This window comes from Corvus moneduloides, chromosome 2 (genome assembly GCF_009650955.1).
Source record: "Corvus moneduloides isolate bCorMon1 chromosome 2, bCorMon1.pri, whole genome shotgun sequence".
Classification (NCBI taxonomy): Eukaryota; Metazoa; Chordata; class Aves; order Passeriformes; family Corvidae; genus Corvus; species Corvus moneduloides.
In genome coordinates this window covers 122,269,066-122,338,532 of record NC_045477.1, presented here as the reverse complement: position 1 = coordinate 122,338,532, position 69,467 = coordinate 122,269,066, and the positions used below count along the sequence as shown (strand labels likewise).

Genomic DNA, 69,467 nt, shown 5'->3' with positions numbered 1-69,467 from the left:
GCAATTAATTTGTACTGTTCATTTACATCACATTTAGCTACTCCTAGTAAAATATCTGTACTGTGAAGATGGCTCCTTTTGGTTTTTAAGGCATTTGTAATAGGTAAGCATTAGGCAACACTGTCTCTCAAAATGCAATTTTAACTTCTTTCAGATGCTGTGAACGTCGTTTCCTCAGTCACCCCTGGTTAAACAATTCTATTTACAGACAAGGTATAACTAAACAAGAGTCCTTAAACTGTGTCCCCCTGTGTGAGGCATGGTGCCGTTCCCAGCTGTGGTGGCACAGCTGGTGTGGGGCTGTGCAATGCTGGACACAGCTGAGACTGGGCTTGTGCAAGTGAAATGATGCAAGAATAAATGCAGGGGGTTTAAAGTTTACCTGTGTGCTGCCACGTTCCTGAGAAGTGCTGGAGAAGAGAGAGATGGAGTCAGGAAATCTGCAGATGAGTCGCTCTTCCCTAAAGCTCCGAACTCTGCTCCTGGGCCAGGGACAGCAGCCAGGGAGCGGCTGGAGCTGGGCCAGGGCAGGCTCAGGCTGGAGAGCAGGGAAAGGTTCTTCCCCCAGAGGCTGCTGGGCACTGCCCAGGCTCCCCAGGGAATGGGCACGGCCCCGAGGCTGCCAGAGCTCCAGGAGCGTTTGGACAGCGCTGCCAGGGATGCCCAGGCTGGGATTGCTGGGGGGTCTGTGCAGGGCCAGGGGTGGGACTGGGTGATCCCTGGGGGTCCCTTCCAGCAGAGCAGATTCCATGGTTCCATGATTTTTTATGCTGCCAGCCCCCGCCTTGCTCCCGATGTGGACCAGGCACAGACAAGCGCAATGTAAGAAGCAGCAGCTTTTATTAACGTGTTGTGATCCCCCACCCCTAAGGGGAGGGAAGCACCCAAGAATCGTAAATGCTCAGGGATGAAAGGAGCGATAAAAGCTGGAGTGTCCACAAAAAAATCAACACTCTTACTTTTATTAATATATGAATATTTCATTAATTTTACTTATTTCTACACAACTGCTACACTAGTCCCTGACCTACAATGAAAACACGTGGCAGTGAGTTTGGGATTGAAATAAAAGAAATTCAGCCAAATTAAATTTAATAAAGAAATAGATTTTATTCCGCACCTGAAAGATCGGTCACGCAGAAAGCCACGATCGGAAGAAGGTCAGCCCCGAGCCCGGGATGGGAGCTGGGTGAACACAGATCCGACCTCTGTCGTGTCAGATCCCCAAGTTCACGGGTGCTGCTTCCGCTGGTTCCTTCTTATACAGTTCTTGGGCAGAGTCCGAATTAGTTCTGTTCTTCCCGCAGTTTAGCACATCCATGAAGTTTTCTTGTCCCGAAGTTGGGCTGCACAAAGCATTTCCTGGGTCTGATGAATTGTCCATTTTCGGTGATGAATTTGTCTGTCTTCGATTCCTGGAGCCCTCAATGGAGTTCCCGGACTGGAGCCCTCAGTGGAGTTCCCGGAATGTCCAATTCCTTATGGGCTGAGAGGTAGAGATCAGAAGACAGCGATGAAGCCATCATAGTGTCAATGTCCCGGTGATAAGATCCAACCCTGCCTGGGGTGGAATCCTCACCTATTGATTACATCTGTGCTGAAAGAACTTCCTTTTCAACTGCTGCAGTGTTGTAAAATTTTCCTCTCAGCCAGGCTGGTGGGGGGGCTTTGAAACTCTGGCTCTGTATCGTTTAATTACAGTTAATTTTTATACATAACAGCACAAACTATCGACTTAATTTATAACAGGGTAAAGGGAAAGGATGAAAGGGAAGAGACAAAGGAAGGGGTGAATTAAAGAGGGGCAGAGAGAGAGAAAGGAAGACAAGAAAAGAGGGAGAAAAAGAGATGATGGCTCCTGGTTCCAGTGTGGTCCTGGCTGACAGGAGGTCCCCCTTGTTCCCAGCATGGTTCCACATGAGAGGACGTCATTCCTGGTTCTGATGCCTTTTCCTGGTCTTAAAATCAAGAGTGAGACACGGTTAGAAGGGAAAAAGGGATTTTACCTTGATGTAGCCAAATATGAATATTGGTCTAGTACCGATATCCAACTGAGACGGACAAAAGCTCTCTAACAGTTCAGAGTTAGAAAGTGAATGTTTTACTGGCGCCGGACAGCGGCGTGGAACAGCTTCCTAATGCGCAGTGTCCAGGTATGAACGCTTACATTTATCCACAAAAGTTATGAATATCCAAAATACAAATACATATTTATAACAATGACCCCTCCTATTCTCCACTTTGTATGGAAATTAGCTTTAATGTCATTAAGCATGCCTAGTATAGTTTCTAAATTGGATCATTATTAATTGAGGAGTGGTCTTGAAGATGAAGGAATAATGCTCTTCCTCACCTGAACTTTCCACCTCTCTGGGTTTTGACAATACAAATGGCCTCTTGGGGAACATCCAGTTTCTTCCTTATGACTTCTGAATAGTATCCAGATGGGAAAAATTAGCAATTGTTTTAAATTTCTTTAGATCTATCTATCACTGCTTTCTGGTTCTTATTATAAACACAGCTAAACAAATATAAAAAAGCATTTAATTAATTATCTGCAACTTAAAAGCTTGTTTCTAACTTAACTCTTATTAACTCTTAATTAGTCTCAGGTGGACGTACTTCCTCTAACTAATTCTAGCAAAACTTATCTTTAACTAAAATATTAAAGTCTTAATGTTTCCTTCGATATCTGTGTTTCAACCTTGGTATCTCTTTTAAGGATCCTTAGGTGCACTACGTGCAGTTTGAATGCACCTCCATGCGCACTGCAATGCCCACCCCAAAAGATCTGGTGTAACATTATAGGTCTTACTAATTACTAATCTATCAAAAATTCCCCAAGGAGAGGCTCGAATGAGCCCCGCTCCCCAAGGAACCTTCCCCTGGATGCTTCTATCTTAGTTTACAAAATGTGTTCTGGAGAGGACCTTGGGGTCTGGGGCACACTGACCCCTAACTACGAAGCTTCTAAAATGTTTAGTCTCCCAGCTTAACGAACAAGGCCAAGAATGTAGGCAAAAAGCACTGAGAATACAGGAGCTGTAAAAAGCTGTAACAGGGGTATAAAAGAAAAGACAAAAATATTCACGGCACCAGTTCAGCGTGGTTCCAGCTGAGGGGACGTCACTGCTGCTTCCAGCGTGGTTCCAGATGAGGGGACGTCACTGCTGGTTCCAGCGTGGTTCCAGCTGAGGGGACGTCACTGCTGGTTCCAGCGTGGTTCCAGATGAGGGGATGTCACTCTGGGTTCCAGCCACAGTCCAGCTGTTGGGATGTCCAGGGTCACAGGCTTGGTGGGGGTACCCTTTTTCTGGACTGGGGTTCCCCACCCTGCAATGGGTTTCTCACCTCTGTGCAAATGGGGTCTCTTGCACAGTCCGTTCTTTCAGACCCTTCTGGGAAAGGGTCGGTGGCCTTGGGGTCTTTGGTGCTCCTGGTCCCCCCCTACGATCCGTGGCCACTTGTTGGCCCGATTCTGCACTTGCTGTGCTGGGCCTGTGCTGATCTCCAGGAACCACAACTGGGACGTTTGTCCCGCCCAAGGGCTGCTCTGCCTCCACCTCCCAGGCCCGGCCTGGCGCTGGCGTGGGCGCTACTCCTCCGGCTGTGGCGCCAGGCAGGGACACCGGAACAGCCTGCGCAGCGCCCCGCAGCGCCCGCCTGAAGCGGAGGGACGTTTCTTGGAGACCTGGCTCTGTGCCTCTGTCACCTCGGGAGCGAGAGGCTCAGGCTCCTCCTCCTCCGCAGCTGCTGGCTTGGCATCCATGTGATGCCCCGGGGCAGGAGAGGTGCTGGGCAGGGCACGGGCTGCCTCTGCTGCCACCTCTGCACCCACATGCCTGGAACAGCTGGGTCCCTCCAGGGAGTCCTCATCATCCATAAGGCCCAAGGGTTCGCTCCAGGTGTCCTGGATGGCATCTTCCCCTTGGGACAAGCTCTTGGAAGCCACATTGCCTCCATCTGGAAAGCATGTGCCACTGACATTGAATGCAAGAGATGACATGGAGTCCAATGGTCGTTGCTGTCGGGCCTCCAACTTGTCCTTCCACATTTCTGTATGCAAGTCTTTGGTGTCTCTTAGCTTCCTCATCCTCAAGTCCATAATCATCGGGGAAGTTGGCTTCCAGCCACTCCAGCACCTTCTGATGGCTTGACACCCGTCCAGTTCTGACAGTTCAGTGATGAGCGTTTGATCTCTCTCCATACCACCGAGCAGGGCCCTCCTCATCCGCTCTTCGTTGTCATGTTCATCCAGTGGGAGAGCTCTTCATCCTCATGTTCTTCACATTGGGAGAGCTCTTCATCCTCATGTTCTTCACATTGGGAGAGCTCTTTGTCCTCATCTTCTTCCCACTCGGAGAACTGTTTGTCATTGTCTTCTTCCCATGGGGACATGCCTTGGACATCATAGCCTTCCCCAAAAGACAGCTCTGTGTCATGATTGTCATCTTCTGGGGAAAACTTCTCATCCTCGTAGTTATCCCCTTGGGACAGCTCTTTGCCACTGTCGCTCTCCCCTTGGGACACCTCTTCTTCATTCTTCTCTTCACCCTGGGACAGCTCCTTGTAACTCCTGTTGTCCCCTTTGGAGAGCTCACTGTCATTTTCCATTGGGGACAGCTCCTTGTCACGGCTGTTTTTCCCCTGGGAAGAGCTCGATGGCCCCATCCACTGGGCACAGTGCTGGGTCACTCAGCGGGCTGTCCCCTGGAATGACCCTCGATGGCCTCTTCCACTTCGGACAGCTCCTCGTCCACTTTGTGCTGTCCCCTGGTGAGAGCTCAATGGCCTCTTCCACTGGGGACAGCTCCCTCATCACTTGTGCTGTCCTGTGGAATGGCCTCGATGGCGTCTTCCACTTCAGACAGCTCCTGGTCACTCAGGCTTGTCCTCTGGAATTTACTTTGATGACCTCTTCCACTTCGGACAGGTCCTGGTCACTCAGGCTGTCCTCTGGAATTACTTCGATGACCTCTTCCACTTCGGACAGGTCCTGGTCACTCGTGCTGTCCTGTGGAATGACCTCGATGGCCTCTTCCACTTCAGACAGGTCTGGGTCACTCAGGCTGTCCTCTGGAATGACCTCGATGACCTCCTCCACTTCGGACAGTTCCTCATCACTCATGGTGTCCCGTGGAATGACCTCGATGGCCTCTTCCACTTTGGACAGCTCCTGGTCACTCACGCTGTCCTCTGGAATGACCTCGACGGCCTCTTCCACTGGGGACAGCTCCTCATCACTTGTGCTGTCCTGTGGAATGGTCTCGATGGCCTCTTCCACTTTGGACAGCTCCTGGTCACTCAGGCTGTCCTCTGGAATGACCTCGATGGCCTCTTCCACTTCAGACAGCTCCTCGTCACTTGTGCTGTCCCCGGGAAAGATCTCGATGGCCTCTTCCACTGGAGACAGCTGCTCATTACTTGTGCTGTCCCCTGGAATGACCTCTATGGTCTCTTCCACTTCAGATATCTCCATGTCACTTGTGCTGTCATCTGGAGTGACCTTGATGGCCTCCTCCACTGGGGACAGCTCCTCGTCAGTCGTGCTGTCCCCTGGGAAGAGCTCGCTGTCATCTTCCACTTCAGACAGCTCCTCGTCACTCGTGCTGTGCCCTGGGAAGAGCTCGCTGTCTTCTGTCACTGGGGACAGCTCCTGCTCACTGCTGTTTTCCCCTTGGGACAGCTCGCTGTCATTTTCCTGTCGGGAATCCTGCTTCTCCACAGCCGTGCCCCTGACGCTGCACTCCATGGCAGGAGTCCCCGAGGGAATGGGCGGCACAGGCAGCAGCTTAGGGGCTCAGGGACACTCGGGCTGTGCCCTCCTGGGCCACCCTGAGCGGGGGCAAGAACACCCTCGGGCACGGGGGTGTATGGCTGCCAAGGACAGGGGCTGCGGGGCTGAGGCCCCTTCTCCCCTGCACTCCCCAGCTCTGTGTCCCGGCTCCGAGTGTCCCTGGGGCTCACCAGGCAGGGCCGTGGTGGCAGCGGTGCCAGCTGTGGCAGAGGCGGCAGCGGTGGCAGCGTGTCCCCACCGAGGGACAGGGCCTGGCTCCGGCTGCCCTGCGGCGCTGCCCGCGGCTGCCCGAGCTCCACCTGTGGGACCTTGAGGTGTTGGAGCTTTCTGGGTCCCACCTTTGGCTGCCCGAGGTGCACTGGCGGCAGCTTGATGTGCGTCAGTGAGGAGGAGGCGGCGTGGGACGGAGAGGGCTCCCTTGGCAGAGCAAAGATCCTGACCCTCTCCGTCCACTGGCCTCTCCTTCCTGCCTCATCCCTCACTCCTGGCCTCCTCCGCAGGCTCAGCAGTTGGCCTTGGGCGGGCTTGCAGTTGGGCTTCTCCTTCTCCCATGTTCTCAATAATCTCCGTTGCTCCTCTAGAGCAGACGAAGCACAGGGAGCTGCTTCCTCCTCAGAGAACGGCGCTCCTGTGATGGGCACCGCAGGGCTCTGCGTCCCTTAGATACCCTCAGCCAGGGCCGGGCTCTCTGATGTCACAAGGGTCCTCTGGCCACCACCATGTCCCACATCACAAAGGGCCCTGACACCCCACGCCTGGTCACAAAGAGCCATCCCCGGCACCCCAAAAACATCGGGGCGGAGAGGAACTGGCTTGGAACAGCCCCGGACTCGTGGCCTTGCGGCCCCTGCTGTGCCCAGAGCCCTGAGCGCCTTTGGCCACGCTCCCACACGACAGCCCCAGCCCCACGCTGCAGAGCCCTGCGTTTGCAGGCTGCGCTGTGCAGGGCACGAGGAATTGGCCGCACGGACGTGCCAGGGACTCGTGGGCAGCGGCTTCCGCGTCCCGCGGGAGGCCGGGGACCAGGGCTGTCCCTCAGGGCTCTGCCTGGGCCCCGGGGCTCGCCAGCGCCTTTAGCAATGGCACCCGGCGGCTCCGAGCGCGCCCTCGGCGCCTTTGCAGGGGACGGGAAGCTGAGCGGGGCAGGGGCACCGCGCAAGGACGGGGCCATCCACAGGCACCCGGGCCAGCTTGATGTTATAAATAAAGTATGTAATTCGTGCTATTATGTATAAAACTGGAATGTAATCAGACCATGTAGAGACAGAGTTTCAAAATCCCTCCACCAGCGTGGCTGAGAGAAAAATTTCTCAACACTAAAAGAAGTTCTCTCACAGTGAATGGATTCCACCTCGGTAGGGTTAGATCTTATCACCGGGACATTTGCACCATGATGATTTGATTACCACCTTCTGATATCTACATCTCATCTGATAAGGAATCGGACATTCCGGGAACTAAAAATAACTGTTCCAGGAACCAGAGATGGCCCATCCATCACCAGAGATGGCCCTTCCATCGCCAGAAATGGCCCACTCATCACCCAGGATGGACAATTGATCAGACCCAGGAAAGGCTTTGGGCAGCCCAACTCCGGGACAAGAAAACTTCAGGAATATGCTAAAATTACAAGAAGAATAGAATTAATTCGGACTCTGCCCAAAAACTGTATAAGAAGGGACCAGCCGAAGCAGCACCCGTGAACTTGGGAGGTCTGGTGCGATAGAGATCAGATCTGTGCGTGTTCACCCAGCTCCGACCCCGGGCTCCGAGTTGCTTTCCTCGATCCTGGCTTTCTGTGTGACCGATCTTTCGGCCGCAGAATAACATCTATTTCTTTGTTAAATTTAATTTGGCTGAATTTCTTCACTTCATTGAGAAGTGGGAGCACGAGAGAGCTCGCGCGGTCCCACACGGCCAGGGGCCAGGTGCCGCCCCAGGGCCGGGGCCAATGCCTCAGGCAGCGACTCTTGCAGGTCTCCCCTCGCCTGTGCGGCGCCTCGGGGACAGAGCCCGGGGCCGGGGCTCGGGCCCTGCTGCCACCAGGGCGCTGCCGAGCGCTCCCCGCCCGCCGGGGCCGGGCCCGGGCGCTGAGGGAGCGGCGCCGCCATTGCTGCCGCCCTCAGGGGCTCTGAGGGGAGCGCGGCTCCCGCCGGCCCCGCTCCGCCCGCACAGGCAACAGGAACATGAAGCACAAAGCCGGACGGGGCTGGGAATTGTGTCCGTGCGCTTCCAAATGCACACGGACAGCGGCCCCAAGGGCTGGGGCTCGGCTGCGGCAGCATCGCCACACGGCTGCCCCAGGCCCTAAAGGCCCTGTGCAGATACCGGCGCCGGGCTGTGCGATGGCACACGAAACACACGGGGGTTCCGCCTCTTCGGCAGAAAGAAACGAGTGCTTTAGCCTGTTTGGGAGAGAAAACTACTATCGATGGCACTCCTCTGTTGTACGTGGGCTTCAAAAGCATAACAAATACTAGAAAGTTATAATTAGAAATACATGTGGGTCAAAAGTCAGAGAGAGGTAGTTAGGAGCAGCATCTCTACTGACAAGAGATATAGAAAAAGAAAAACTATTCTATTAAAAAATCTTTCTTCTGCAGTTCTGTCACTTGTTGCTCTTGCTTTTTAAAACTTTTAAATTTCTTGTTCCCTGTGATCTGCTTGCTTTTGCAAACGTTGAAGCTAAAACGAGCAAGGTCGGGAAAAAACCAACAGCTGGGTACAAAGCTTCAGAGTCAATGTGGAACAAGTGGAGGATTCACACGTGCTCAAAAGCATCTCTCCTCTCCGAGGCTGCATGGCAGCACGCAAGGAGCAAAATCAGAGTTGCTCCTGTTGTCACAGTACAAATGCCTCCTGTGCAGATTCCTGCTGCAACCAAACTGGTGACCATGACACAACATTGGATTCCAGAAGCTGGGACTTGGGGTACCCTTTCTTCTTGTCCATGTCTTCACCCTAAATTCTTATTCCTATTGCTCTTCCACAATATCATCATTGTCTTCTTAGCGTTTGTCTTCTCCATCTTTGTTTTCTTCGTCCTCGTCGTTCCTGTTGCTGTTTGTGACCCAGCTCCCAGTGGTGCCGGCAGCCCCGGGTGTGCCGCAGCCCCGCAGGGAGGGAGGCTCTGGGAGCGATCCCTGCTGTGGGTGCCCTGTGTGTGCTACTCCTCCGGCTGTGGCACCAGGCAGGGACACGGGCACAGCCCCCGCAGCGCCCGCAGCGCCCGCCTGAAGCGGGAGGGACGTTTCCTGGGGGCAGCCGGCTGCCCGCGCAGGGCCTGGGCTCCCAGCGGGGCGGGCGAGGGGCTGGGCGAGCTGTGCGGGGCAGGCACCGGCCCTTGGCTGCACGGCTCCAGTGCCGGGCACTCAACCGAGGCCTCACAGGTGGCGAGCACTGGGATCCCCTCTCTGGACGAAGTGCTCTGTCCTGTGAGTGACTCCAGATCATCCAGGAGGCTGCCAATATTTCATTTCCTCATCCGAGTCCTCCATCCTCTCCTGCAGTGCCAGCACTGACCCTGCTGCTGTCCCCTCCTGCTGCTCCCTGAGGGCCTGGGCTTCCCAGCGGGCGGGCGAGGGGCTGGGCGAGCTGTGCGGGGCAGGCACCGGGCTCTCTTCCCCTTGGGCTGTACCTGTTGCTTTCTACAGCCATCCATTGTTGCAGGGCATACTCTTCCTCCCGCTGCTGCCTCAGCTCAGCAGCTCCAGCAGCGCCTGGCTCAGCATGTGCCCGGTGATGTTCTGCTCCTGGTACGCTGAAGCCTGGCTGCTGGCCGGGCTGTTGAAGGGGACGCTGGGTGGGCTCTGGGGCTCCTCCTCCTCTGCAGCTCCGGCCGGGGCAGCAGCTGCCGGCTCGGCCTCCGTGGCACTGCCCGGGGCAGGAGAGGCGCTGCGCAGGGCAGGCGCTGCCTCTGCTGCCACCGCTGTGCCCACGGGGCTGGCAGAGCCGGGCCCCTCTGGGGGACAAGGCTGGGGCTCCTCCTCACTCCCGGGGCTCAAGGCTCTGTCCCAGATCTTGGAGATGATGTCAGGGCCCCATGGGGACAGCTCCTGGCTGCTCACTCGCTCTTCCCTCTGGGCCAGCTCTCGGACATCGTCCCATTGGGAATCCTCTGGGGCTCTCACATCTGTCCGTAGGGACAGCTCGTGGCATCTCTCATCCTCTTCCCGTTCCAACTCCTGCTGCCCTCTCTCATTTGCTTCCCACTGGGACACCTCTTGGGCTGTCACACGTTCTTCCCATTCCCACAGCTCTTGGTGCGCCTGACCGTTGTTCTTCCCCAAGCCTCTCCTCTGGCTGGAGCCCTGCAGGGCAGCTCCACCAAGAACAATTCCTCTTCCCATTGCAGGAGCCTCCTTTGGTGTGGAAAAGAAAGAACAAAAGAACTGAAGAGAGAGAGAGAGGGAGAAAGAGAGAGAGAAAGAAAGGGGAAGAAAGGGAAGAAAGGGAGGAAAGGGACGGAGGAAGAGAGGAAGGGAGGACGGAAGGAAAACTCCTGCCTTCCCCTCTCAGGGCTGGATAAGTCCTCAAACTTCCTTCCTGGTGCTCCCAGAGAGAGGAACGCTGGCCTGGGGACTCTCTGCTGTTGGATATTGGGAAGGGAGGAGGGAAACACTTGGTTGTCCCTTTAGACAGAAGAAATTGGTGAACATCCAGTCCCAACAGCTCATGTGGGATTTCTTTGTTATTCTTCAGGGATCCTTATTTGGTTTTGGAAAGCAAAGAGGAGCAGGAGAGGGCCTAAGAAAGGAACAATCCTTGTGTACCCTCTGACAGGAGGGGGCAGCTGGGGGGTCGGGCTCTGCTCCCAGGGAACAGGGACAGGAGGAGAGGGAACAGCCTCAGGCTGGGCCAGGGGAGGCTCAGGGTGGACAGCAGCAGGAATTTCCCCATGGAAAGGGAGCTCAGGCCTTGGAAAGAGCTGCCCAGGGAGGTTTGGAGTGCCCATCCCTGGAGGTGTCCCAGGAAGGGCTGGAGGTGGCACTCAGTGCTCTGGGCTGGGGACAAGGTGGGCATGGGGCCACAGCTGGGCCTGGCTGGGCTGGGAGGGCTTTTTCCAGCCTCAGGGTTCTGGGATTCTGTAGAAGTTATCCCTACAGAAGAAGGAAAACTTAATCCCGGAGAAAGCCCCTGCCCTGGAGAAGCACAGGAGCAGCCCCGAGGCTGGACGTGCCAACACCGGGCTCCAGCCACAGCTGCTCGGCACTGAGCCCTGCGGGGCTGCCCAGGAAGAGCAGAACAGCCCCAGTGCTCCGCTGCTGCTCCATTGCTGGGTGGGCGGCGATTTGGGGTCTTTGGCTGCACAGCCCTGTCCAGCTGCTCCCACAGGGATGTGTCAGGAACAACACAGAGCTGCTGCTGCCTCAGCTGCGGCCTGCACCGGGGGAACCCCTCCCGCCCTGGCACAAGGCTGCTCAGGGCAGGCAGGACTGGTGAGGAACACACCCAGCCTGGCTCCAGGGACTGAACTCTGAGGGGGTTTTCGGAAGGAATTCTTCCCTCTGAGGGAGGAGAGGCCCGGGCACAGGGTGCCCACAGCAGCTGGGGGCTGCCCCTGGATCCCTGGAAGTGTCCACAGGCCAGCTTGGACACTGGGGCTTGGAGCCACCTGGGGCAGTGGAAGGTGTCCCTGCCCACGTGTCACGATCAGGTGAGGGAGAGATGCCTCTGCCCCACTTAAGGGCAACTGAGACCAGAGGATGGCAACATTGGGATCTTACCCAACAACACAGACTTGATTTCTCAAGAAGTGGGATGAGGAGCGAGGGAGGGAGGGAGGGAGAAAGAGCAAACACCTGTCAGAGAGGGGGAGACACAGAGGCGGAGATAATCAGCTGGAACTACATGAGCTTTAAGGCCCCTGCCAGCGCCACCCGTTCTGTCGCTGGAGAAGTCGGACGGGCTCCAGAAGTGACCCCACGGCTGCTTTCTGCTGAGCAGGCCCTGGGCCAGGACAGGGGAGCAGAGGGGCGAGGCTTTAGGCACAGGGGCACCTGCAAGTTCCTTCCGGCGGATCCTTTGTGTGCAGAAGAGAAGTGCGAATGGTGAGAAGAGCCTTCCCAGCACTTTCCAGGCGCAGCGAGCCTGGGCAGCAGCAGCCGTTCCTCCCTGCCCACGCCACACTCGCACTCCTTCCTAAGGCAGCTCGGCTCCCTGGCCGTGCTCAGCGCCGGAGCGCGGCTGCGGCGGCTCCGCTGTCCCGGCTGCGCAGCCCCGCTGCAAAGGCGTTCCCAGCACAGCTCTCTGCCAGCCGGGCTCCGCGGGCGGCTTTCGTTCGCCTTGGGCGAGCAGGGACAGCCCTGCCCTGCCGGCCCGGCCGGGAGCTCTCCCGCTGCCGCTGGGGCTGAGCAGCCGCTGCTCGCAGGGACTCCCTGGGGCTGAGTGTGAGAATGCATCGGTACCTCTGAGAGACGAGCAGTGAAACCCGGGCACTCTTTTCTCGTGCCTTGCACGCTTTATTAGAAAATACACAAATTCTCCAGCAATGGAACAGTGTCCTGTCTTTCTTTGGTTGTTTCCTGGGAAATTAGAATGTATTGCAATTACAACAAATTGTATATTCATGTTTTTATTTCACAGACTGTAATATAAAGATGCAATATGTAATAAAAGAAATTATTTCCTAATTTACTTATCTATTACATTTTATCTTCACTTTTGTGTTCTTATTCTTCTTATTCTCCTTCTTACTACTCCTCTTCTCTGCTTCTTCTATGTATTTCTAAATTCTTATTCCTATTACTCTTCTTCTTCTAACTATTTTTAAATTCTTATTCTTATTCCTATTCCTCTTCTTCTTCTATGTATTTTTAAATCCTTATTACTATTCTCCTTCTATGTATTGTTAAATAAGTCTCTTCCGTCTTCTTCGTCTTCTTCGTCCTCTTCATCTTCTTCATCTTCTCCGTCTTCTTCGTCTTCGTCTTCTTCTTTGTTGTCCTCGTCATCTTCATCCGATTCTTCGTCTTTGTCTTCTTTGTCTTCTTCCTCTTTGCCTTCATCGTCTTCATCCTCCTCCTTGTCTGCTTCAGTCCTCGGGCTGTGGCGCCAGGCAAGGGCACCGGAACAGCCCCCGCAGCGCCCGCAGCGCCCGCCTGAAGCGGGAGGGACGTTTCCTGGGGGCAGGCACCGGGCTCTCTGTCCCTGCCCTCTGGCACCGGCTCCTCGAGGGCAGGAGAAGCCGCGCGTCCCACGGGGCCTCGGCCTTGCAGGGCCGCGGGCGAGGCACAGAGCGGCCCTGGGCTGCACGGCTCCGGTGCCGGGCCCTCAACCCAGGCCTCACGGGGCACAGGCACTGGGAGCCCCAGTGCCGCAAAACCTCCCCGGTTTTGCTCTTCTGGGGGCAGCTCCACGACACCCAGCTCGTCCCACTCGTCGTCCTCTGGGTGCAAGGGCTTGGTCCCGATGCCGTGCTCGGTCTCCTCTTCCCAGATCTCCTGCACGAGCTCCTTGTCGCTGTCATCTTCCCAGCTGGACTGTGCTGAGGGTCTGCTGCCGTTCCCTCTGGACACGTCTTGGCCAATGCAGGTTTCCCCTTGGGAAAGGTCTTGGCCAATGTGTTCTTCCCAGTAGGAAAGTTCTTCACAGCTGTTGACATCTCCTTGGGACAGCCCTTGCTCCAAGTATTCTTCCCAGTCGGACACTTCCTGGGACATCTCCTGCTCAGGGCACTCTTTCCCCTGGGACATTTCTTGGGAGTTGTTAATTTCTCCCAGGGACAGCTCTGCCTCTTCCTCACCTTCCCCCTCGGACAGCTCCGGGTCTCTCACCAGGAAAGGCTCCAGGTCATCCAGGAACTGCCAATATTTCATTTCCTCATCTGAGTCTTCCATCCTCTCCTGCAGTGCCAGCACTGACCCTGCTGCTGTCCCCTCCTGCTGCTCCCTGAGGGCCTGGGCTCCCAGCGGGGTGGGCGAGGGGCTGGGCGAGCTGTGCGGGGCAGGCACCGGGCTCTCTTCCCCTCGGGCTGTACCTGTTGCTTCTACAGCCATCCATTGTTGCAGGGCATACTCTTCCTCCCGCTGCTGCCTCAGCTCCAGCATCTCCAGCAGCGCCTGGCTCAGCATGTGCCCGGTGATGTTCTGCTCCTGGTGCGCTGAAGCCTGGCTGCTGGCCGGGCTGTTGAAGGGGACGCTGGGTGGGCTCTGTGTCCCTATTGATGGCCGCTCCTCACTCATTACAGAAGGAGTTGGAGCCTTTTCCTCCTCTGGAGCGAGAGGCTTGGGGGGCTCCTCCTCCTCTGCAGTTCCGGCCGGGGCAGCAGCTGCCCACCGGGAAAGCTCTCGGTCCATATCGGGGATGGCCGCGTCCACTGGGGACAGTGCTGGGTCACTCGGGCTGTCCCCTGGAATGACCTCGATGGCCTCTTCCACTTCGGACAGCTCTGTGTCAATCGGGCTGTTTCCTGGAATGACCTCGATGGCCTCTTCCACTTCGGACAGCTCCTGGTCACTCATGCTGTCCTGTGGAATGACCTCGATGGCCTCTTCCCATTGGGACAAATCCCGGTCACTTGTGCTGTCCTGTGGAATGACCTCGATGACCTCTTCCACTTCGGACAGCTCCTCATCACTCATGCTGTCCCCTGGAATGACATCGATGGCCTCTTCCAATTCAGACAGCTCCTCATCACTTGTGCTGTCCCCAGGAAAGACCTCGATGTCCTCTTCCCATTGGAACAGCTCCTCATCACTTGTGCTATCCCCTGGTGAGAGCTCAATGGCCTCTTCCACTGGGGACGGCTCCCGGTCACTTGTGCTGTCCTGTGGAATATCCTCGATGGCCTCTTCCACTGGGGATGGCTCCCGGTCACTTGTCCTGTCCCCTGGAATGGCCTCGATGGTCTCTTCCACTTCAGACAGCTCCTGGTCACTTGGGCTGTCCTGTGGAATGACCTCGATGGCCTCTTCCACTTCAGAGAGCTCCTGGTCACTTTTGCTGCCCCCTGTAGCAACTTTGATGGTCTCTTGCACTTCGGACAGCTCCTCGTCACTTGTGCTGTCCCCGGGAATGACCTCGATGGCCTCTTCCACTGGGGACGGCTCCCGGTCACTTGTCCTGTCCCCTGGAATGGCCTCAATGGTCTCTTCCACTTCAGACAGCTCCTGGTCACTTGGGCTGTCCTGTGGAATGACCTCGATGGCCTCTTCCACTGGGGATGGCTCCTGGTCTCTTGTGTTGTCCCCTGGAATGGCCTCGATGGCCTCTTCCACTTCAGAGATCTCCAGGTCAGCGTTGCTGTCCCCTGGGAAGAGCTCAATGTCATCTTGCACATCAGACAGCTCCTCATCACTTCTGCTGTCCCCTGGGAAGAGCTCGCTGTCATCTTCTACTTCAGACAGCTCCGGGTCAGTGTTGCTGTCCCCTGGGAAGAGCTCGATGTCATCTTCCACTTCAGACAGCTCCTCGTCACTTGTGCTGTCCCCTGGGAAGAGCTCGCTGTCATCTTCTGCTTCAGACAGCTCTGGGTCAGTGGTGTTGTCCCCTGGGAAGGGCTCGCTGTCTTCTGTCACTGGGGACAGCTCCTGCTCGCTGCTGTTCTCCCCTTGGGACAGCTCGCTGTCATTTTCCTGTCGGGAATCCTGTTTCTCCAGACCCGTGACAGTGATGCTGCACTCCATGGCAGGAGTCCCCGAGGGAATGGGCGGCACAGGCAGCAGCTGCGAGCTCGGGGACACTCGGGCTGTGCCCTCCTGGGCCACCATGAGCAGGGGCAAGAACACCCTGGGCACGGGGGTGTATGGCTGCCAAGGACAGGGGCTGCGGGGCTGAGGCCCCTTCTCCCCTGCACTCCCCAGCTCTGTGTCCCGGCTCCGAGTGTCCCTGGGGCTCACCAGGCAGGGCCGTGGTGGCAGCGGTGCCAGCTGTGGCAGAGGCGGCAGCGGTGGCAGCGTGTCCCCACCGAGGGACAGGGCCTGGCTCCGGCTGCCCTGCGGCGCTGCCCGCGGCTGCCCGAGCTCCACCTGTGGGACCTTGAGGTGTTGGAGCTTTCTGGGTCCCACCTTTGGCTCCCCGAGGTGCACTGGCGGCAGCTTGATGTGCGTCGGTGAGGAGGAGGCGGCGTGGGACGGAGAGGGCTCTCTTGGCAGAGCAAAGATCCTGACCCTCTCTGTCCACTGGCCTCTCCTTCCTGCCTCATCCCTCACTCCTGGCCTCCTCCGCAGGCTCAGCAGTTGGCCTTGGGCGGGCTGGGAGTTGGGCTTCCCCTTCTCCTTCTCCATGTTCTCAGTAATCTCCTTTGCTCTCTAGAGCAGACGAGCACAGGGAGCTGCTTCCTCCTCAGAGAACGGCGCTCCTGTGATGGGCACCGCAGGGCTCTGCGTCCCTTAGATACCCTCAGCCAGGGCCGGGCTCTCTGATGTCACAAGGGTCTCTGGCCACCACCATGTCCCACATCACAAAGGGCCCTGACACCCCACGCCTGGGTCACAAAGAGCCATCCCCGGCACCCCCAAAAACATCGGGGCGGAGAGGAACTGGCTTGGAACAGCCCCGGACTCGTGGCCTTGCGGCCCCTGCTGTGCCCAGAGCCCTGAGCGCCTTTGGCCACGCTCCCACACGACAGCCCCAGCCTCACGCTGCAGAGCCCTGCGTTTGCAGGCTGCGCTGTGCGGGGCACGAGGAATTGGCCGCACGGACGTGCCAGGGACTCGTGGGCAGCGGCTCCGCGTCCCGCGGGAGGCCGGGGACCAGGGCTGTCCCTCAGGGCTCTGCCTGGGCCCCGGGGCTCGCCAGCGCCTTTAGCAATGGCACCCGGCGGCTCCGAGCGCGCCCTCGGCGCCTTTGCAGGGGACGGGAAGCTGAGCGGGGCAGGGGCACCGCGCAAGGACGGGGCCATCCACAGGCACCCGGGCCAGCTTGATGTTATAAATAAAGTATGTAATTCGTGCTATTATGTATAAAACTGGAATGTAATCAGACCATGTAGAGACAGAGTTTCAAAATCCCTCCACCAGCGTGGCTGAGAGAAAAATTTCTCAACACTAAAAGAAGTTCTCTCACAGTGAATGGATTCCACCTCGGTAGGGTTAGATCTTATCACCGGGACACTTGCACCATGATGATTTGATTACCACCTTCTGATATCTACATCTCATCTGATAAGGAATCGGACATTCCGGGAACTAAAAATAACTGTTCCAGGAACCAGAGATGGCCCATCCATCACCAGAGATGGCCCTTCCATCGCCAGAAATGGCCCACTCATCACCCAGGATGGACAATTGATCAGACCCAGGAAAGGCTTTGGGCAGCCCAACTCCGGGACAAGAAAACTTCAGGAATATGCTAAAATTACGAGAAAAATAGAATTAATTCGGACTCTGCCCAAAAACTGTATAAGAAGGGACCAGCCGAAGCAGCACCCGTGAACTTGGGAGGTCTGGTGCGATAGAGATCAGATCTGTGCGTGTTCACCCAGCTCTGACCCCGGGCTCCGAGCTGCTTTCCTCGATCCTGGCTTTCTATGTGACCGATCTTTCGGCCGCAGAATAACATCTATTTCTTTGTTAAATTTAATTTGGCTGAATTTCTTCACTTCATTGAGAAGTGGGAGCACGAGAAGCTCGCGCGGTCCCACACGGCCAGGGGCCAGGTGCCGCCCCAGGGCCGGGGCAATGCCTCAGGCAGCGACTCTTGCAGGTCTCCCCTCGCCTGTGCGGCGCCTCGGGGACAGAGCCCGGGGCCGGGGCTCGGGCCCTGCTGCCACCAGGGCGCTGCCGAGCGCTCCCCGCCCGCCGGGGCCGGGCCCGGGCGCTGAGGGAGCGGCGCCGCCATTGCTGCCGCCCTCAGGGGCTCTGAGGGGAGCGCGGCTCCCGCCGGCCCCGCTCCGCCCGCACAGGCAACAGGAACATGAAGCACAAAGCCGGACGGGGCTGGGAATTGTGTCCGTGCGCTTCCAAATGCACACGGACAGCGGCCCCAAGGGCTGGGCTCGGCTGCGGCAGCATCGCCACACGGCTGCCCCAGGCCCTAAAGGCCCTGTGCAGATACCGGCGCCGGGCTGTGCGATGGCACACGAAACACACGGGGTTCCGCCTCTTCGGCAGAAAGAAACGAGTGCTTTAGCCTGTTTGGGAGAGAAAACTACTATCGATGGCACTCCTCTGTTGTACGTGGGCTTCAAAAGCATAACAAATACTAGAAAGTTATAATTAGAAATACATGTGGGTCAAAAGTCAGAGAGAGGTAGTTAGGAGCAGCATGTCTACTGACAAGAGATATAAAAAAAGAAAAACTATTCTATTAAAAAGTCTTTCTTCTGCAGTTCTGTCACTTGTTGCTCTTGCTTTTTAAAACTTTTAAATTTCTTGTTCCCTGTGATCTGCTTGCTTTTGCAAACGTTGAAGCTAAAATGAGCAAGGTCGGGAAAAAACCAACAGCTGGGTACAAAGCTTCAGAGTCAATGTGGAACAAGTGGAGGATTCACACGTGCTCAAAGGCATCTCTCCTCTCCGAGGCTGCATGGCAGCATGCAAGGAGCAAAATCAGAGTTGCTCCTGTTGTCACAGTACAAATGCCTCCTGTGCAGATTCCTGCTGCAACCAAACTGGTGACCATGACACAACATTGGATTCCAGAAGCTGGGACTTGGGGTACCCTTTCTTCTTGTCCATGTCTTCATCCTAAATTCTTATTCCTATTGCTCTTCTTCAATATCTTCATCGTCTTCTTAGCGTTTGTCTTCTCCATCTTTGTCTTCTTCGTCCTCGTCGTTCCTGTTGCTGTTTGTGACCCAGCTCCCAGTGGTGCCGGCAGCCCCGGGTGTGCCGCAGCCCCGCAGGGAGGGAGGCTCTGGGAGCGATCCCTGCTGTGGGTGCCCTGTGTGTGCTACTCCTCCGGCTGTGGCACCAGGCAGGGACACGGGCACAGCCCCCGCAGCGCCCGCAGCGCCCGCCTGAAGCGGGAGGGACGTTTCCTGGGGGCAGCCGGCTGCCCGCGCAGGGCCTGGGCTCCCAGCGGGGCAGGCGAGGGGCTGGGCGAGCTGTGCGGGGCAGGCACCGGCCCTTGGCTGCACGGCTCCAGTGCCGGGCACTCAACCGAGGCCTCACAGGTGGCGAGCACTGGGATCCCCTCTCTGGACGAAGTGCTCTGTCCTGTGAGTGACTCCAGATCATCCAGGAGCTGCCAATATTTCATTTCCTCATCCGAGTCCTCCATCCTCTCCTGCAGTGCCAGCACTGACCCTGCTGCTGTCCCCTCCTGCTGCTCCCTGAGGGCCTGGGCTCCCAGCGGGGCGGGCGAGGGGCTGGGCGAGCTGTGCGGGGCAGGCACCGGGCTCTCTTCCCCTCGGGCTGTACCTGTTGCTTCTACAGCCATCCATTGTTGCAGGGCATACTCTTCCTCCCGCTGCTGCCTCAGCTCCAGCATCTCCAGCAGCGCCTGGCTCAGCATGTGCCCGGTGATGTTCTGCTCCTGGTACGCTGAAGCCTGGCTGCTGGCCGGGCTGTTGAAGGGGACGCTGGGTGGGCTCTGGGGCTCCTCCTCCTCTGCAGCTCCGGCCGGGGCAGCAGCTGCCGGCTCGGCCTCCGTGGCACTGCCCGGGGCAGGAGAGGCGCTGCGCAGGGCAGGCGCTGCCTCTGCTGCCACCGCTGTGCCCACGGGGCTGGCAGAGCCGGGCCCCTCTGGGGGACAAGGCTGGGGCTCCTCCTCACTCACGGGGCTCAAGGCTCTGTCCCAGATCTTGGAGCTGATGTCAGGGCCCCATGGGGACAGCTCCTGGCTGCTCACTCGCTCTTCCCTCTGGGCCAGCTCTCGGACATCGTCCCATTGGGAATCCTCTGGGGCTCTCACATCTGTCCGTAGGGACAGCTCGTGGCATCTCTCATCCTCTTCCCGTTCCAACTCCTGCTGCCCTCTCTCATTTGCTTCCCATTGGGACACCTCTTGGGCTGTCACACGTTCTTCCCATTCCCACAGCTCTTGGTGCACCTGACCGTGTTCTTCCCCAAGCCTCTCCTCTGGGCTGGAGCCCTGCAGGGCAGCTCCACCAAGAACAATTCCTCTTCCCATTGCAGGAGCCTCCTTTGGTGTGGAAAAGAAAGAACAAAAGAACCAAAGAGAGAGAGAGGGAGAAAGAGAGAGAGAAAGAAAGGGGAAGAAGGGGAAGAAAGGGAGGGACGGGATGAAGGAAGAGAGGAAGGGAGGAAGGAAAGAAAACTCCTGCCTTCCCCTCTCAGGGCTGGATAAGTCCTCAAACTTCCTTCCTGTGCTCCCAGAGAGAGGAACGCTGGCCTGGGGACTCTCTGCTGTTGGATATTGGGAAGGGAGGAGGGAAACACTTGGTTGTCCCTTTAGACAGAAGAAATTGGTGAACATCCAGTCCCAACAGCTCATGTGGGATTTCTTTGTTATTCTTCAGGGATCTTTATTTGGTTTTGGAAAGCAAAGAGGAGCAGGAGAGGGCCTAAGAAAGGAACAATCCTTGTGTACCCTCTGACAGGAGGGGGCAGCTGGGGGGTCGGGCTCTGCTCCCAGGGAACAGGGACAGGAGGAGAGGGAACGGCCTCAGGCTGGGCCAGGGGAGGCTCAGGGTGGACAGCAGCAGGAATTTCCCCATGGAAAGGGAGCTCAGGCCTTGGAAAGAGCTGCCCAGGGAGGTTTGGAGTGCCCATCCCTGGAGGTGTCCCAGGAAGGGCTGGAGGTGGCACTCAGTGCTCTGGGCTGGGGACAAGGTGGGCATGGGGCACAGCTGGGCCTGGCTGGGCTGGGAGGGCTTTTCCAGCCTCAGGGGTTCTGGGATTCTGTAGAAGTTATCCTACAGAAGAAGGAAAACTTAATCCCGGAGAAAGCCCCTGCCCTGGAGAAGCACAGGAGCAGCCCCGAGGCTGGACGTGCCAACACCGGGCTCCAGCCACAGCTGCTCGGCACTGAGCCCTGCGGGGCTGCCCAGGAAGAGCAGAACAGCCCCAGTGCTCCGCTGCTGCTCCATTGCTGGGTGGGCGGCGATTTGGGGTCTTTGGCTGCACAGCCCTGTCCAGCTGCTCCCACAGGGATGTGTCAGGAACAACACAGAGCTGCTGCTGCCTCAGCTGCGGCTGCACCGGGGGAACCCTTCCCGCCCGGCACAAGGCTGCTCAGGGCAGGCAGGACTGGTGAGGAACACACCCAGCCTGGCTCCAGGGACTGAACTCTGAGGGGGTTTTCGGAAGGAATTCTTCCCTCTGAGGGAGGAGAGGCCCTGGCACAGGGTGCCCACAGCAGCTGGGGCTGCCCCTGGATCCCTGGAAGTGTCCCAGGCCAGCTTGGACACTGGGGCTTGGAGCCACCTGGGACAGTGGAAGGTGTCCCTGCCCACGTGTCACGATCAGGTGAGGGAGAGATGCCTCTGCCCCACTTAAGGGCAACTGAGACCAGAGGATGGCAACATTGGGATCTTACCCAACAACACAGACTTGATTTCTCAAGAAGTGGGAGGGAGCGAGGGAGGGAGGGAGGGAGAAAGAAAGAGCAAACACCTGTCAGAGAGGGGGAGACACAGAGGCGGAGATAATCAGCTGGAACTACATGAGCTTTAAGGCCCCTGCCAGCGCCACCCGTTCTGTCGCTGGAGAAGTCGGACGGGCTCCAGAAGTGACCCCACGGCTGCTTTCTGCTGAGCAGGCCCTGGGCCAGGACAGGGGAGCAGAGGGGCGAGGCTTTAGGCACAGGGGCACCTGCAAGTTCCTTCCGGCGGATCCTTTGTGTGCAGAAGAGAAGTGCGAATGGTGAGAAGAGCCTTCCCAGCACTTTCCAGGCGCAGCGAGCCTGGGCAGCAGCAGCCGTTCCTCCCTGCCCACGCCACACTCGCGCTCCTTCCTAAGGCAGCTCGGCTCCCTGGCCGTGCTCAGCGCCGGAGCGCGGCTGCGGCGGCTCCGCTGTCCCGGCTGCGCAGCCCCGCTGCAAAGGCGTTCCCAGCACAGCTCTCTGCCAGCCGGGCTCCGCGGGCGGCTTTCGTTCGCCTTGGGCGAGCAGGGACAGCCCTGCCCTGCCGGCCCGGCCGGGAGCTCTCCCGCTGCCGCTGGGGCTGAGCAGCCGCTGCTCGCAGGGACTCCCTGGGGCTGAGTGTGAGAATGCATCGGTACCTCTGAGAGACGAGCAGTGAAACCCGGGCACTCTTTTCTCGTGCCTTGCACGCTTTATTAGAAAATACACAAATTCTCCAGCAATGGAACAGTGTCCTGTCTTTCTTTGGTTGTTTCCTGGGAAATTAGAATGTATTGCAATTACAACAAATTGTATATTCATGTTTTTATTTCACAGACTGTAATATAAAGATGCAATATGTAATGAAAGAAATTATTTCCTAATTTTACTTATCTATTACATTTTATCTTCACTTTTGTGTTCTTATTCTTCTTATTCTCCTTCTTACTACTCCTCTTCTCTGCTTCTTCTATGTATTTCTAAATTCTTATTCCTATTACTCTTCTTCTTCTAACTATTTTTAAATTCTTATTCTTATTCCTATTCCTATTCCTCTCCTTCTTCTATGTATTTTTAAATCCTTATTACTATTCTCCTTCTATGTATTGTTAAATAAGTCTCTTCCGTCTTCTTCGTCTTCTTCGTCCTCTTCATCTTCTTCATCTTCTCCGTCTTCTTCGTCTTCGTCTTCTTCTTTGTTGTCCTCGTCATCTTCATCCGATTCTTCGTCTTTGTCTTCTTTGTCTTCTTCCTCTTTGCCTTCATCGTCTTCATCCTCCTCCTTGTCTGCTTCAGTCCTCGGGCTGTGGCGCCAGGCAGGGGCACCGGAACAGCCCCCGCAGCGCCCGCAGCGCCCGCCTGAAGCGGGAGGGACGTTTCCTGGGGGCAGGCACCGGGCTCTCTGTCCCTGCCTCTGGCACCGGCTCCTCGAGGGCAGGAGAAGCCGCGCGTCCCACGGGGCCTCGGCCTTGCAGGGCCGCGGGCGAGGCACAGAGCGGCCCTGGGCTGCACGGCTCCGGTGCCGGGCCCTCAACCCAGGCCTCACGGGGCACAGGCACTGGGAGCCCCAGTGCCGCAAAACCTCCCCGGTTTTGCTCTTCTGGGGGCAGCTCCAGGACACCCAGCTCGTCCCACTCGTCGTCCTCTGGGTGCAAGGGCTTGGTCCCGATGCCGTGCTCGGTCTCCTCTTCCCAGATCTCCTGCACGAGCTCCTTGTCGCTGTCATCTTCCCAGCTGGACTGTGCTGAGGGTCTGCTGCCGTTCCCTCTGGACACGTCTTGGCCAATGCAGGTTTCCCCTTGGGAAAGGTCTTGGCCAATGTGTTCTTCCCAGTAGGAAAGTTCTTCACAGCTGTTGACATCTCCTTGGGACAGCCCTTGCTCCAAGTATTCTTCCCAGTCGGACACTTCCTGGGACGTCTCCTGCTCAGGGCACTCTTTCCCCTGGGACATTTCTTGGGAGTTATTAATTTCTCCCAGGGACAGCTCTGCCTCTTCCTCACCTTCCCCCTCGGACCGCTCCGGGTCTCTCACCAGGAAAGGCTCCAGGTCATCCAGGAACTGCCAATATTTCATTTCCTCATCTGAGTCTTCCATCCTCTCCTGCAGTGCCAGCACTGACCCTGCTGCTGTCCCCTCCTGCTGCTCCCTGAGGGCCTGGGCTCCCAGCGGGGCGGGCGAGGGGCTGGGCGAGCTGTGCGGGGCAGGCACCGGGCTCTCTTCCCCTTGGGCTGTACCTGTTGCTTCTACAGCCATCCATTGTTGCAGGGCATACTCTTCCTCCCGCTGCTGCCTCAGCTCCAGCAGCTCCAGCAGCGCCTGGCTCAGCATGTGCCCGGTGATGTTCTGCTCCTGGTACGCTGAAGCCTGGCTGCTGGCCGGGCTGTTGAAGGGGACGCTGGGTGGGCTCTGTGTCCCTATTGATGGCCGCTCCTCACTCATTACAGAAGGAGTTGGAGCCTTTTCCTCCTCTGGAGCGAGAGGCTTGGGGGGCTCCTCCACCTCTGCAGTTCCGGCCGGGGCAGCAGCTGCCCACCGGGAAAGCTCTCGGTCCATATCGGGGATGGCCACGTCCACTGGGGACAGTGCTGGGTCACTCGGGCTGTCCCCTGGAATGACCTCGATGGCCTCTTCCACTTCGGACAGCTCTGTGTCAATCGGGCTGTTCCCTGGAATGACCTCGATGGCCTCTTCCACTTCAGACAGCTCCTGGTCACTCATGCTGTCCTGTGGAATGACCTCGATGGCCTCTTCCCATTGGGACAAATCCCGGTCACTTGTGCTGTCCTGTGGAATGACCTCAATGACCTCTTCCACTTCGGACAGCTCCTCATCACTCATGCTGTCCCCTGGAATGACATCGATGGCCTCTTCCAATTCAGACAGCTCCTCATCACTTGTGCTGTCCCCAGGAAAGACCTCGATGTCCTCTTCCCATTGGAACAGCTCCTCATCACTTGTGCTATCCCCTGGTGAGAGCTCAATGGCCTCTTCCACTGGGGACGGCTCCCGGTCACTTGTGCTGTCCTGTGGAATATCCTCGATGGCCTCTTCCACTGGGGATGGCTCCCGGTCACTTGTCCTGTCCCCTGGAATGGCCTCGATGGTCTCTTCCACTTCAGACAGCTCCCGGTCACTTGTGCTGTCCTGTGGAATGGCCTCGATGGCCTCTTCCACTGGGGATGGCTCCCGGTCACTTGTCCTGTCCCCTGGAATGGCCTCGATGGTCTCTTCCACTTCAGACAGCTCCTGGTCACTTGGGCTGTCCTGTGGAATGACCTCGATGGCCTCTTCCACTTCAGAGAGCTCCTGGTCACTTTTGCTGCCCCCTGTAGCAACTTTGATGGTCTCTTGCACTTCGGACAGCTCCTCGTCACTTGTGCTGTCCCCGGGAATGACCTCGATGGCCTCTTCCACTGGGGACGGCTCCCGGTCACTTGTCCTGTCCCCTGGAATGGCCTCAATGGTCTCTTCCACTTCAGACAGCTCCTGGTCACTTGGGCTGTCCTGTGGAATGACCTCGATGGCCTCTTCCACTGGGGATGGCTCCTGGTCTCTTGTGTTGTCCCCTGGAATGGCCTCGATGGCCTCTTCCACTTCAGAGATCTCCGGGTCACTTGTGCTGCCCCCTGTAACAACTTCGATGGTCTCTTCCACTGGGGACAGCTCCTGGTCACTTCTACTGTCCTGTGGAATGGCCTCGATGGCCTCTTCCACTTCAGACACCTCCAGGTCAGCGTTGCTGTCCCCTGGGAAGAGCTCGATGTCATCTTGCACATCAGACAGCTCCTCATCACTTCTGCTGTCCCCTGGGAAGAGCTCGCTGTCATCTTCTACTTCAGACAGCTCCGGGTCAGTGTTGCTGTCCCCTGGGAAGAGCTCGATGTCATCTTCCACTTCAGACAGCTCCTCGTCACTTGTGCTGTCCCCTGGGAAGAGCTCGCTGTCATCTTCTGCTTCAGACAGCTCTGGGTCAGTGGTGTTGTCCCCTGGGAAGGGCTCGCTGTCTTCTGTCACTGGGGACAGCTCCTGCTCGCTGCTGTTCTCCCCTTGGGACAGCTCGCTGTCATTTTCCTGTCGGGAATCCTGTTTCTCCAGACCCGTGACAGTGATGCTGCACTCCATGGCAGGAGTCCCCGAGGGAATGGGCGGCACAGGCAGCAGCTGCGAGCTCGGGGACACTCGGGCTGTGCCCTCCTGGGCCACCATGAGCAGGGGCAAGAACACCCTGGGCACGGGGGTGTATGGCTGCCAAGGACAGGGGCTGCGGGGCTGAGGCCCCTTCTCCCCTGCACTCCCCAGCTCTGTGTCCCGGCTCCGAGTGTCCCTGGGGCTCACCAGGCAGGGCCGTGGTGGCAGCGGTGCCAGCTGTGGCAGAGGCGGCAGCGGTGGCAGCGTGTCCCCACCGAGGGACAGGGCCTGGCTCCGGCTGCCCTGCGGCGCTGCCCGCGGCTGCCCGAGCTCCACCTGTGGGACCTTGAGGTGTTGGAGCTTTCTGGGTCCCACCTTTGGCTCCCCGAGGTGCACTGGCGGCAGCTTGATGTGCGTCGGTGAGGAGGAGGCGGCGTGGGACGGAGAGGGCTCCCTTGGCAGAGCAAAGATCCTGGCCCTCTCCGTCCACTGGCCTCTCCTTCCTGCCTCATCCCTCACTCCTGGCCTCCTCCGCAGGCTCAGCAGTTGGCCTTGGGCGGGCTTGCAGTTGGGCTTCCCCTTCTCCTTCTCCATGTTCTCAGTAATCTCCTTTGCTCTCTAGAGCAGACGAGCACAGGGAGCTGCTTCCTCCTCAGAGAACGGCGCTCCTGTGATGGGCACCGCAGGGCTCTGCGTCCCTTAGATACCCTCAGCCAGGGCCGGGCTCTCTGATGTCACAAGGGTCTCTGGCCACCACCATGTCCCACATCACAAAGGGCCCTGACACCCCACGCCTGGGTCACAAAGAGCCATCCCCGGCACCCCAAAAACATCGGGGCGGAGAGGAACTGGCTTGGAACAGCCCCGGACTCGTGGCCTTGCGGCCCCTGCTGTGCCCAGAGCCCTGAGCGCCTTTGGCCACGCTCCCACACGACAGCCCCAGCCCCACGCTGCAGAGCCCTGCGTTTGCAGGCTGCGCTGTGCAGGGCACGAGGAATTGGCCGCACGGACGTGCCAGGGACTCGTGGGCAGCGGCTCCGCGTCCCGCGGGAGGCCGGGGACCAGGGCTGTCCCTCAGGGCTCTGCCTGGGCCCCGGGGCTCGCCAGCGCCTTTAGCAATGGCACCCGGCGGCTCCGAGCGCGCCCTCGGCGCCTTTGCAGGGGACGGGAAGCTGAGCGGGGCAGGGGCACCGCGCAAGGACGGGGCCATCCACAGGCACCCGGGCCAGCTTGATGTTATAAATAAAGTATGTAATTCGTGCTATTATGTATAAAACTGGAATGTAATCAGACCATGTAGAGACAGAGTTTCAAAATCCCTCCACCAGCGTGGCTGAGAGAAAAATTTCTCAACACTAAAAGAAGTTCTCTCACAGTGAATGGATTCCACCTCGGTAGGGTTAGATCTTATCACCGGGACACTTGCACCATGATGATTTGATTACCACCTTCTGATATCTACATCTCATCTGATAAGGAATCGGACATTCCGGGAACTAAAAATAACTGTTCCAGGAACCAGAGATGGCCCATCCATCACCAGAGATGGCCCTTCCATCGCCAGAAATGGCCCACTCATCACCCAGGATGGACAATTGATCAGACCCAGGAAAGGCTTTGGGCAGCCCAACTCCGGGACAAGAAAACTTCAGGAATATGCTAAAATTACGAGAAAAATAGAATTAATTCGGACTCTGCCCAAAAACTGTATAAGAAGGGACCAGCCGAAGCAGCACCCGTGAACTTGGGAGGTCTGGTGCGATAGAGATCAGATCTGTGCGTGTTCACCCAGCTCTGACCCCGGGCTCCGAGCTGCTTTCCTCGATCCTGGCTTTCTATGTGACCGATCTTTCGGCCGCAGAATAACATCTATTTCTTTGTTAAATTTAATTTGGCTGAATTTCTTCACTTCATTGAGAAGTGGGAGCACGAGAAGCTCGCGCGGTCCCACACGGCCAGGGGCCAGGTGCCGCCCCAGGGCCGGGGCAATGCCTCAGGCAGCGACTCTTGCAGGTCTCCCCTCGCCTGTGCGGCGCCTCGGGGACAGAGCCCGGGGCCGGGGCTCGGGCCCTGCTGCCACCAGGGCGCTGCCGAGCGCTCCCCGCCCGCCGGGGCCGGGCCCGGGCGCTGAGGGAGCGGCGCCGCCATTGCTGCCGCCCTCAGGGGCTCTGAGGGGAGCGCGGCTCCCGCCGGCCCCGCTCCGCCCGCACAGGCAACAGGAACATGAAGCACAAAGCCGGACGGGGCTGGGAATTGTGTCCGTGCGCTTCCAAATGCACACGGACAGCGGCCCCAAGGGCTGGGCTCGGCTGCGGCAGCATCGCCACACGGCTGCCCCAGGCCCTAAAGGCCCTGTGCAGATACCGGCGCCGGGCTGTGCGATGGCACACGAAACACACGGGGTTCCGCCTCTTCGGCAGAAAGAAACGAGTGCTTTAGCCTGTTTGGGAGAGAAAACTACTATCGATGGCACTCCTCTGTTGTACGTGGGCTTCAAAAGCATAACAAATACTAGAAAGTTATAATTAGAAATACATGTGGGTCAAAAGTCAGAGAGAGGTAGTTAGGAGCAGCATCTCTACTGACAAGAGATATAAAAAAAGAAAAACTATTCTATTAAAAAGTCTTTCTTCTGCAGTTCTGTCACTTGTTGCTCTTGCTTTTTAAAACTTTTAAATTTCTTGTTCCCTGTGATCTGCTTGCTTTTGCAAACGTTGAAGCTAAAATGAGCAAGGTCGGGAAAAAACCAACAGCTGGGTACAAAGCTTCAGAGTCAATGTGGAACAAGTGGAGGATTCACACGTGCTCAAAGGCATCTCTCCTCTCCGAGGCTGCATGGCAGCATGCAAGGAGCAAAATCAGAGTTGCTCCTGTTGTCACAGTACAAATGCCTCCTGTGCAGATTCCTGCTGCAACCAAACTGGTGACCATGACACAACATTGGATTCCAGAAGCTGGGACTTGGGGTACCCTTTCTTCTTGTCCATGTCTTCATCCTAAATTCTTATTCCTATTGCTCTTCTTCAATATCTTCATCGTCTTCTTAGCGTTTGTCTTCTCCATCTTTGTCTTCTTCGTCCTCGTCGTTCCTGTTGCTGTTTGTGACCCAGCTCCCAGTGGTGCCGGCAGCCCCGGGTGTACCGCAGCCCCGCAGGGAGGGAGGCTCTGGGAGCGATCCCTGCTGTGGGTGCCCTGTGTGTGCTACTCCTCCGGCTGTGGCACCAGGCAGGGACACGGGCACAGCCCCCGCAGCGCCCGCAGCGCCCGCCTGAAGCGGGAGGGACGTTTCCTGGGGGCAGCCGGCTGCCCGCGCAGGGCCTGGGCTCCCAGCGGGGCGGGCGAGGGGCTGGGCGAGCTGTGCGGGGCAGGCACCGGCCCTTGGCTGCACGGCTCCAGTGCCGGGCACTCAACCGAGGCCTCACAGGTGGCGAGCACTGGGATCCCCTCTCTGGACGAAGTGCTCTGTCCTGTGAGTGACTCCAGATCATCCAGGAGCTGCCAATATTTCATTTCCTCATCCGAGTCCTCCATCCTCTCCTGCAGTGCCAGCACTGACCCTGCTGCTGTCCCCTCCTGCTGCTCCCTGAGGGCCTGGGCTCCCAGCGGGGCGGGCGAGGGGCTGGGCGAGCTGTGCGGGGCAGGCACCGGGCTCTCTTCCCCTTGGGCTGTACCTGTTGCTTCTACAGCCATCCATTGTTGCAGGGCATACTCTTCCTCCCGCTGCTGCCTCAGCTCCAGCAGCTCCAGCAGCGCCTGGCTCAGCATGTGCCCGGTGATGTTCTGCTCCTGGTACGCTGAAGCCTGGCTGCTGGCCGGGCTGTTGAAGGGGACGCTGGGTGGGCTCTGGGGCTCCTCCTCCTCTGCAGCTCCGGCCGGGGCAGCAGCTGCCGGCTCGGCCTCCGTGGCACTGCCCGGGGCAGGAGAGGCGCTGCGCAGGGCAGGCGCTGCCTCTGCTGCCACCGCTGTGCCCACGGGGCTGGCAGAGCCGGGCCCCTCTGGGGGACAAGGCTGGGGCTCCTCCTCACTCACGGGGCTCAAGGCTCTGTCCCAGATCTTGGAGCTGATGTCAGGGCCCCATGGGGACAGCTCCTGGCTGCTCACTCGCTCTTCCCTCTGGGCCAGCTCTCGGACATCGTCCCATTGGGAATCCTCTGGGGCTCTCACATCTGTCCGTAGGGACAGCTCGTGGCATCTCTCATCCTCTTCCCGTTCCAACTCCTGCTGCCCTCTCTCATTTGCTTCCCACTGGGACACCTCTTGGGCTGTCACACGTTCTTCCCATTCCCACAGCTCTTGGTGCACCTGACCGTGTTCTTCCCCAAGCCTCTCCTCTGGGCTGGAGCCCTGCAGGGCAGCTCCACCAAGAACAATTCCTCTTCCCATTGCAGGAGCCTCCTTTGGTGTGGAAAAGAAAGAACAAAAGAACCAAAGAGAGAGAGAGGGAGAAAGAGAGAGAGAAAGAAAGGGGAAGAAGGGGAAGAAAGGGAGGAAAGGGATGAAGGAAGAGAGGAAGGGAGGAAGGAAAGAAAACTCCTGCCTTCCCCTCTCAGGGCTGGATAAGTCCTCAAACTTCCTTCCTGTGCTCCCAGAGAGAGGAACGCTGGCCTGGGGACTCTCTGCTGTTGGATATTGGGAAGGGAGGAGGGAAACACTTGGTTGTCCCTTTAGACAGAAGAAATTGGTGAACATCCAGTCCCAACAGCTCATGTGGGATTTCTTTGTTATTCTTCAGGGATCTTTATTTGGTTTTGGAAAGCAAAGAGGAGCAGGAGAGGGCCTAAGAAAGGAACAATCCTTGTGTACCCTCTGACAGGAGGGGGCAGCTGGGGGGTCGGGCTCTGCTCCCAGGGAACAGGGACAGGAGGAGAGGGAACGGCCTCAGGCTGGGCCAGGGGAGGCTCAGGGTGGACAGCAGCAGGAATTTCCCCATGGAAAGGGAGCTCAGGCCTTGGAAAGAGCTGCCCAGGGAGGTTTGGAGTGCCCATCCCTGGAGGTGTCCCAGGAAGGGCTGGAGGTGGCACTCAGTGCTCTGGGCTGGGGACAAGGTGGGCATGGGGCACAGCTGGGCCTGGCTGGGCTGGGAGGGCTTTTCCAGCCTCAGGGGTTCTGGGATTCTGTAGAAGTTATCCTACAGAAGAAGGAAAACTTAATCCCGGAGAAAGCCCCTGCCCTGGAGAAGCACAGGAGCAGCCCCGAGGCTGGACGTGCCAACACCGGGCTCCAGCCACAGCTGCTCGGCACTGAGCCCTGCGGGGCTGCCCAGGAAGAGCAGAACAGCCCCAGTGCTCCGCTGCTGCTCCACTGCTGGGTGGGCGGCGATTTGGGGTCTTTGGCTGCACAGCCCTGTCCAGCTGCTCCCACAGGGATGTGTCAGGAACAACACAGAGCTGCTGCTGCCTCAGCTGCAGCTGCACCGGGGGAACCCCTCCCGCCCGGCACAAGGCTGCTCAGGGCAGGCAGGACTGGTGAGGAACACACCCAGCCTGGCTCCAGGGACTGAACTCTGAGGGGGTTTTCGGAAGGAATTCTTCCCTCTGAGGGAGGAGAGGCCCTGGCACAGGGTGCCCACAGCAGCTGGGGCTGCCCCTGGATCCCTGGAAGTGTCCCAGGCCAGCTTGGACACTGGGGCTTGGAGCCACCTGGGACAGTGGAAGGTGTCCCTGCCCACGTGTCACGATCAGGTGAGGGAGAGATGCCTCTGCCCCACTTAAGGGCAAATGAGACCAGAGGATGGCAACATTGGGATCTTACCCAACAACACAGACTTGATTTCTCAAGAAGTGGGAGGGAGCGAGGGAGGGAGGGAGGGAGAAAGAAAGAGCAAACACCTGTCAGAGAGGGGGAGACACAGAGGCGGAGATAATCAGCTGGAACTACATGAGCTTTAAGGCCCCTGCCAGCGCCACCCGTTCTGTCGCTGGAGAAGTCGGACGGGCTCCAGAAGTGACCCCACGGCTGCTTTCTGCTGAGCAGGCCCTGGGCCAGGACAGGGGAGCAGAGGGGCGAGGCTTTAGGCACAGGGGCACCTGCAAGTTCCTTCCGGCGGATCCTTTGTGTGCAGAAGAGAAGTGCGAATGGTGAGAAGAGCCTTCCCAGCACTTTCCAGGCGCAGCGAGCCTGGGCAGCAGCAGCCGTTCCTCCCTGCCCACGCCACACTCGCGCTCCTTCCTAAGGCAGCTCGGCTCCCTGGCCGTGCTCAGCGCCGGAGCGCGGCTGCGGCGGCTCCGCTGTCCCGGCTGCGCAGCCCCGCTGCAAAGGCGTTCCCAGCACAGCTCTCTGCCAGCCGGGCTCCGCGGGCGGCTTTCGTTCGCCTTGGGCGAGCAGGGACAGCCCTGCCCTGCCGGCCCGGCCGGGAGCTCTCCCGCTGCCGCTGGGGCTGAGCAGCCGCTGCTCGCAGGGACTCCCTGGGGCTGAGTGTGAGAATGCATCGGTACCTCTGAGAGGCGAGCAGTGAAACCCGGGCACTCTTTTCTTGTGCCTTGCACGCTTTATTAGAAAATACACAAATTCTCCAGCAATGGAACAGTGTCCTGTCTTTCTTTGGTTGTTTCCTGGGAAATTAGAATGTATTGCAATTACAACAAATTGTATATTCATGTTTTTATTTCACAGACTGTAATATAAAGATGCAATATGTAATGAAAGAAATTATTTCCTAATTTTACTTATCTATTACATTTTATCTTCACTTTTGTGTTCTTATTCTTCTTATTCTCCTTCTTACTACTCCTCTTCTCTGCTTCTTCTATGTATTTCTAAATTCTTATTCCTATTACTCTTCTTCTTCTAACTATTTTTAAATTCTTATTCTTATTCCTATTCCTATTCCTCTTCTTCTTCTATGTATTTTTAAATCCTTATTACTATTCTCCTTCTATGTATTGTTAAATAAGTCTCTTCCGTCTTCTTCGTCTTCTTCGTCCTCTTCATCTTCTTCATCTTCTCCGTCTTCTTCGTCTTCGTCTTCTTCTTTGTTGTCCTCGTCATCTTCATCCGATTCTTCGTCTTTGTCTTCTTTGTCTTCTTCCTCTTTGCCTTCATCGTCTTCATCCTCCTCCTTGTCTGCTTCAGTCCTCGGGCTGTGGCGCCAGGCAGGGGCACCGGAACAGCCCCCGCAGCGCCCGCAGCGCCCGCCTGAAGCGGGAGGGACGTTTCCTGGGGGCAGGCACCGGGCTCTCTGTCCCTGCCTCTGGCACCGGCTCCTCGAGGGCAGGAGAAGCCGCGCGTCCCACGGGGCCTCGGCCTTGCAGGGCCGCGGGCGAGGCACAGAGCGGCCCTGGGCTGCACGGCTCCGGTGCCGGGCCCTCAACCCAGGCCTCACGGGGGACAGGCACTGGGAGCCCCAGTGCCGCAAAACCTCCCCGGTTTTGCTCTTCTGGGGGCAGCTCCAGGACACCCAGCTCGTCCCACTCGTCGTCCTCTGGGTGCAAGGGCTTGGTCCCGATGCCGTGCTCGGTCTCCTCTTCCCAGATCTCCTGCACGAGCTCCTTGTCGCTGTCATCTTCCCAGCTGGACTGTGCTGAGGGTCTGCTGCCGTTCCCTCTGGACACGTCTTGGCCAATGCAGGTTTCCCCTTGGGAAAGGTCTTGGCCAATGTGTTCTTCCCAGTAGGAAAGTTCTTCACAGCTGTTGACATCTCCTTGGGACAGCCCTTGCTCCAAGTATTCTTCCCAGTCGGACACTTCCTGGGACGTCTCCTGCTCAGGGCACTCTTTCCCCTGGGACATTTCTTGGGAGTTATTAATTTCTCCCAGGGACAGCTCTGCCTCTTCCTCACCTTCCCCCTCGGACCGCTCCGGGTCTCTCACCAGGAAAGGCTCCAGGTCATCCAGGAACTGCCAATATTTCATTTCCTCATCTGAGTCTTCCATCCTCTCCTGCAGTGCCAGCACTGACCCTGCTGCTGTCCCCTCCTGCTGCTCCCTGAGGGCCTGGGCTCCCAGCGGGGTGGGCGAGGGGCTGGGCGAGCTGTGCGGGGCAGGCACCGGGCTCTCTTCCCCTTGGGCTGTACCTGTTGCTTCTACAGCCATCCATTGTTGCAGGGCATACTCTTCCTCCCGCTGCTGCCTCAGCTCCAGCAGCTCCAGCAGCGCCTGGCTCAGCATGTGCCCGGTGATGTTCTGCTCCTGGTACGCTGAAGCCTGGCTGCTGGCCGGGCTGTTGAAGGGGACGCTGGGTGGGCTCTGTGTCCCTATTGATGGCCGCTCCTCACTCATTACAGAAGGAGTTGGAGCCTTTTCCTCCTCTGGAGCGAGAGGCTTGGGGGGCTCCTCCACCTCTGCAGTTCCGGCCGGGGCAGCAGCTGCCCACCGGGAAAGCTCTCGGTCCATATCGGGGATGGCCACGTCCACTGGGGACAGTGCTGGGTCACTCGGGCTGTCCCCTGGAATGACCTCGATGGCCTCTTCCACTTCGGACAGCTCTGTGTCAATCGGGCTGTTCCCTGGAATGACCTCGATGGCCTCTTCCACTTCGGACAGCTCCTGGTCACTCATGCTGTCCTGTGGAATGACCTCGATGGCCTCTTCCCATTGGGACAAATCCCGGTCACTTGTGCTGTCCTGTGGAATGACCTCAATGACCTCTTCCACTTCGGACAGCTCCTCATCACTCATGCTGTCCCCTGGAATGACATCGATGGCCTCTTCCAATTCAGACAGCTCCTCATCACTTGTGCTGTCCCCAGGAAAGACCTCGATGTCCTCTTCCCATTGGAACAGCTCCTCATCACTTGTGCTATCCCCTGGTGAGAGCTCAATGGCCTCTTCCACTGGGGACGGCTCCCGGTCACTTGTGCTGTCCTGTGGAATATCCTCGATGGCCTCTTCCACTGGGGATGGCTCCCGGTCACTTGTCCTGTCCCCTGGAATGGCCTCGATGGTCTCTTCCACTTCAGACAGCTCCCGGTCACTTGTGCTGTCCTGTGGAATGGCCTCGATGGCCTCTTCCACTGGGGATGGCTCCCGGTCACTTGTCCTGTCCCCTGGAATGGCCTCGATGGTCTCTTCCACTTCAGACAGCTCCTGGTCACTTGGGCTGTCCTGTGGAATGACCTCGATGGCCTCTTCCACTTCAGAGAGCTCCTGGTCACTTTTGCTGCCCCCTGTAGCAACTTTGATGGTCTCTTGCACTTCGGACAGCTCCTCGTCACTTGTGCTGTCCCCGGGAATGACCTCGATGGCCTCTTCCACTGGGGACGGCTCCCGGTCACTTGTCCTGTCCCCTGGAATGGCCTCAATGGTCTCTTCCACTTCAGACAGCTCCTGGTCACTTGGGCTGTCCTGTGGAATGACCTCGATGGCCTCTTCCACTGGGGATGGCTCCTGGTCTCTTGTGTTGTCCCCTGGAATGGCCTCGATGGCCTCTTCCACTTCAGAGATCTCCAGGTCACTTGTGCTGCCCCCTGTAACAACTTCGATGGTCTCTTCCACTGGGGACAGCTCCTGGTCACTTCTACTGTCCTGTGGAATGGCCTCGATGGCCTCTTCCACTTCAGACACCTCCAGGTCAGCGTTGCTGTCCCCTGGGAAGAGCTCGATGTCATCTTGCACATCAGACAGCTCCTCATCTCTTCTGCTGTCCCCTGGGAAGAGCTCGCTGTCATCTTCTACTTCAGACAGCTCCGGGTCAGTGTTGCTGTCCCCTGGGAAGAGCTCGATGTCATCTTCCACTTCAGACAGCTCCTCGTCACTTGTGCTGTCCCCTGGGAAGAGCTCGCTGTCATCTTCTGCTTCAGACAGCTCTGGGTCAGTGGTGTTGTCCCCTGGGAAGGGCTCGCTGTCTTCTGTCACTGGGGACAGCTCCTGCTCGCTGCTGTTTTCCCCTTGGGACAGCTCGCTGTCATTTTCCTGTCGGGAATCTTGTTTCTCCACAGCCGTGCCCCTGACGCTGCACTCCATGGCAGGAGTCCCCGAGGGAATGGGCAGCACAGGCAGCAGCTGCGAGCTCGGGGACACTCGGGCTGTGCCCTCCTGGGCCACCATGAGCAGGGGCAAGAACACCCTGGGCACGGGGGTGTATGGCTGCCAAGGACAGGGGCTGCGGGGCTGAGGCCCCTTCTCCCCTGCACTCCCCAGCTCTGTGTCCCGGCTCCGAGTGTCCCTGGGGCTCACCAGGCAGGGCCGTGGTGGCAGCGGTGCCAGCTGTGGCAGAGGCGGCAGCGGTGGCAGCGTGTCCCCACCGAGGGACAGGGCCTGGCTCCGGCTGCCCTGCGGCGCTGCCCGCGGCCGCCCGAGCTCCACCTGTGGGACCTTGAGGTGTTGGAGCTTTCTGGGTCCCACCTTTGGCTCCCCGAGGTGCACTGGCGGCAGCTTGATGTGCGTCGGTGAGGAGGAGGCGGCGTGGGACGGAGAGGGCTCTCTTGGCAGAGCAAAGATCCTGACCCTCTCTGTCCACTGGCCTCTCCTTCCTGCCTCATCCCTCACTCCTGGCCTCCTCCGCAGGCTCAGCAGTTGGCCTTGGGCGGGCTGGGAGTTGGGGTTCCCCTTCTCCTTCTCCATGTTCTCAGTAATCTCCTTTGCTCTCTAGAGCAGACGAGCACAGGGAGCTGCTTCCTCCTCAGAGAACGGCGCTCCTGTGATGGGCACCGCAGGGCTCTGCGTCCCTTAGATACCCTCAGCCAGGGCCGGGCTCTCTGATGTCACAAGGGTCTCTGGCCACCACCATGTCCCACATCACAAAGGGCCCTGACACCCCACGCCTGGGTCACAAAGAGCCATCCCCGGCACCCCAAAAACATCGGGGCGGAGAGGAACTGGCTTGGAACAGCCCCGGACTCGTGGCCTTGCGGCCCCTGCTGTGCCCAGAGCCCTGAGCGCCTTTGGCCACGCTCCCACACGACAGCCCCAGCCCCACGCTGCAGAGCCCTGCGTTTGCAGGCTGCGCTGTGCAGGGCACGAGGAATTGGCCGCACGGACGTGCCAGGGACTCGTGGGCAGCGGCTCCGCATCCCGCGGGAGGCCGGGGACCAGGGCTGTCCCTCAGGGCTCTGCCTGGGCCCCGGGGCTCGCCAGCGCCTTTAGCAATGGCACCCGGCGGCTCCGAGTGCGCCCTCGGCGCCTTTGCAGGGGACGGGAAGCTGAGCGGGGCAGGGGCACCGCGCAAGGACGGGGCCATCCACAGGCACCCGGACAAGCTTGGTGTTATAAATAAAGTATGTAATTCGTGCTATTATGTATAAAACTGGAATGTAATCAGACCATGTAGAGACAGAGTTTCAAAATCCCTCCACCAGCGTGGCTGAGAGAAAAATTTCTCAACACTAAAAGAAGTTCTCTCACAGTGAATGGATTCCACCTCGGTGGGGTTAGATCTTATCACCGGGACATTTGCACCATGATGATTTGATTACCACCTTCTGATATCTACATCTCATCTGATAAGGAATCGGACATTCCGGGAACTAAAAATAACTGTTCCAGGAACCAGAGATGGCCCATCCATCACCAGAGATGGCCCTTCCATCGCCAGAAATGGCCCACTCATCACCCAGGATGGACAATTGATCAGACCCAGGAAAGGCTTTGGGCAGCCCAACTCCGGGACAAGAAAACTTCAGGAATATGCTAAAATTATGAGGAAAATAGAATTAATTCGGACTCTGCCCAAAAACTGTATAAGAAGGGACCAGCCGAAGCAGCACCCGTGAACTTGGGAGGTCTGGTGCGATAGAGATCAGATCTGTGCGTGTTCACCCAGCTCCGACCCCGGACTCCGAGTTGCTTTCCTCGATCCTGGCTTTCTGTGTGACCGATCTTTCGGCCGCAGAATAACATCTATTTCTTTGTTAAATTTAATTTGGCTGAATTTCTTCACGTCATTGAGAAGTGGGAGCACGAGAAGCTCGCGCGGTCCCACAAGGCCAGGGGCCAGGTGCCGCCCCAGGGCCGGGGCAATGCCTCAGGCAGCGACTCTTGCAGGTCTCCCCTCGCCTGTGCGGCGCCTCGGGGACAGAGCCCGGGGCCGGGGCTCGGGCCCTGCTGCCACCAGGGCGCTGCCGAGCGCTCCCCGCCCGCCGGGGCCGGGCCCGGGCGCTGAGGGAGCGGCGCCGCCATTGCTGCCGCCCTCAGGGGCTCTGAGGGGAGCGCGGCTCCCGCCGGCCCCGCTCCGCCCGCACAGGCAACAGGAACATGAAGCACAAAGCCGGACGGGGCTGGGAATTGTGTCCGTGCGCTTCCAAATGCACACGGACAGCGGCCCCAAGGGCTGGGCTCGGCTGCGGCAGCATCGCCACACGGCTGCCCCAGGCCCTAAAGGCCCTGTGCAGATACCGGCGCCGGGCTGTGCGATGGCACACGAAACACACGGGGTTCCGCCTCTTCGGCAGAAAGAAACGAGTGCTTTAGCCTGTTTGGGAGAGAAAACTACTATCGATGGCACTCCTCTGTTGTACGTGGGCTTCAAAAGCATAACAAATACTAGAAAGTTATAATTAGAAATACATGTGGGTCAAAAGTCAGAGAGAGGTAGTTAGGAGCAGCATCTCTACTGACAAGAGATATAAAAAAAGAAAAACTATTCTATTAAAAAATCTTTCTTCTGCAGTTCTGTCACTTGTTGCTCTTGCTTTTTAAAACTTTTAAATTTCTTGTTCCCTGTGATCTGCTTGCTTTTGCAAACGTTGAAGCTAAAATGTGCAAGGTCGGGAAAAAACCAACAGCTGGGTACAAAGCTTCAGAGTCAATGTGGAACAAGTGGAGGATTCACACGTGCTCAAAAGCATCTCTCCTCTCCGAGGCTGCATGGCAGCACGCAAGGAGCAAAATCAGAGTTGCTCCTGTTGTCACAGTACAAATGCCTCCTGTGCAGATTCCTGCTGCAACCAAACTGGTGACCATGACACAACATTGGATTCCAGAAGCTGGGACTTGGGGTACCCTTTCTTCTTGTCCATGTCTTCATCCTAAATTCTTATTCCTATTGCTCTTCTTCAATATCTTCATCGTCTTCTTAGCGTTTGTCTTCTCCATCTTTGTCTTCTTCGTCCTCGTCGTTCCTGTTGCTGTTTGTGACCCAGCTCCCAGTGGTGCCGGCAGCCCCGGGTGTGCCGCAGCCCCGCAGGGAGGGAGGCTCTGGGAGCGATCCCTGCTGTGGGTGCCCTGTGTGTGCTACTCCTCCGGCTGTGGCACCAGGCAGGGACACGGGCACAGCCCCCGCAGCGCCCGCAGCGCCCGCCTGAAGCGGGAGGGACGTTTCCTGGGGGCAGCCGGCTGCCCGCGCAGGGCCTGGGCTCCCAGCGGGGCGGGCGAGGGGCTGGGCGAGCTGTGCGGGGCAGGCACCGGCCCTTGGCTGCACGGCTCCAGTGCCGGGCACTCAACCGAGGCCTCACAGGTGGCGAGCACTGGGATCCCCTCTCTGGACGAAGTGCTCTGTCCTGTGAGTGACTCCAGATCATCCAGGAGCTGCCAATATTTCATTTCCTCATCCGAGTCCTCCATCCTCTCCTGCAGTGCCAGCACTGACCCTGCTGCTGTCCCCTCCTGCTGCTCCCTGAGGGCCTGGGCTCCCAGCGGGGCGGGCGAGGGGCTGGGCGAGCTGTGCGGGGCAGGCACCGGGCTCTCTTCCCTTGCTGCTCTAACTGCTGCTTCCCTTTCTGCAGCAATCCATGGTTCCAGGGCATCCCGTGCCTCCCGCTGCTGCCTCAGTGCCTGGATCTCCAGCAGAGCCTTGCTCAGGGTCTCACTGGTGATGTTTTGGTTCACGTACAGCCGAGCCGGGCTGCTGGCCGCAGTATCGAATCGGACAGCGAGTGGGCTCTCTGTCCCTAGTGATGTCCTCTCCTCACTGACAAAAGGAGGAGCTGCTGCCTTTTCCTCCTCCGGAGCGAGAGGCTCAGAGGCTCGTCCTGCTGAGCAGCTCCGGCCGGGGCAGCAGCCACTGGCTTGGTTTCTGTGGGACCCTGCGGGGCAGGAGAGGCGCTGGGCAGGGCACGGGCTGCCTCTGCTGCCGCCTCTGCGCCCACGTGCCTGGAACAGCTGGGTCCCTCCAGGGGGTCCTCATCATCCACCAAGCCCAAGGGTTTGTTGCAGATGTTGTCCCCTTGGGACAGCTCTTGGATGCTGCAGTGTTTCCCTCTGGAAAGCACATTGTCACCGACATTGAATGCAAGAGATGACGTGGAGTCCATGGGGCCCCTGGTTGGTCATTGCCCTATTTCTGTTGGGAGAGTCCTTGGCATCTGTCATGTTTGTCCTCTTCCTTCCCCTCTGCACCATAATGGTTGGCACCACTGGGAGCTGGGTCAGAAACAGGAACAGGAAGACGAGGACGAAGAAGACGAAGAACAGGAAGAAGAATACTTTAAAACTACAAAGAAGAATTGTAATAAGAATTTAAAAATACTTAGAAAAAGAAGAGGAATAAGAATTTGAATTTATATCTACATAGAAGAAGAAAAGAAGAAGAGTAGTAAGAATAAGGGGAATATGAAGAATAATTTAAGGATAGATAAATGAAGACAAATCTAATGAATAAGTAAAATCAGCAAATAATTAGTATTTATTGAATCTTTATATTACAGTCTATGATATAAAAACATGAATACACAATATACTGTAATAAAATAGATTATAATTTCCCAGGACATAAGCAAAGATAGAACACTGTTCAAATTATGGAAAAATTTGTATATTTGCTAATAAAATTTGTAAGGCATAAGAAAAGAGTCTACAGATTTCATTTCTTGTCTCTCAGAGGAACTGATGTGTTTTCAAACTCAGTCCCAGTGAGGCCCCTGGGGGCAGCAGCTGCGCAGCAGAAAGCAGCCATGGGGTCACTTCTGGAGCCCGTCCGACTTCTCCAGCGACAGAACGGGTGGCGCTGGCAGGGGCCTTAAAGCTCATGTAGTTCCAGCTGATTATCTCTGCCTCTGTGTCTCCCCCTCTCTGACAGGTGTTTGCTCTTTCTTTCTCCCTCGCTCCCTCCCACTTCTTGAGAAATCAAGTCTGTGTTGTTGGGTAAGATCCCAATGTTGCCGTCCTCTGGTCTCATTTGCCCTTAAGTGGGGCAGAGGCATCTCTCCCTCACCTGATCGTGACACGTGGGCAGGGACACCTTCCACTGTCCCAGGTGGCTCCAAGCCCCAGTGTCCAAGCTGGCCTGGGACACTTCCAGGGATCCAGGGGCAGCCCCAGCTGCTGTGGGCACCCTGTGCCCGGGCCTCTCCTCCCTCAGAGGGAAGAATTCCTTCCGAAAACCCCCTCAGAGTTCAGTCCCTGGAGCCAGGCTGGGTGTGTTCCTCACCAGTCCTGCCTGCCCTGAGCAGCCTTGTGCCGGGCGGGAGGGGTTCCCCCGGTGCAGCCGCAGCTGAGGCAGCAGCAGCTCTGTGTTGTTCCTGACACATCCCTGTGGGAGCAGCTGGACAGGGCTGTGCAGCCAAAGACCCCAAATCGCCGCCCACCCAGCAATGGAGCAGCAGCGGAGCACTGGGGCTGTTCTGCTCTTCCTGGGCAGCCCCGCAGGGCTCAGTGCCGAGCAGCTGTGGCTGGAGCCCGGTGTTGGCACGTCCAGCCTCGGGGCTGCTCCTGTGCTTCTCCAGGGCAGGGGCTTTCTCCGGGATTAAGTTTTCCTTCTTCTGTAGGATAACTTCTACAGAATCCCAGAACCCCCGAGGCTGGAAAAGCCCTCCCAGCCCAGCCAGGCCCAGCTGTGCCCGATGCCCGCCTTGTCCCCAGCCCAGAGCACTGAGTGCCACCTCCAGCCCTTCCTGGGACACCTCCAGGGATGGGCACTCCAAACCTCCCTGGGCAGCTCTTTCCAAGGCCTGAGCTCCCTTTCCATGGGGAAATTCCTGCTGCTGTCCAACCCAAGCCTCCCCTGGCACAGCTTGTGGCCATTTGCTCTTGTCCTGTCCCTGTTCCCTGGGAGCAGAGCCCGACCCCCCAGCTGCCCCCTCCTGTCAGAGGGTACACAAGGATTGTTCTTTTCTTAGGCCCTCTCCTGCTCCTCTTTCCTTTCCAAAACCAAATAAGGATCCCTGAAGGAGGACAAAGAAATCCCATGAGTATTTAGGACTGGATGTTCACTCATTTTTTCTGTGTACAGCAACAACCAAGTGTCTCCCTCCTCCCTTGCCCAATACCCAATGCCAGTGTCTCTCTCTCTCTGGGAGCACCAAGAGGGAAGCTCGAGGACTAATCCAGCCCTGAGAGGGGAAGGCAGGAATTCTCTTTCTTTCTCTCCCTCAACAAAGGAGACTCCTGCAATGGGAAGAGGAATTGTTCTTGGTGGAGCTGCCCTGCAGGGCTCCAGCCCAGACGAGAGGCTTGGGAAATGTCAGATGTGGTCCCACCTGCAGGTTGGGCTCCCTCCAGCTCAATCAGGGGCTTCTGGGTCAGAGCAGTGAAGCAAAGAGAAACCATGCAATCAAAGGTGAAGTTGGGTAATAAATGTGAAACAGAGACCAGAGGCAGCACTAATGACAGGTTTAAGGTATTCAAGCAGGGCTTTTTCTTCTCAAAATTCAGTGCTTTAGTCTGTGGTATTGCTCTAAGTGTGTGACTTATATTGCTTCCCTAAATCCTACAACTCTTTACTATTGATGGATGCCTTTTCCTTGGAATGGACAACCGACATTCCAGTGCGCAAGACACACAAACACACACGCATCATTTAAGAAGGAGTAAATAATGCAATACAATCATTATACAAGGATTGGCCAATAGCAGAACTTAAAATCACACTGCAGAATCTCTGCTGGTTTTTGCTTTTCCAGCTTGGCTGTTGCCCATCACAGAAGCAATAAACAGAGGCATCTTCTGGTTACTTCATTCTCTTTGCCACATCCAAATATGCGTATTCAATCTCCTGGTCAGCAGGGCACGTGTTTGTAAATTCATCTCTTGCGTATGCATTTTTCAAGTATCTCGAAATCCCTGTCATTTCAGGTGGAAAATGAAAATTTCGGTATTTTTTTGCAACAACCTTTCATTGAAAGAAAAAAAGAAAAAAAAGTAAAATATCATTACACATATAATCTGCAAAACCCCCAAACATCCCAAGCCTACTCTTTATGCCCATTTTTCATTTCCAGTATGTGAGTCTGGTGTTGTTGGCAACAAAGGGGAAGAAGAGGGAAAGACCTAAGAAGAAGATATGGGATGAAGAAAGCTGCTGAACTCACTGTAAAAGATTTGTTTGGTGTGTGTATATCTATATCTAGCTAAAGATATGCAAAGCTACATGGATCAGTAGAACATACTGGAAGAGACACAGGTTAAACCAGCAAACTTAAGCCCGAATTAACAGCATAATCCTACAGGAATAAATTGGCCCATACTTGGAAACTTTCACTGAAACAGGAAAAATTTGTATTTTGTATTTAAATCCTTAATTTCAAGTGATCAGGGAAAACAGCTCTTGGCTGATCCCTAATCCCTGCCTGCAGGCAGCAAGAGTGATGTGACAGTGTGACATTCCTCCTCTGTCCTTCTCCAGACATTCACCTGACCCAAGGGGATTCTCCCCGTGCTGGCCCTGGCTGCCTCCCAGGATTTGCCATGCCTGAGCAGGGGAAAAGGCTCATCCCGGGCTGCTCTCTGCAATGGCATCAACCAGGAGAAGTCTGGGCAAAGTTTTCACTTGTGGAGGTGTCGGAAAGCGACTCTTCCTCTGACAAAGCAGGAGTCTAACAGGAAACTTCCTGAAGTGACCTTGTTTGTTTGTTTGAAAACCAATGACATTCCAGTGTGGTCATTTCTCTTCCAGAGTAGAATCACAGAATGGTTTGGGTCAGAAGGGGCCTTAAAGATCATCTTATTCCACCCCTGCCATGGGCAGGGACACCTCCCACTGTCCCAGGCTGTTCCAAGCCCCAATGTCCAGCCTGGCCTTGGGCACTGCCAGGGATCCAGGGGCAGCCCCAGCTGCTCTGGGCACCCTGTGCCAGGGCCTGCCCACCCTCACAGGGAGGAATTTCTTCCAGATATCCTATTTAACCCTTCTCTCCTTCAGCTCAAGGCCATTCCCCCTCGTCCTGTCACTCCATGCCCTTATGAAAAATCCCTCTCCAGCCTTCTGGGCTATGACAACACCAGTCCCAGGTCACTGGAGCTGTTCAGGTGTGTGTGGATGCTCCACAGCCCTGCAAGAGGAGGTGTGGAGCCTTACCTGGGAGGCAGCGGGTGGAGGGCACCCTGTCACCCTGACTGGTACCAGTGGGGATTCTCAGCAAAGCCAGAATTGGAGATTAAACATGGGAGAGACAGAAATTGGGGTGGACAGTACAATCTAACCTTCCTTGGCTGTGGTCATGCGCACTTTGCATGTGACATGCAGAGGAGAACACTTCTCTGCAGCCCTGAATCCAGCGCTCATTTCATCCCTGTGGCTGTGAGCAGCTCAGCCACTGCAGTCACAGCACAGACACGACACAGCTCCTCCACACCTACAACCACCAAAGTGAGCATCTGCCCGGCTGTGCTGAAAGGAAATGGCCTCAGTGTCCATGGGTGTGGCCTCAGGAGAGAGAAAGGATCCCTCTGCCTTCTAGAAAAGGATTTAAGCTGCTGTGCTTCCCTTCCCTCCAGGAGGCTAAAAAAGCAAAGGCAAACCTTGATTATGTGGAGCTTTGGTAGGAGGTTGCAATCCGCTAAAGTGAGCTCATCTCCATCCAGGAATTTCCGGCTGGAAACAGTGATCTCCTCCGTGCTGTAAGCATCGATTTCATCAGGCAAGGGGCTATTTAAATAGTTGTCCAGCTTCTTCAGGGCTTTAAGCAAGGATTTTTCCAAATCTGGGTTAAGAGAATAAAAAGATCGTTGAAGCCTGTACCAAGGGCCCTGTGGCACCAAGCAACTCCTGCATCCTGCCTCCTGGCAGCAACCCAGACATCTGGCTGTGCCAACTCCTGCAATTCCTTCATCCTAGGCTTAAACCTTAATGCTGGGATAAGGGCTCTAAGGAGCTAAAGGGAGTTCTGGGAAAAACCACCCTGGGGCTGTGTTACCAGGAATGGCTCCTCAAACCCTCTGTGGGGCGGGGTTTGGCACCGTGGCCTGGCTCTGCCTTCACACTGACTCCTGCCTGGGGAGCCACGGGGCCAGTGCTTGCCCACAGGTAGGGCAGCACAGCTGGAGTGACAACAGCAAGTCCCTGGGATGCCACTTTGGGCTGTACAAAGCCAGCCCAGGGAACAGGCCTGAGAGCTGAAGGAGAGACAGAATCCTGGAATGGTTTGAGTTGGAAGGGACCTCAAAGCTCATCCAGTGCCACCCCGTGCCATGGGCAGGGACACCTTCCACTGTCACTTAAGAGTTGGACTTGATGATCCTTGTGGGTCCCTTCCAACCAAGAATATTCTATGCATTCTATTCTACCCCAGGGTGCCCCAAGCCCTGTCCAGCCTGGCCTTGGACACTTCCAGGGATGGGAGACCACAACCTACCTGTGCCAGGGCCTCACCACCCTCACAGGAAAGGATTTCTCCCTAATATTTAATCTAACCCTGCCCTCCTCCAGCCTAGGGCAAGTCCATGGTGGTCATGAGGGTCCTGCTTTAGGGATGTGCCAAGGGGCTGGAGTCCTCAATATTTATGGACATAGGGAATCTCTCACTTCCAGAGGGCTGTGCTTTTGGCAAAGCTGTGGGGAAGGTGCAGCCTCACAGACCCCAGAGCCAAAGGAATGAGGAGAGGCTGGAATTGGTGCTCCCATGGTGACAGCAGTATCTGCTTTCACCGATGCTGGGAATCCTCGACTAAAAGAGGGAACAGGTGCCGATTTCCACAGCCTCCATGCTCTGGAAAATCCCTGAGCTGGAAATGGGACATCTCCAGCAGTGTCCTACAGCTGCACAGGTCTGGTTTCTCCCTCCCAGGGCTGATGACAGGACTGCAGTACCTACTTTCATTTGCATCTTTTCTTGGGTTCTTTATAAACGCAGAGAATTTTGCAAAGACATCATTTCCTGCAGAGTTCGACTCGGGGTGCTTCGGTGCAAGTTTGGGATACCTAAGAAGTTCAAAGAAACAAAAAGAAGCTATCCAATTAGCCTTTATTTTTGTCTCCACTAATTAATACACATTTATTTGTAGGGTGACCACATACAGCCACACAGGACTCAAAGGGAGCCATCCTAAACTCAAAATCACCTACTTTAAACCCTACCTAAATCATCTTTTCCTGAGGGCAATGGGAAATGGCTGTTATTGCTGCAAGCACTGCCCAAACATCCCAGGTTTACTTCCAGGCTTTCTCCTCCAGAGGTGAGGCTGCCTGGAACGTGGCTCCTGCCATGAGGAGGAGTGGAGGGAAAATCCCCACTCGCAGGAGCTGCTGCCCCTCTCAGGCTCCTGGCCCAGCCCACTCGGGCATCAGCAAGGTGACAGCAGCCATTCCAGGAGCTGTAGCTGCCAGGGATGGATAAGGGTGGAAAAAAGTGGAGGGAAGCAGCTGCTTCCCTGGTTTAAGTCAGGTTTGGCTGCTTGAGAAGGGAGCGCAGGGAGGGATGGATATCCCAGGGGAGAAAATATCTGTGGGGTAGGGGACACAATGCTGGGACAGTGGAGGGACAGCATGGTTTGGGGGAGGACAAATCCAAAACTCAGACCCTCACGTGCAGCCTGATGGACCCACGTGGACACTCTGAAAGAGCCCCAGCACGTCCATTGTGCACGAGGCACTCACTGCCCTTGGCTCCACAGAATCCCAGAATCATCAGGGCTGGAAAACACCTTCAGCATCATCCATTCCCACCATCCCCCAGCACCACCAGCACCACCCCAAACCATGTCCCCAAGGCCCACATCCAGATGACTGGAACACTTCCAGAGATGGTGATCCACCCTGGGCAGCTCATTCCAATGCCTGACCACTCACAAAGACCAAACATTTTTCCAGTCTCCAATCGGAACCTCCCTTGGCACAACTTGAGGCCATTTCCTCTCATCCCTTCACTTGGGACACAGCAGAAGAGCCCAACCCCACCTCACTGCAGCATCCTTCAGGTGGTTTTAGAGAGCAGTGAGGTCCCCCTGAGCCTCCAACCCCCTGCACCCAGGAAGCACAATTATTTGTACGGTGTGAAGAGGGAAACCTCAAAGGATCCCAAGCAGAGGAACAAGGTCAGGTTTCTGCAGCAGCCCCCAGCTTTCCACGTGATGGATTCCATGCCCTGGGAATGACTCAGCAGTGAGCTCGGGGTGAAGGACAGCAGTGGGAGCAGCACAGCTGTGACTTGGGGACACCCCGGGGACACCCCAGTGACACCCCCGGCTCCAGCTCTGTCTCACAGCAGCCAAAGTCACCCCTGAGCTGGACCAGCCCCCTGGGACCCCCCGACACGTGCAGCTCCCCCAGGGGAGCGGGAATGCGGTACCGGGGCGGCGCCAGCTTTTCCTCCAAGAATTCCTCGATCTTGTTGACGTCGGTTTTCACTTCCCCGTCAAAAGTCATGAACGGGGGGTTGGTGCCCGGGGCCAGGTTCTGCAGGTCCGCAGGTTTTCTGGGAAAGAAAAAGTCATAGAAAGTCCCTCTCCTTCCTTTTTATGAGCCCCTTTAGGCACTGGAAGGGGCTCTAAGGTCTCCTTGGAACTGTTTCTTCTCCAGGATGGACAAACCCAGCTCTCCCAGCCTGGCAGAGAAGAGTCACCCTTTAAAATCCCCGTTTTGGAAAAGTTGTGCTAAAAAGTTAAGATCTCAGAATTAAAAGTCACAATCTCACCTTTTCAAATCCACAGTTGTGACATTAAATATGACACCTTTGAGCCACAGGATCATAAAGAGGCGCTGAGAGAACGGGCAGTTTCCAATACTTTCCCCATCACTGCCAGCCTACAATTGGAAAAATTCCAAATTATAAATATATCTGTGTATAAATCACAGCAGTGCCTCCAAAGGAAACAGCCTCCAGCTCATTTGTCTGCATGAACATAAATCTGCACAAGTCACTACAAGATTAAAACGAGTTAAATCAGCTTACAAGCACAGGAAGGGAACAGAGAAACATTTACCAGCCTAAAGAGAGATGTGATGTCTAAAGCACTGAAGAGAACAAGCAGAATCAATCAATCAATTAATTAAGAATATCAAACTGAAGGGCTGTGGGAGCCCTGGAGACGGTGGCCACAGAAGTGTTGCTCTCATGTAATTTATATTGCAATTTGTTAAGAGGCTTTGTTAAAATGAGGCAAAGTCTTGCAGAGGTGCTACTGAGTGAGACTTCATGTGACACTGCAAGAGATCAGGGGTCTCATTTTTAAGCCCTTCACATGATTCTCCTAAAGCACAGCTTTAAAAGTTAGGTTAAATGTCAGGGGTAGACATATAAAACCCCAAGTGTCTCATTTATTCAGTTAATTCATTAAGGTTTGCAGCCCTCGTAACCCAACAAGACACATGAATTAGACCCGTTCTGTCTGTCCTTTTTCCCTCGCTCACTGCTATCAAACAAATCTCAGATACAGCAAAAACTCCTCCATGAACACACACTGGACAGTGCTCACCTTCACAAAGAGCTCGATGGCTGGAAACGAGGGCCTGGCCTGGAGCAGGCAGGAGCTCAAGGAATGCATGGCAAGGACTGGATAAATTGTCTGGTTCTCCCTGTGAACCCAAAGAATCTCCCAGGACAAATCCCTGTGGTCTCTGCCCCTGGTACTGCAGCAACCACTGGGAAAACCAGGAGTGCCTCCAGCACTGTTGGGGGATGAGAACTCTCAGAAATGCTACAGCAGTTGGACTGCTGGGTTAGAGAAGTCTTGTTTCTGTCGGGAAAGCCTTGTTTCGTAGGTGGCAAAGCTGAGAGCTGCTCAAAAGCTGCCATTGTGGTTTTCCTCCTACTCAGAGCACTGCTCTGCAGTGCTGAGCAGCTTCCAGCAGCCAGGAGACACAAAACTGCTGTGGATCCTGTAAACAATGAGCCTGAAACGCTGCCAGCATGGCCCAGAACGGAGCTAAATGCACAACAGCACCATTTGGTCTCATCCTGCCTCTGACGTCAGGTGTTACCCACCCCAAAGGAAAGGTGAAGGGTCTCATGGTGACTCCTCCGTGCTGGGAATGGGCACCCCCACCCTCTGCCAGGCTGCACCCAGGGGAGAAGCAGCAGCCTGGGGACACTGTTTGGGATGGGCCCTGTCTGGAGGAGCAGGCAGGTGCGTCTGGAGATGAGCTGGATCCCACCAGCTCCTGCCCAGCTGGCTCTCTGGAAGTGGAGGTGTTGCCACAAACCCGCTGCCCTTGCCCAGCTGTGCTGCCAGCTGTGCACCCAACACAATCCCAGACTGGTTTGGATCGGGAGGGACCTTAAAGATCACCCAGTGCCACCCCTACCATAGCAGGGACACCTTCCACTATCCCAGGGTGCTCCAAACTCCATCCAAGCTGGCCTGGGACACTTCCAGGGATGGGGAATCCACAACCTCTCTGAGCAACCTGTGCCAGGGCCTCACAGGCTGTGCTGGGTACGCTGTGGGTCCTCTGGAGAGTAAAAAAAAATCAGGGGAACTGAGGCACTTCGGGCAGCTGAGCCAGCCATGGCAGAGCTGAGGTGACCAAGTGTCTTCCTGAGGATGCAGGGAGATGTTTGTCCCTTCTGGAGCAGCTGTGGATCAGCAGGATCCCTGTTGTGGTGATCTGGGAGTGCCTTCGACACCGCATTTCCCAAGGCACCAGCTCTACCCAGGACGAGCTCAGAGACAGAGGGTGGGGATAGGGAGAGGCCTTTGACTGAGCACCCACAGGATGTGAGCTCTGCTGGGGAGAACCTGAGGGGATTTTGCTGATACAGCACAGGGGATCAGACGGATCACAGAATCCCAGAGTTACTGAGGTGGCAAGAGCCCTTCAGGATCACCCAGTGCCACCCCAGCAGCACCAGCAGCACCCCAAAGCCTGTCCCCAAGGGCCACATCCAGACTCCTCCTGAGCACTCCCAGAGACAGCGACTCCAGCACTCCCTGGGCAGCTCATCCCAAGGCCTCACCACTCTGGCAGGGAAAAATTGTTTCCAATCTCCAACCTGAGCCTCCCCTGGTGCCATTTGAGGCCATTTCCTCTCCCCCTGTCCCTGCCCCCTCCTGTCAGGGACTTGTGCAGAGCCACAAGGTCCCCCCTGAGCCTCTTCTGCTCCAGGCTGAGCCCCTTTCCCAGCTCCCTCAGCTGCTCCTGGTGTTTTCTAGACCCTAAATGTCTATTTTCTAGATGTAACTGTGTTCTGGCAGTGTGCTGTGACAGATACCCTCTTTTAACTAAAAAAATATTAAATTTAAGGTTTAATTATAATTTTTCTTCAATTTTAAAGGTTGCTCAATGCTCCCCCCCCATCCCTGGAAGTGTCCAAGGCCAGGTTGGAGCACCCTGGAGTAATGGAAGGTGTCCCTGGCCATGGCAGGGGGTGGAATGGGATGATCCTTAAGGTCCCTTCCAACCCAATTCACTCTGGGATTCCATGAACAAAATACCCCATCTGCTCCTGAAGGACACAGTGTTTTTTACACCCTTGATGACTGTGCAGTGTTTCTGCAGATTTCTACACGACTCAAACACTGAAAACCCCACCGAATTTACTTCTGTTTCAGCAATATTAAAATACGTATAGTAAATATATTAAAATGATATCGTGGCTACATAAAACCTTTTGAAAATCCAAAATTACTTCTGTCGGGCAATATTAGTGCTGTTAAAAAACGCCATAAAAATTAAAATTACAATTAATTTTGGTTCACTGGATGCAACTCTAACGAACTTATTAACATTTTATGTGATGCTCAGACGCAGCACAGGCTCAGATCACATCCAATCCAAAGCTTTTCGTCAGGAAGGGATCACCTGGAATTCTCTCTCTGCTGTCATTCCGTGGCCTCAGGCTGGAGCACGAACACCCAAACACTGCATTTTACAGAATCCTTTTGATGCCACCTACTGGCCTTGAAATGTTGCTCTGGAGAGCATTTGAGATGCTGAAATTGTAATTCCAGGCTAAATTTGAAGCTACAGCAGCTGCAATTAAAAATACGTTTTCACGGGGAAAGTACCGATTTTGCCACTTAGTATTCCACTGCTTTTAAACAGCCCCAGAACTCTGCCTACCCACCAACATCCAACACTAAAAGCAGATGTTTCAGCCGCTGTTTATTTTTTTCAGCCAAATAGAAGAAAAAGAAAAATCATCTTTAAAATGTGATTTCTGGTGATTTCTGCAGAGAAATTGTATTTTTGGTACTTCTGGGGTTGACTCTTGCTGTGTGTCACATCCCCAAAGTGAAGTTCAACAAGAGAGGTGTGAAAACAGCAGCTGGGCACTCCTCCAGGGGGAAAAAAATAAATAAAAAAAGGACTTTCCCTTCATTTTTTTCTCCTACGAGAAAAATAAACACCTCCCACTGTCCCAGGCTGCTCCAAGCCCCATCTAAGCTGGCCTTGGGCACTTCCAAGGACCCAGGGCCTCCCCTTTGTTCCCAGGGAACAATTCCTTCCCAATATCCCATCCAGCCCTGCCTTCTGGCCAAGTTTTCCTTTCTCCTCATGGACACAGGGAAACAAACCTTCAGAGCAGCATCCAGGCACTATGAATTCAGTACTGAACAAATACAGAATGAAAAGTCTGCTCCCCACTTAAAAAGCCAACTGAAAATATTTATACAAACCATTAGCAGGGATGTGGGAATGGCAGGGGATTTTTGGAAGGGTTTTTATAAAACCCTGTGTAGATTTAAGGCTTTTGGCCAAAGCTGGGCCTAAAGGAGATGCCAAGGGGGAGGGAATGAAAGGAAATGAGAGCAGGTGAAGGTGGTAAAAGGAATTAACTTTACACCTGCACAGCTTTAGCCAGCACAGGACACCTCTGAGCTGGTGTTGGTGATCAGGGATTAGGAGTATTGGCTCAAGGCTGAGTTTACCTGGAGCAGGGCATCAGCTGAGCCAGTGCAGGGCTGCCCTGACCCTGAGTGTGGGCTTGGGCTGAGCTCCCACTTGCAGAAATGAGGAAACTCTTGCTCCGTCCCATTGTAAGTCTTGTGCAGGTTTATCCTCCCAGCCTGGCCACTGAGTATCTCCTCACAGCCACCAATTCCATTATGAAGGCTTTTCCCATTCTGTTTGCTTTCTGGAATTTGTCTAAGTTTGCTTTCATGCAGTGTTGGAATCAATTTACTGCTGTTATCTTATTTTAGGTTTCATGACTCGTATGTTTAATAAAGCTCTCCACTGGAAATTGTTCTTTGAATGCTGCTGGTCCTCAGGCCATGTTCAGGATTAAAAATGTGTTGGATATTTATGGGGTATCTCCCTCAGCCCTGTTTTTATGCACTGAGCAGTGCTCACAGCTCGAAGGAGTGACACCCATCTGAAAATTCTAATTCTCTATAGACAACAGAGAGGAAAATGAGGCTGACGCTGTAATTTCATAGAATTATGGAATCATGGAACGATTGGAGGCACCTGAAAGCCCATCCAGTGCCAGCCCTGCCATGGCAGGGACACCTCCCACTGTCCCAGGCTGCTCCAAGCCCCAATGTCCAGCCTGGCCTTGGGCACTGCCAGGGATCCAGGGGCAGCCCCAGCTGCTCTGGGAATTCCATCCCAGCCCCTCCCCACCCTCATGGGGAAGGATTTTCCCTCTGGATCCAGGTCTCTCTCCCCTGTGTGCCAAGAGCCACCTCAGAGCAGAGAAAGCCTCTTTTCTTCTCTCGCTGCTTCATTTACTGCCCATGGGCTGCGGGGTGAGGAATTACAGCAGAAATTAACTTAATCACTCTGTAAATCATTAAATGCTTTTGATGCAGAAGGAGGAATTCTCCTTCATTAAGAAGCAACTTTGAGGCACTAACCTTTTTACTTTTGTCCAGTTGCTTTATAAATAATGAGAAACAAAAGGCCAAAACTCAGTCCTGCTACTTAGATGAAATACCCATTTAAATTTGATTTTGATATTAAAACCTGCCCAGCATTTCTACACTCTGCCAGATCTGACAAAGGTTATAAATAAATGAACTATTCAATGATAATTCTGTAAAGTGAACAGAAACCAAGAGAGTGCAGGTGGAAATTAAAAGGTGAGATGTCTTGTATTGCATTTCTAGGGGCTGTGCTCATATTCACCTTATTTACATTAAAGATTAAATTTATGTGTGAAAGCCCTTTACAAAAGAGGAGAATAAACAAATTCTGTGATTTTACAACTCTGCTGTTGCCTTGGGCCAGGCCCCTCATGGTGTCACAGGAATTTCCAGGCACACCTGTGGCTCTCTACAGGTGTTTAAAAAGAAAATCCATAAAATATGATGAGATTACAAAGGAAAAATGCAAATTGCAGGTTTATTTCCTCAAATATATCTCCCTACACCAGACCTGCAAATAAAGCCACAGCAGTAGCTACAGGACTAAGCAGAGCACGGGGCAGTGCAGGGAAAATTAAACAGAAAAAGAAATAGGGAAATTAAATTGTGGACTGAGAGAGTGAAAATCTTCAGCTGCGCTTCAGCAGAGTTTACAATAATCTTGCCCAGTTTAGGAGTATCTTTCTCCTACACAAGTGATTGCCATTTTGCATGAGTTATCCTTGGTTTGTGTCTCACTCAGAACAGCAGTGACTGGAGTCATCACCATTTGTTTACTTTTTCAGTCGATGATGATAATGAATTACCACCTTCTTTTAGGAAGAAATTCCTGCCTGTGAGGTTGGGGAGGCCCTGTGGCTGCCCCTGGATCCCTGGAAGTGCCCAAGGCCAGCTTGGACCTGCTCTGATCACTCCTCTTAATCCTTACCCAGTCTTTAATTTTGATTTTCAAGATTATTTTCAAAACCTTGCCAGGAGTGGAAGAAAACCCAGAGCCCTTTAACCAAACCCAGGTGAAATTGGAGCCGGGAGACACCGCCCAGTTCCAGGTCAGTGGTTTGGATCTCACACCAGCTATTCCCAAACTTCCCAGTGCTGGGAATTCTGCAGGGCCCGTTTGTGTTCCAGGGAACATTCCCAGGTCACAAGCAGCAGCCCAAATGCTATTAACCATTTATCCTGTTACAGGAATTATGGTTAAATCCCTCCCTGCTATTCCTAATCCCTGTTTAATAACGTGGCAAGGTGCCAGCTCACCCTAGAGACAAAAAAACCTCACATCCTTCGGAAATTCTTACAGGGAATTACTTCAACAAAAGGGTTTTATATTCCTGAACGTGTTACAGGGCTGGGAAAAATGGATTAACTGGTATTTCTGTGATACATCCTGTTTTACACTGCATTTGTACTGACCCTGCAACACAGCTGGGCTGCTTCAAGCTAAATACAGAACTGTATAAAAACTATATACAAAAACTATCTATGTACTTCTATATGGATAAAAACTATCTATATAGTTCTATATATAAAAATTATATGTATGAAATACCTGTGATTTGTGCTGTAAACAAAGAAGTAAATCAATAAGAAATACTCAAATAAAGAAGCTTTTTAATGCAGCTTCAGGTAGAAAATACTGTGCCAAAATCCCAATTTAAATCAAGAGGTAAAAGTGAAAGATTAAAAGAGTGGGGGGATTTTTTCACCTCCAATAATTTGTGATCTTTTGGTCCACGTGGAAAGAATAAAATAAACTCTGTCAGCTGCAATGGAGAGAGGACCTCACAGAACAGTTAAAAATTGAATAGAAGGACCTTCCCTTCCCAGTGTAAATTCCAATTCCAGGCTATTCTCCATCCTGCTCTTCCCAGCACCTCACTTCCTCGGGAAATGAGGAGAAACACAGCACTGCTAATTAAAATAGGGGTTTTAATTAATGATACACTGCAGGAAGCAGTGGGATCTAAGGCTGGTATTTACCTCAGGACTGTCCCTGTGATCCCAGATCCTGGGGAATCCCCTTGAAGCTCCTGACAGAGGAACCTGATGGTTTTGCTGAGGGGTTGGTGGTGGTTTTGTTTCCACAGGCAGCACGGGCTCCAAAATGTTGAAGTCTTTAGGGGATCTCTGGACCCTGTTTTGAGTTTCATCTGCCACATTATGAAAAGACTTCATTTTTTGTATTTAAGAAGCGCTCCTGTTCTCTAAGAGCTTTTAAAAATCCTTTCCAAAACAGCCACCAGGGAAATGTCAATGATTGACCAAGACACAAATGGGAATTTTTCTGAAATCAGAGTCAATGTTTAACTTGTTTGTAACTGCCCCATTTGAATAACTCAGGTTCACTTTCACTACTCCAGCCCTGCTGTTTGACTTTGTTCTCTGACAACTCCAGTTCTGAATATCTGGAGTATTCTTACATGTGCTCAAATTTCAGCATATGGAGAGAAATGAAACAAAAAGGGGAATTCCACCTTTGTCCCTCTGCCTCCCACAGCAGTGTCAGGCTGTCCAAGCTGTTTTCTTAGAGAAACTCAGTATTTTTAGGAAGGAATTAAAACCCTTCAGTGCTGAGAAGGTGATGTCATTGGCAGCAACTGGAATGGAGTCACTTGAGCTGAGTTTTTATCAGGAAATAACCAGACATTGCAAATGGAAATGCACACAGGGCCTTATCACAGGGGGACATTTTATCATCTCAGCAAGGAGATCTTGGGTCACCTTCACAGGGCGTTCCCTTGGGCAGAGTCTGGGGGACAGCAATTCCTTTTTAAAGAGTCAGGGAATATCCTGAGCTGGAAGGGACCCACAGGGATCACCCAATCCCACCCCTGGCCCTGCCCAGACCCCCCAGCAATCCCAGCCTGGGCATCCCTGGCAGCGCTGTCCAAACGCTCCTGGAGCTCTGGGAGCCTCGGGGCCGGGACCATTCCCTGTTCAGTGCCCCAAAACCCCTGGGGGAAAAAAGAAGCTGCAGGACCTTTCCAGGGAAAACAAAGGGAATACACTCAGTGATGGCACAGGAGGAAGTCTCCACACTTCGCTTCCCCTTCCATAAACTCTAATTGTTCCTTTTGCTGCCTGATTCCCTTTCCCACGTCTGAAGAGGAGGGGTCTCTCTCTGGTTAGAAACTGTAAAGCTGCAATTCCAAGTGGCATCACCAGGAATAAACATCCTGAAAAATCCTGGGCATATTGAGAACTTCCATTATGACTTCTGCTTCACAGAATTTCAACTAACAAAGAGTCATAAATATGGGTTTGCATGGTCCACACAGGACTGGAAGAAAGGCCTCACATGGGCAGGTGGTGTTTCCATAAAAATAGCACTGATGGAATCAGAGAATGGTTTGGGTTGGAAGGACCTTGAAGATCCTCTCATTCCAACCTGTGCCATGGGCAGGGACACCTTCCATTACCAACTGTTATTTAAAGAAGGCCCTTTCCTAAGTTTCCCCTGATTTTTTAATAATTCAAGTTTTGTAGAGTTATAGTTTCCAACGAATTGATCAAAACCCTTTCCAGAAAATCACTCCCCACACTCTAATGTTTTCTATTTGTGAATGCCATGAGTTCTCTAGACTGGTTTGTTATTCCTCCACAGAAAACATCAATTCAACCTCAAATTCAACAACAGCATGAAAATTCCCTGGCAGAGATGCAGGATAATCACCTCATCCCAAAATGAGCTCTTCAAGCTCATCCAGTCCCAACATCACCACTCCTCAACCATGTCCCACATCCAGAACACTTCCAGAGAAGTTCCTGAGGAAGGCTGAGGCTCTCCAGCAGGATTTAGGGACTGAAGTTTAATTTCAGACAGCCAGGGACTGTGGGCAGAGAGCAGCCAAGGAGAACTCCCATCCTTGGCCCTGCTCTGTGCTGATCACAGGTAGGAGGAGGTTTTATGAAGACAGAACTCAGGAGCAAAGGCCCCATGGCTGGAATTTGGGCAGCTGGCTGATCTCATCAGGAGACTCTGCTGGTTCCAGCCAGCACGAAAACCAAGCTGTGCCCTGGGACTGGATCAGGAAAGGGTTCCCTGTTTAATGAAGGGCTTACATAGCACGTGACTTTAAGCTTGTGCTTAAAGCAAAACACATGGTGTGGGGCTTTACTGGAGCAGTCAGCTGGGAGGAAATAAAAACAGGAAAAGGGCCAGGAAGCTTTGAAGATGTTTCTTTCTATTTCTTTTCTTTTCTTTTTTTTTTTTTTTTTTTTTTTGCCTAAAACAAACCTTCAAACCACAGAGATTGGTCCTGGGAATGAAGAGAGGCCTCCGGCCTGTACAGCCCTGGAGGCACATGGAGATTTAGCACTTCCAAAGCATGGAAAAAGATGATTCCATGAAGTATTTACCCTAAGAGGTTGTGGTCCCCTTATCCCTGGAAGTGTCCGAGGCCAGGTTGGACAGGGCTTGTAACAACCTGGGGTAGTGGGAGGTGTCCCTGCCCGTGGCAGGGGTGGAATGAGGCTCAGGGTGGAGATTGGAAACAATTTTTCCCTGCCAGAGTGGTGAGGCCTTGGGATGAGGTGCCCAGGGAGTGCTGGAGTCACTGTCTCTGGGAGTGCTCAGGAGGAGTCTGGATGTGGCCCTTGGGGACAGGCTTTGGGGTGCTGCTGGTGCTGCTGGGGTGGCACTGGGTGATCCTGGAGGGCTCTGCCAGCCCTGGTCATTCTGTGATTCTGTGATTTAGACAACTGACAGAACAAAGTCCTTTTCCAGATTGACACAAACCAACAGACAGAAATCAATGATCAGGAATAGGAAGTTGCATTTAAGTTATTTTTGTATGATTTAGTCAGAATCACTGATTGGTTTGGGTTGGAAGCGACCTTAAAGCCCATCTCATTCCAACCCCCAGAAAAGCTGCTGCCAGTGCCCCCAGCACACACAACAACCTGGAGAGTTATGAAAGGAATTTGTAATGCCAGTTCCTCTTAAGCTGCATTAGGGAACCTGAAATTGCCATCTTCCAGCTGAAAAAAAGGGATCTGTGAGAGGGCAAATACCCACGGGGAAGGGAGCCAACTTCCAGCTTTGGACAAACAGAGCTCTGCTGCTTTGGGGCTTTTTGTGCAGCCAAGGAACCCAAATCACCCAGCAATGGAGCAGCAGCGGAGCACTGGGGCTGTTCTGCTCTTCCTGGGCAGCCCCGCAGGGCTCAGTGCCGAGCAGCTGTGGCTGGAGCCCGGTGTTGGCACGTCCAGCCTCGGGGCTGCTCCTGTGCTTCTCCAGGGCAGGGGCTTTCTCCGGGATTAAGTTTTCCTTCTTCTGTAGGATAACTTCTACAGAATCCCAGAACCCCTGAGGCTGGAAAAGCCCTCCCAGCCCAGCCAGGCCCAGCTGTGCCCGATGCCCACCTTGTCCCCAGCCCAGAGCTTTCATAATTCCTCAGTTACAAAAGCAGAAAGGTCTCACTGACAATGCAAATGAAAATATCCAAAAGAATGGTGGAGGGAAGCAACTTATAAAAAACAACAGGATTTTAGTGGCAGGGATGTGGCACCTGAGACAAGGTCCTGCAGAAGGGCCATGGAATGGAGCTCAGGAAGGATAAAAACAGGGAGTGAGGAGAAAGGAGCAGAACCCAGTGTGTGGAGCTGCTGTAACTCTGCACACAGAAATCTTCAATGTCACTGCCCGAGATCATCTAAATACTGAGCTCCTGTGGTGAATCTGCACTACAAAAGGCCCATAAGCAGCTGCCCAGCTGGATCTGGATACAGCCATCAGTTACTGGCTGTATAACCCACACTCACCTCACTCATTTACACCCTGAGAAGGGAAAATTAAGATTTTCAGCACCAACGCCGCCTCAGTGATGACAATTCTGATGTTTACACCAAGCACCAGGTGCAGCACAGGCTCCACTGAAGGGGCATCCAGGGGTTCCAGTGAGCTGAGCTCCTGCTGCCCACGGATTTCTCACCCACAGCACTCAAAATTCAGTTGCTACTTTATAATCGAAGTTCTGTTTAAGGCCCAGATTCATCACATCAGAGAAAGGAACATTGTTTTTTGTAGGAAACACCCATTCCCATTTCAGGTGAACTGACTCTGGAGGCAGGGGTGCCCTTGGTGTTCCCATTTCTGTACTGCCAGCAAAGCTTTTCCTTTCCCCTTTTTTAGCCCTTTCTGTAACTCTGCACAGCTCTGTGCAAAGTCATTCAAGGGTATCTCAGGAGTGGTGCAGGGAAATTCTGCTTCAAACAAGTAACCTTGTGTCTTGGGGTGACGTTATGATGTGTACCCCATATCGCTGCCTATGCCCAGAAATTAATTTTTGCGTCTTTCTATGCCTCTGAACTGAGCCTGAGAGGGGGAAAGAAAAAAACTGAGCAAAACTTTCTCAAAGCAGTTTTTGCTTGTTCAAGGTCACAAAAAGATAGCAGGGTTTTTTTCCCAGCTGCGGCAGGGGAGCGAGGAAGCACCCGGCTGGCTGCTTTCCAGTCAGCTTTTGGCCAGTTTTTTCCAATTTCTTGTTCTCCGGAGAGAGACTGAGAGTTGAACTTTTCCTTCTCTGGAATTCCAGATTTTCTCCCATTTTCTACTGGACTGCTTGATTGCTGTAACATCAGAGCACATCGGGAGGACTTTCCACCGGGCACAGAGGGCCTGGCCCCGGCCCAAGCCCCAGCTCCGAGGAGACCAAAGGGAGGACTCGAACACTTTCCCAGGTTTTTCCTCCACAGTGAAAGATTTTACCATTTAACATTATTTTCCTTTCCCGTGTGTTTGTTAAATAAATAGTTTTATCTTCTTCACTTTCCTTCAAGGAAAATTTATTTTTTTTTCCTGAACCTGGTGGGGGAGCGGTGGTTGTGCCTTCTCTCAGAGTATATATTTCTAAATTTGGCCAAACCAAAACACCTTGGTCTCTGTGGGAATGAAATCATTCTCTGAATGGAAATAAATTATTTAGAGACCAAGAGTGTCACCAAACTGAAAAAATCCCACTGCTTTTCCTTGGATAAAATCTATTATCTTGTGCTTGTGGTCAGCTTTGACTAAAATCCATTTAACCCTGAAAAATGGGGAGAAATGTTTTGGGAAATGAGCAAGGCCTTGTGCTCCAACTGGGTTGTTTGGCCAAGTGTTTGTGTTACAGAGAAATCCTCAGGAATCCTTGGAATTCTGAAATCTGCAGCTGTGATTCTGTTGAGTTTTCTAACTATAAATAATTAGATAACAATTCCAATTTAGAAATAAGCTCTTAAGTCTTCAATAAATGTTCTATTGCTTAAAATTAGTGGAGTGAATTTTAGTGAGAGTTCCAGTATATTCAAGTGGTAAAAAAAATTGACATTTACAGAAATGTTTTGGTCAATAAAGGGCTTTTGCTACAGAGGGGGAAAAAAGCCTTCGAAGAACCAGAGAGCACAAGGTGCCAGGGACACAGAGCTGAATTCCCAAATGGAAAGGGTATCTGGATGACCTTTGGGAGCCTTTGCCTTGGGAACACCTGGAATAATGGGTATTGTTATCTAAAGAAAATAAATTATGTTGCTCCATGGGCAACTGGGAATCAGGGAGCACCCAGTGAAAGCCTCAAGGGAATTCTGAGGTGGTCTTGTTCTTCCAGGGGGTTTCTTCCTGAGGGTGATGCTTCTTAGAACATTACCACTGACAGAGCACCAAGAATTCCAATGTTGGCCTGGCCTAGGATAACATTCCCCAGCAGGGGAGCTGCCAGGATTATTCCAGCACTATTCCTGTGTTGTTTTCTTGTGCATTTTCTCCCATTTGGGGATTTATTTTTACATTTCTCTGTATTTGTACTGTGCTATCAAACCATGGCGTGGCCCTCCCGTCCCAGCTGTGTGATGGAGGCACAGACATCACTCAGGCAGACAAACCTCACCCTGACCCTTCAGGAATAACCCAAACCCCAGCAGGGGTTGGGGCACACAGAAATAGGGACAGCACAGAAATTGGGAACAGGACAGGCAATAATCCCAGGATTTCAAACATCCCCATCACTCCCCAGGGGTGCTAAGGAGGGTAAAGTTTGAAATGGGAGCTGGAAGGAGGCCAGGGAGCTGGTGGATGATGTATTTATAAGGAATCCCTGGCTGGATGTGGCACTAATAATCCCCAGTTCCAGAGCTCACACTGCCCCACCTTGGAATCCACTCCCTCTTTTTCGACCAAAACACACGAACAGCTATTAAAGCACAGACTGGGGATGTGCTCTTCAAACCTGCTTCGAGCCATCCCAGAGAATTCCCAGTCTCCCTGTTTTTGCTTTGAGCCATCCCAGAGAATTCCCAGTCTCCCTGTCTTTACCCCCTTTTCCTGCTGCCTGGAGCAGGGGGAGATTCAGTGAGAGCAGCAGAGCAGGGACTGTCCTGGCACTTCCACTGCTCCTCATTCACCTGCACGTTTTGGTGCCTGGGGAGATGCTGAGCTCTCCAGTTGGCTTTTTATTTTTTTCCCTTTTCCTGGAGAAACTCGTGCCAACCTCTAACTAAAAACTAATCCAATCCCAGCTTCAAAAATCCAGCTCCAGGTGAGGTAAAATCCTTAAGCTTTGTAATACAGAATTAATTAGAAAAGCAGCTGGATTATTTTCTAGGCATCCTTAAATTCCCAATATTAAGCCCATCACAAAAATGCTCCTCCCTTCTCCTTCTGCCTTCATTAATTCACAAATATTTTCAAAGCCCATGTTTAATCCTAATATTTGGGGACCACGGAGTCACCACAAATGCTCTTATTCTGTAGGCTGCTCTCTAATTTTGGCCATGTTTTCCTTCCATGAAGTTTTAATTTGGCACTAAGTTTGAATTTTAATTTTAAGGTGAATTCTGGCTGGCAGAAGCAGCCTCAGCCAGCTCAGGAGGTACAGCATGGGATGGTTTGTAGAGGAGAAGGTCCCAAATGCCTTCTGCTCCCCCAGTTTTATTTCCTTAGCTTTATGTTTATCCCACCCTGCTCCACGTTTTAGTCCAGAGGGGTCAGAGAAGAGAGAAGAAATCACCTCCAGATGCTTTGTACACACAGAAAATTCCCATCTGACAAAGACTCCGTGGATGGCTGCTGTTTCCATGCCAAATCCCAGGGATTTTGGTGGGATTCCAGGCACAGGATAGAAAAGTCTAAAGCTCAACTCAGTAAAATATCAGAAATTAGTTTAAGTTTTCTCTGTTTGATTTTTTTTCCCCCCATTTCCCTCTAACCCAAATCTTCCCTGCCCAAACAAACACAAACTGGACAATTACGAGGGATGCTCTTTACTGACTCTGAATTCAGCCTTGCCAAAGTTTGGGGCAATTCTCTGAACGTCGCCCATAATTCCTGTTAGCAAATCCCAGCACCGCATTTGAAATGACATTTCCCAGGTTCTTCCCTCTCAGCCCCCGTGATGAGAACCCCTCTCCCTGCATTTTGGAGATCTGAAAATCCACGGAGATCTCCTTATGCCAGCAATTCCTGAAGGAATGAGGAGCCCGAGGCAAGTTTATCCTGGACATTAATAACCAAATCACCTTAGCCAGGCTGGCCCTTCGCCTGCCACATTTAAATGCCCCTCACCACAGGACTCCTGGAAGAGGAGATTCCCTACGGAGATTCCCCGGCAGCCCCTCACCCTTACCTTGACGAAGAGGGAGATGTCGTGTTCCTGCTTCTCATCCTCCTCCTCCTCCTCCAGGGCTGCCGGCGAGCTTGTCCGGTGCTCCTCGCTCTGCGCCCGGCCCCGCTCCCCGTTCAGGCTCCGATCCGCCGCGCCCCACCCGCTCTCGGGGCCCGGGGTCCCGCTGGCCGCTGTCCCCGGGGCTCCTGTCCCCGCCGGGGCTGCGGGTCCCCGCTCCGCCTCCGCCGCGGCCTCGCCACCGGGGCCGCCCGGGGACCGGGGACCGCCAGCGGGCAAGGCCACCTCCGCTGCCCCGCGGCTCTCGGCAGCCTCCGCGCACCCCTCCGCAGGGACTGTCCCTGCCGGGGCTGCCTCCTGCACCGCATCCTCAGGGACTGTCCCTGCCGGGGCTGCCTCCTGCACCGCATCCTCAGGGACTGTCCCTGTCGGAGCTGCCTCTGCCTCCTGCACCGCATCCTCAGGGACTGTCCCTGTCGGAGCTGCCTCTGTCTCCTGCACCGCATCCTCAGGGACTGTCCCTGACGGAGCTGCCTCTGTCTCCTGCACCGCATCCTCAGGGACTGTCCCTGCTGAAGCTGCCTCCTGCACCGCATCCTCAGGGACTGTCCCTGCCGGAGCTGCCTCTGTCTCCTGCACCGCATCCTCAGGGATTGTCCCTGTCGGAGCTGCCTCTGTCTCCTGCACCGCATCCTCAGGGATTGTCCCTGTCGGAGCTGCCTCTGCCTCCTGCACCGCATCCTCAGGGATTGTCCCTGATGGAGCTGCCTCCCGCACCGCATCCTCAGGGATTGTCCCTGATGGAGCTGCCTCTGTCTCCCGCACCGCATCCTCAGGGATTGTCCCTGCCGGAGCTGCCTCCTGCACCGCATCCTCAGGGACTGTCCCTGTCGGAGCTGCCTCTGCCTCCTGCACCGCATCCTCAGGGACTGTCCCTGCTGAAGCTGCCTCTGTCTCCCGCACCGCATCCTCAGGGACTGTCCCTGATGGAGCTGCCTCCCGCACCGCATCCTCAGGGACTGTCCCTGATGGAGCTGCCTCCCGCACCGCATCCTCAGGGATTGTCCCTGCCGGAGCTGCCTCCTGCACTGCATCCTCAGGGACTGTCCCTGATGGAGCTGCCTCTGTCTCCCGCACCGCATCCTCAGGGATTGTCCCTGCCGGAGCTGCCTCCTGCACCGCATCCTCAGGGACTGTCCCTGATGGAGCTGCCTCTGTCTCCTGCACCGCATCCTCAGGGACTGTCCCTGCCGGAGCTGCCTCCTGCACCGCATCCTCAGGGATTGTCCCTGTCGGAGCTGCCTCTGCCTCCTGCACCGCATCCTCAGGGACTGTCCCTGATGGAGCTGCCTCTGTCTCCTGCACCGCATCCTCAGGGACTGTCCCTGCCGGAGCTGCCTCCTGCACCGCATCCTCAGGGATTGTCCCTGTCGGAGCTGCCTCTGTCTCCCGCACCGCATCCTCAGGGACTGTCCCTGATGGAGCTGCCTCCCGCACCACATCCTCAGGGACTGTCCCTGCCGGAGCTGCCTCCTGCACCGCATCCTCAGGGACTGTCCCTGATGGAGCTGCCTCCCGCACCGCATCCTCAGGGACTGTCCCTGCTGAAGCTGCCTCTGTCTCCCGCACCGCATCCTCAGGGATTGTCCCTGCCGGAGCTGCCTCCTGCACCGCATCCTCAGGGACTGTCCCTGCTGAAGCTGCCTCCTGCACCGCATCCTCAGGGACTGTCACACCAGCCGGGGCTGCCTCCTGCACCGCATCCTCGGGGTCTGTCCCCACCGGGGCCGCCCCTTCCTCAGGGACTGTCCCAGCCGGGGCTGCCTCCTGCACCTCATCCTCTAGCACTCGCACATCGGCCGGGGGTGCCTCCTGCACAGCCTCCTCGGGGACTGTCCCCGCTGGGGCTTCCTCCCGCACTTGATCCTCTGGGAATGTCCCCACTGGGGCTGTCACTGCAGCCTCCTCGGGCTCTCTTCCCTCTGGGACCGCCTGTCTCAGCGCCTCTCCGGCCTCTGTCCTCGATGGCGCCTCTGCCTCTCCGGGCTCTGCTTCTGCCTCTGCTTCTCCGCGCTCTGTCCCCGCCGGGGCTGTCGCCGCAGCCTTCTCGGGCTCTGGTTCTGCCGGGACTGTCGTCGCCGCCTCCTGGGGCTCTCTCTCCGTCGGGGCTTCCTCCCTCACCGCCTCTCTCACCTGGGGCTCCGTCCCCGCCGGGGCCACCATCGCACCTTCGGGCTCTGTCCGCGCCGGGGCTGTTTTTTCCGACTCCGTCCCCGTCGGAGCAACCACTGCGCCCTCGGGCTCCGTCCCCACCGGGGTCACGGCGCCGTCCTCGGGCTCTGTCGCTGTCGGGGCTGCCTCTTCGTGCTCTGTCGCCGTCGGGACCGCGGCCGCGTCCTCGGGCCCCATCGCCGCTGGGCTCACAGCCACGTCCTCGGGCTCCATCGCCGCCGGGGCTGCCCCTTCAGGCTCCGTCCCCGCCGGTGCCACCGCCTCTCCCTCGGGCTCTGCCCTGGCCGGCGCGGAGCCCTCGGGCCCGTCCATCACCCCCGCGGCCCCCGGCTCCCCGCCCGGCTGCCCCTCGTGCCCCGGGCTGTCCCCGCCGGGGTCCCGCTGCTCCGCGCTCGGTGTCCCCGGGCTCTCCGCCGCGCCGTCGAGGGAGCCGCTGTCCCGGGGGGGTTCCGCCGCCTCCGCGCTCAGGCGCGGCCCCTCCGCGGGCCCGTCCAGGGGCTCGGCCGCCCCCTCGGGGCACAGCCCGGGCGGAGCCCCCGCCGCCGCCTCGTCCTCGGCCCCCTCCCGCGGCACATCGCTGCGCTCCGGGGGCCGGCCCGGGCTCTCCGCCATGCCGGGCTGCCCGGGAGCGCCGGGACGCGCGGGACGAGCCGGAGCAGCGCAGCGGCCGCGGAGCAGCGCGGGCACTGCCGGGGGGGAACGGGGGCGGTGCCTGCGCGGGGCCCGGGGCGGCGGGGCCGGGGCCGCGCTCCGCCCCCGCTCCGGCAGAGCCCCTGCCCCGGCCCCTGCCCCGGCCCGCCGCTCCTGCCCGCCCGGACCCTGCCCAGCCACGCTCGGGAGCGCGACAGCGGCACCGAGCGCTGCCCCCGGCCACCCCCGCCCCGCAGGGACCGGAGCCTTGGCAGAGTGCCCCAAAATCCCCTTTGGGTGTGTTTGCGTCCCCTGCAGCGGCTCTCGCACCTGCCCGGCGCTCCGCTCGCACCCCAAACCCCGTTCCTGCCCTGCTTTGCCCCCGGCGGGGTGTCCTTGGCACTGCTGTCCCCAGCCCCAGCCTGGCACACACCCGCGGGCAGGGGCGGCTGGGGCTTTGCTGGCCTCAGGTGCCATTTTCCACATCAGGTATAGGAAGACACGCTCTGAACACCCACACGGCTGCTGATGCACCGGAACTGGCCCAGCCCCGGTGGTCTCCCCCGGTTTGTTAAAAATACGGATGAAGCCTATTCGGGCTGCTCCAGTCGTTGTTAGAAAGGGAAATGTGTCCTTATCAGCTCGCAGAAGTTGTAAAAGGGAACAACAAAACACTCTGTGTAAAGGAATAAACACCTAGATTTGCTTGCTTTTAAGTGGTTTTCCTTCATGTGCGAGGATCCTCTGCGAGTTTCCATTTAAATGGGGTGAGAAACTCCGCGTTCTGTGCAGAGCCGGCAGCTGCTGTGGAAGAAGTAATAACTTTTCCTTCGGGTAAGGAAAATAATCCTAATTTTCTAGGTGCAGACAGAACAGTGGAGGCAGAGTTGGCTGTCAGGAGTGAGGTATCCTAATTAAAAAACCCCAACAGTTGAACAGTTTCATATTTGTGTATATAAACCCACTTTTTATATTTGAGAGGGGACAGAGCAGGGACAGAACACAGCGATTTGGAATGGGTGTGAAGGGGGAAGATGCAGCCAACCAGAGCGGGGAAATTCTACAGAATAAATCATTCCAGCAGGTCAAACACCCTGCCCCGATAAAAAATAAACAGCCAAATAAATGAACAGTCCTGCAGCTGCTTGATGCTCGCCCAGAGCTGCATTGCAAGTGAGACAAAAGAATGGAGGCAGCTGTGCTCAGAAGAAACGTTCCTGGAAGATTTAGGAACAGAGGCTTGTGAGGATTTAGGAGCAGGGGCTCAGCACCTGACAATGGAGGCCTTGCAGGTGGAACCATCCTGAGGCAGTGATTTCCTTATCTCTTATGGGGTTTGATATCAGTAGAATGACACAACTCGGCCATCTCTGCAGAGATAGTATTGGTTTGTTCATCCTCATGTTGGCTGAAGGGTTCTTAACCTTTGGCCTGAAGGTTGGACAGATCAGAGAATTCCAGAAGGGTTTGGGTTGGAAAGGACATTAAAAATCATCTTGTTCCACGGGCAGGGACACCTCCCACTGTGCCAGGCTGCTCCAAGCCCCAATGTCCAGCCTGGCCTTGGGCACTGCCAGGGATGCAGGGGCAGCCCCAGCTGCTCTGGGCACCCTGTGCCAGGGCCTGCCCACCGTCCCAAGGAACAATTCCTGCCCAATCTCCCATCCAGCCCTGCCCTCTGGCACTGGGAAGCCATTCCCTGGCTCCTGGCCCTCCAGCCCTTGGGAATTGTCTCTCTCCAGCTTTCCTGCAGCTCCTTCAGGCCCTGCAAGGCCACACTGAGCTCAGCCCAAAGCTTCTCCTCTCCAGGCTGAACAATGCCAGCTCTCACAGCCTTTCCTCCCAGCAGAGCTGCTCCATCCCTCTGCTCATCCTGGTGCCTCCTCTGGCCTCTCTCCAGCAGCTCCACGTCCTCCCTGTGTCCCCTCTTACAAAGCTCTCAGCTATGAGCCCATCCCAAAGCTCTGCCTGATGTCTCCATGGACAGGACACTGCTGGAAGGACAAGGCTCACTCAGGATTTTACAGTGGGAATGAACAGCAAAGCAGCATTCATGGGAGTGGTGGGAATTTTGTGGAATTGGGTGTAGGTGAAGGACAAAAGAACTGAAGCCAGGTGGTGATGTTTATATGGATGTGGACAACGCTCCCGGGGGTGATTGTTGGGGTGTCTGTGCAGGGCCAGGAGCTAGACTGTGATCCTTATGGGTCCCTTCCAACTCGGCTATTCCATGATTCCATGAATCCTGCATTTGGCTGCAGCCTTGAGAAGCCCTTGAGGCTCTATGAGCTCAGCTTTGCTCTGGATGGGCTGGGATAGGAGGGTCCCTCTGGAGCTCCCTGTGGCACAGTCTCCTCAGGCTCCCTGGAGCTTAAACACCTCCTTTGGGTCCTTAAATGTTTTGGGTTCTTAAACACCTCCTTTGGGTACGTGTCAGGTTTCGCTCAGGTTTCCAGTTTGAGCCGGGATTTGCGTCCTGCCCATCAGATGGAACCACAAGAGAGGTGTCTGCCTGTCCCCTATTCCCTGCAGAGATTTTTCATTAGCACCACTATCCCATTTTCCTTTATTTACCTGTTCTCTGCTTTCAGTTTTCACAAGGTGAGGATTTCAAGGCCAACAGAAAAACCCCTTTCAGCGATAACCAGCGCCTGATCGTTAACAAAAGCCAACAAAAACCCCTTTCAGTGCTAACCGGTGCCTGCTCGTGAACACCGGCGCAGGGTTTAAGCCTAACAAAAGATTAGCTCTTTAAATATTCACGGGAGCCGTACAAAGACAGAGCTGAAAAGGACCAACAGCTCCCAGAGCCACGTTGTTAATGACGTTTGTGGGACACCAATTTTGGGTGGAGCGCTCGGTACAGTCACCACTGCAGTGGTTGAGGGGTTTGTTACAGACCCTGCTGTGCTTCCCCTCGAGGCCAGGAACTGAGCTTTTTGTCATTTTGCTGGAACTGACACAGGTGAGGTGTTCCGGTTTGGCCAAATTTAGAAATATATCCTCTGAGAGAAGGCACAACCACCCCTCCCCCCACCAGGTTCAGGAAAAAAAAATAAATTTTCCTCGAAGGAAAGTGAAGAAGATAAAACTATTTATTTAACAAACACACGGGAAGGAAAATAATGTTAGATGGTAAAATCTTTCGCTGTAGAGGAAAAAGCTGGGAAAGTGTTCGAGTCCTCCCTTTGGTCTCCTCGGAGCTGGGCTTGGGCCGGGGCCAGGCCCTCTGTGCCCAGTGGAAAGTCCTCCCGATGTGCTCTGATGTTACAGCAATCAGGCAGTCCAGTAGAAAATGGGAGAAAATCTGAAATTCCAGAGAAGGAAAAGTTCAACTCTCAGTCTCTCTCCGGAGAACAAGAAATTGGAAAAAACTGGCCAAAAGCTGACTGGAAAGCAGCCAGCCGGGTGCTTCCTCGCTCCCCTGCCGCAGCTGGGAAAAAAACCCTGCTATCTTTTTGTGTCCTTGAACAAGCAAAAACTGCTTTGAGAAAGTTTTTTGCTCAGGTTTTGTTTTCCTTCCCCCTGTCAGGCTCAGTTTAGAGGCATAGAAAGGCACAAGAATTAATTTCTGGGCATAGGCAGCGATATGGGATACACATCATAAGGTCACCCCAAGACATGAGGGCACTGGGACGGTGTTGCTGCTCCAGCAGGTCCCGGTGCCAGCAAGAGAGGAAAGCAGGAATCCAGAGGGCACTCTTTGGTTTCCCACAGGCAGGTTTGGGAATGCAGCAAGGATAAACCCAGACCTGCCCCAGTGGGATCCCGGAGCTCTGGATGTCTGCAGTTCTGTGCTCTCTGCACTCGACACTCAATTACTTAACAATTAATCTCTCCCTCTTCACGCTCCCCCTGTTCACCACCCTCAAGCTCTTTACACTCCATCTGTTTCTAAAATAGCCCTTGGCTAATAAATATGATTTTCTGAGTTGGGCCTGGGGAAGGATTAGTGCACACCTTCTTTCTTTAATAGATGAGTGCAGGTAATTAATGTTCACAGATGTCAGACATGAGCCACCACCGAAGATCCCCTTACAGTCTGCAGGGAACAACTTTTATCCCTGGGGGTTATTAATTAGGCTGGGCTCGCTTGGATTATTGTAACTTCTTTTCCTTCCTGACTGCAGATCAAAGTTGTAGTTTTCTGCAGCCAGAGGTAAGGAAAAAATTCCTTTTTCTCCTGATTTTTTGCACTGGGAATTAGAGGGAAGCTGAGGCTCCAGAAACGGGGTGGCATTTAATTAGGTTCCCCAGCATGGGATGGAGGGAGGGATTTGTCAGGGTAAACACAGACAGGTACAAACTGCCTGTCTGGAGACAAGAATTACTTGTGGTAGAAAACTTGCACGAATTACTTGTGGTATAAAACGTTATCTATATAAGAATATGAATATAGTATTATGAATACTTATTTATTAATATTGAATATTAATACCTTTTGAGATGGAAAAGAGACACCCAGAACCCCATAACTATTTGTATGTGAGCCAGTTCTATATTCTGTTTAAAATGCTATTTCAGCTGTGGGAAAGACGAAATTGCAAGTAAAAAAATTATATTGGAGGACTTGAATTTTTTACTGCTTTCAGAATACATCTATGTTTGCTATGTTTGTCCTGAGTGCCTTAATTTTCCGTCGGGAAGCTGGTGTGAAATTCCATCACTTCGTGGCTGGGAGGTGTTCGGTCCTCCAAAGAAAAGGGAGGGATGCCCTGGTGGAAATCGCGGCGGGTTGGGGTGATGCCATCTGTGCTCAGCGCCCTGAGCTAAGCTGATTAGGGGCAATCCCGGCCCTTCCCAGCTGCTTCGGAATCTTGGGAAGAAGGCAGGAATGTGCAGGGCAGAGGGGGAATTCTGGGTGCTCGGCTGGGAAGCACAGAAATCCAAGAAACACCTC

The 69,467-nt window shown here is 54.9% G+C and overlaps 1 protein-coding gene across 50 annotated transcripts; it reads right to left on the bottom strand.

Annotated features, from left to right (window-relative positions):
- Window positions 1-41,939: 41,939 nt before the first annotated feature.
- On the bottom strand, window positions 41,940-64,591 carry CLIC6 (chloride intracellular channel 6). Of its 50 annotated transcripts, none has more exons than XM_032101209.1 (9): window positions 63,056-64,591; window positions 62,966-63,007; window positions 62,564-62,611; window positions 61,709-62,431; window positions 46,994-47,103; window positions 46,649-46,774; window positions 45,176-45,282; window positions 43,884-44,065; window positions 41,940-42,255 (listed from the first exon to the last, which is right to left on the bottom strand). In XM_032101209.1, exons 1-9 carry the CDS (start codon window positions 64,547-64,549, stop codon window positions 42,094-42,096), a joined length of 2,994 nt encoding a protein of 997 aa, XP_031957100.1. In that variant the 5' UTR covers window positions 64,550-64,591; the 3' UTR covers window positions 41,940-42,093. The 50 variants fall into 50 exon arrangements, with proteins under 50 accessions (XP_031957100.1, XP_031957101.1, XP_031957105.1 ...); XM_032101210.1 differs by lacking the exon at window positions 62,966-63,007 and adding an exon at window positions 62,432-62,473 and having other exon boundaries at window positions 61,709-62,239; window positions 62,564-62,785; window positions 63,056-64,590; XM_032101214.1 differs by lacking the exons at window positions 62,564-62,611; window positions 62,966-63,007 and adding exons at window positions 62,432-62,473; window positions 62,612-62,785 and having other exon boundaries at window positions 61,709-62,239; window positions 63,056-64,590.
- Window positions 64,592-69,467: the final 4,876 nt, after the last annotated feature.

Excerpts from the sequence above, each read along its gene's own strand:
- CLIC6 (XM_032101168.1), bottom strand. The coding sequence starts at position 64,549 with ATGGCGGAGAGCCCGGGCCGGCCCCCGGAGCGCAGCGATGTGCCGCGG. Across the intron at positions 62,744-62,965 it reads CTGAGGATGCGGTGCAGGAG|GCAGCTCCATCAGGGACAGT; the intron begins GCAGCTCCGGCA and ends GCGGTGCGGGAG. Across the intron at positions 45,283-46,648 it reads GAAAAGCTGGCGCCGCCCCG|GTATCCCAAACTTGCACCGA; the intron begins GTACCGCATTCC and ends TGAACTTCTTAG.